The sequence below is a fragment of the Pocillopora verrucosa genome, chromosome 11, assembly GCF_036669915.1.
Source record: "Pocillopora verrucosa isolate sample1 chromosome 11, ASM3666991v2, whole genome shotgun sequence".
Classification (NCBI taxonomy): Eukaryota; Metazoa; Cnidaria; class Anthozoa; order Scleractinia; family Pocilloporidae; genus Pocillopora; species Pocillopora verrucosa.
The window spans coordinates 13,632,836-13,701,423 of record NC_089322.1 but is presented as its reverse complement, the minus strand read 5'-3'; the positions used below and the strand labels follow the sequence as shown (position 1 = coordinate 13,701,423).

Here is a 68,588-nt window from a genome sequence, read left to right as displayed (position 1 = left end):
GAGCACGACTTCTAAACAATTATTCCACGAGCGTGCTTTGGATATGAAATGATTCGGATAGCCAACGAGTCTCGTAGGGCCGAGTTGGTCATAATCCAGCCCATATCCAACAAGGTAATTTAGTATTATCAACCGAGTTGATAACGTAAATTGGCCACCAGACAGAGTTTAAAAGCTGACGTTTCGAGCGTTAGCCCTTCATTCTCGCTCTGACGTTGGGCTAACGCTCGAAACGTCAGCTTTCAAACTCTTTACGGTGGCCAATTTACGTTATCAACTCAGCTGGTAGTACTAAATTACCCTGTTATACTCTCCTACCGACGCGGCACCACAGTTTCTTTAGAAACTTGCCCCCTTTATTCATATCCAAAAAGCGCGGGTGGAATAATTGTTTCATTAAAAACACCCCAAAATATAGATAAATTGTATCCTCGAAAATGTTTTGGCTCCGCTTTAATTTTGAGTTAACGCTTAGAGAATGGTATAATGGCTCCCAACCCATGATGGGTAAGCCAATGAAAACTCTTGAATTGCATCATCCAGTGGTCCAGTTTTTTAACAAAAACCAATATCAAATGAATCCTAAGCGCATGTACCATCGCTCACCGTAGCTGCTACAGGTTCCCTCAACAAGCAATACCTAGGACGGGGAGTGCACCTGCTTCCAGGCCGTCACTGTGTAAGCCTGAAGCGAAGACGTCATGCGAGCGAAAGAAAAGAAAGAGGTAGGGAACCAACAGAAAATAACTGGTTGGGATTAAGGAAAGTAAAGAGAAGGAAAAACTGCTTTACTGCGACCTTAATTAGTTCTTAATTTCTCTCTTAGGTTTTCGTACGCGTGTGAACAATAAATGATAACCAGGCCATCAATATTACCTGAAAAAATTTCCGATCTAAAATCATAGCAAGCCGCTTTTTATCGAAAAGCTATATGAATGTTGTATCTTGTTGCCGCTCTAGAACTCTTTAAAGCTGGGTGTGGGACCAAGTTTAACGACCATCTCGCGCGCGCAGTTGACATGCGGCCTACGTCATACAGAATTATTGTAACGTCAATCTTTACTTCACTTCGTTTTCGCGGCAAGAGCAAGGTTGCGCTTTTCGTGAGAGAGAAAAAAAAGTTTGGAGACAAATTAGAGATGAAGTGGGTGACTGCGATAATAGCGCTTTCACTCTTATCGTTGTTTTCTAACGCTACAAACAGTGATAATCTGGACGGTAAGGTTTTTTCTCCCTTTGACAAACATTTTTCTCTATCTTAAAGCCTTGCAGGTTATGACTTTGGACTTAGTAATAGGAACAACGGCTTAACTTGCTGCTCTTCATGTCAACCAGTTTACAATGTTTCGAAGGGATTCGCTTAGTTTTGGTTGCTGTCGAGTAAAGAGGTTGGAAATCTTTGCAAAGCACATTCTTATGAAAAATACTTCAAATCAGTTTCCGCAGATCAAATGTTTCTAGTTCCTATGGTTACTGCGCGCGTGGTTTTAAGTTCATTTCTTAGTTTTGCGCGCTTTACATAGGGCTAAGTTGCGCTAAATCCTTTTAAGTTTCTTTCAAAATGAACGCGCCTTGATCATTTTAAAGAATCGACAAGTACACGACAATAAAAGACATTCAACATGCTTTAACAATGCATGGAAATTTATAAAACATATTTATTTTCGGCAGAGATTTATTCATATATTTTTTTTCAATTTGCTTTTTTTTCAATGCTACCGTACAAGTCATTACATGGACATACGCTACGTCACTTTACGCTACACAAATACAATTCACTATTGTACCAAATTACTTATTTTTTTCATGCGTAGAAACGTTTACTCGAGTCAGTGAGGGGGAAGAGCCGAATGATTTCAACAAACACAAGATGATGATGATGACTGGAAAATGGAACAACAAGGTTTGCCGAAATTTAGATTTCTAAGGCATACTTATTGTTGGCTGCACAGAAATGCAGTTCCAAAAAATATCCTATTTGTAATTTGAAACCTTGTCTCGCGGAAAAAACGCACAACTCTTGCAGCGTCTTTCACCAACCAGGAAGTATAAATAGGTACCAGCGATTCGCACGTCGTTATTGAAACCAGGAAAATCCAGCTGCATGGACCAATGTATTAGTGCTTGCAGCATTTAGAATACATTTTTAAAAAATCTTCAGAGTTAAAACATTTTCAGCCATTTCGATATGAAGGTTTTTTTGTCTTGAACAACAGATTGCGGTTAAGGTACAAATTCCCTCCATGGATGTTGAACTGAAGTTGATTTACGAAAAGAATTCCATTGAAGTTAACAGCAAAGCGTATGGCTACGCCAGACCTAAACATTCAAAGGTATTAGATTTGATGATTCGTTTTATCTTCCGTTTACCGTTCATATTTTTATGTTTTAAAGTATTAAGCTAACCGGACTACTTTTCCGTATTTCACATGGCCAATGACTTCTCTAAATCATCATTGTCAGATCTTCAAGTGCAAGGAAATCCCTGAGTATCTCAGAAACACGACGTGCTCTGACCATGAGGTTTTCGAGATTACAACTCCTGCATTGATATCTCGGATGTGGAACTTTACAGTGTCGGTAATGACCCAGGTGCATGACGGTACGTTGGAAATGACCTCAGGGATTTGGAAGAAATGCATTATGGTCTCAAGGGTAGTGATTGGAAAAGTATGGTATGGACTTCAGTACATCTGGATTGGAACGGTTAATTGGACTCGGGAGAAATTCGAATGGTTCTCAGACTTGACGTGGATTGGAGCAAAGCGGTGGGTTGGAAAATTGATATGGAACTGTACGGAATGGTTAGCTTGGATTTTATGGAATGGACTTCAGTGCTTGGCGGATTTTACCATAACTGCGACATATGTATTTTCCGAGATGGTCCAAAATAAGTCAGCTGAGCTGATCCAGATGATGATTTACGGAGTGACGTGGATCGTTAAACCATTTGTGCCTGTCATCTGTTATATCGCTGATGTTGCAGTTGATTTATATTTTGGTTTCCTACATGGTAAGTCAACTCTGCTCAGAATTGAATTTCCACTTCACAAGTTGGCCTGGCAGCAGAGAGAGAGATCATTTCACTTCTCACTTTCGGCTGAGCTGGATTTATCATTATTATCTATAATCAGCTATTTTCTTTTACACGGGCCATACGATGCAATTTATAGAGGATGACTCAATTTCTTTTTATTTCTGCAGCTGCACAATTTCAAACCACAATTATTACATTCGATTCAAAGAAAAAAAGCGGTTACTAGTTTTGGAAACTTTTCTTTGTTCACTATCCATGACATTAGTTTTTTTTCAAACAGATCATGTGAAACAAATTGAAACTCGCTTTGATTTCGTTTCCTGGCAAGATGGCGTCTACGCTTTCTCCGCTGGTTTAGTCGTCAATGTTTCTCTTTTGGTTGCCGGTTTTCTCGTTTGCCGGTTATGTGTGCGAACTGTGAAATTCATCGGACGGAAATGGTAAGTTATATCCTGCGAAATAACTGCTTTTAAAAAATTAATAACTCTTTAACCCCTGAGAGTGGCTGGCTTCTAATTTCTCCTCACAACATCAGCCTTAAATCAAACAGAAAGGTTATGAGAATAAAGGAAATGATCACTCATTTCAGAAACCCCTTATTGTCAATCAAAAATACTCCTTGTCAGTACCATAGCGAATTTAAAGAGAACCGTGCGGAAATATGAATACTAATGTTATGGTGTAAAGGGTTAAGATTATTTTGTTTGAAATCAGTAGCCAAACGAGCGAGGTCTCCCTAATAGGTAATTAGTTCCCATGAGTCAGTTGCCATCCCGTGATATTTGGAGTAAATTTTCTGGCGCGAGAATTACCTTCAATCTAATGCCGTCTGCAAGGGACTAGAAAGCAAAAAGAAAATGATACAGAAAGTACTGGAATGTATAAGATAAAAACGAATTGAAAATTACGACTTAGAAATATAGCGGAAGGTTTTTAAGATGTGTATAACACTAAGTAGCTCCTACAACTGTGTCAAATATCATGATTTGCAAGGGATTCAACCCCTATTAAATGCAGCCCAATTTTTTAGCCATAAGTGGAAATTCTACTGTTATCACGAAGCTACACAGATGTAAAAACATAGCCTTTGAATTGTTGTCAGCTGTTCTCTTTTGGATCAAAAGTCCATCCATTGTGCGCATGCGTCAGATTTACGGTTGATAGACACCGGTTAAATATTTAACTGAATTAATGAGGAAATCTGACTTCAATAAGCATTCCTTATTCTATGCTTGTCATTTCTTGCAGGAAAGAGTACAAAGACAGAAAGGCTGCCGCTAATATGCCACCCAAACCACAGAAACCAATTTGGCAGCCGAAACGAAAGCACAAGAAAAAGAAGAGAATTGACGACTGGTAGTCGCCGATTATGTTTACTTTGCCGGTTTTGTTTAAAAAAAAAAAAAAAAAAAAAAAAAAAAAAAAAAGAGAGAGAATCTTAAAATCTGTTGACTCGGTGAAATTCCTGGATTTTGTGTTATTCTGTTAAATGCAGTTTTGAGATATTGGTAATGTAATTTAAGTGGTGGCTTTTGAGTTTTCTTCCATTAAAAGTTGTTCGATTCGGTTTATCTTTATAGTCTGTGAAGTTTTATATGAAATAATTCATATTTGTACTGCGGTTGTAGATGAAAGTGAAATGTGATCATCGCAGTAAATTTTCCAATTTAAGCAATTGGAAAGGAGAAGCCTGAAAAAAATCAGGGCTTCAACGGGATTCGAACCCGTGACCTCCGCGATACCGGTGCGATGCTCTACCAACTGAGCTATGAAGCCACACATTGGGAGCGAGGTCAATTTATTGAGTTCATATCTTCCCGTGCAGTGAAATGATGAAGCAATTGGAAAGGAGAAGCCTGAAAAAAATCAGGGCTTCATCATACCGGTGCGATGCTCTACCAACTGAGCTATGAAGCCACACATTGGGAGCGAGGTCAATTTATTGAGTTCATATCTTCCCGTGCAGTGAAATGATGAAGCAATTGGAAAGGAGAAGCCTGAAAAAAATCAGGGCTTCATCATTTCACTGCACGGGAAGATATGAACTCAATAAATTGACCTCGCTCCCAATGTGTGGCTTCATAGCTCAGTTGGTAGAGCATCGCACCGGTATCGCGGAGGTCACGGGTTCGAATCCCGTTGAAGCCCTGATTTTTTTTCAGGCTTCTCCTTTCCAATTGCTTAAATTGGAAAATTTACTGCGATGATCACATTTCACTTTCATCTTTATAGTCTGGTTGTGTTGAAAGCGACGTCTGCGTTCTTATGGTCAATAAATCAGAGTAATCTCTATTCCTGCCATTAACATGAAATTACGCCCTTTCCAGGAGAATTTGAAGCTAAGAGACTGTATCCCGAAAGTGTGGCAAATTTTAATTCGGGGTTGAAAATAGTTCGGGATTGGTTTGATCGTTCTATACTTTGCTTTGTGGTTTTTCCAAAAATTCGCACCTGTAGATAAATACTACACGTTTATCGGTGGATAATGAATGCATATTGAAAATATTTGCCGGGTAGACGTGCAGTTGGATGCAAAGATGTGTAGACGTGATTCGACTGAAAAAACAAATAAATACGGGTAATACAAATATCTAGGTACAAATATAACAACAATAACAATAACAACAAAGCTACCTGAAATAGAAACGAATTTATTGCCAGAGCGATTGACGAAGGGCTAACGCTCGAAACGTAGCCTTTTAACTCTTTACTGTGGCCAATTTACGTTTTCAACTCAGTTGTCAACACTAAATTACCTGCAATACTCTCCCACCGACGCAGCACCACAGTTTCTTTAGAAACTTACCCCTTTATTCATCTCTCTTAATAAGTCAAGAGACTGAGTTCATGTTGATAGTTTCAAGGCGAAAGTTGGATACTTTTAATGAACCCCTGTGTCTTACTATTGACAGTAATTCTATAAAGCAAGTTTCATTTAGAAGATTTCTTGGTGTATATACAGATAAAAATCTACCTTGGAATATACCGATATCGAAATATCTAAAAAAAGTTGCCTCTGGCATTGGCATCTCCAGGCGAAGTACGTCCTTTGTCTCATTTAAAACGCTCCTATGCATCTATCATGCTTTAGTTCAACCTCATTCAAGTTCTTATGGGGGAATTGCAATAAATCTCTCGTAACTAAATTACAAAAACTACAGAATCGCACTGCGCGTATTTTGACCTCTTCTTCCTACGATGCCAACGTTGATGATCTTTTTGTAAGACTTGGGACTGGGAAAACTTGATCTTTGACGAAAATTCTAAAAGAAACTACGGACCATAAATTACTGAACGCTATTGCCCCTGATTATCTGAAATTAATGTTTATTGATCGGAGTGAAATATCTAACTATTCTTTAAGGGATTCTTAGGGCAAATTAGCTGTTCCACTCCCCCGCACTAACTGTCGAAAACAAACTTCAGCTATAATGAAGCGGTGCTTTGGAACATTTTACTAGCCAATTTAGGGCAAACACACACTCTCGCTAGTTTTAAATCCGGCTGCAGCGAAATGATGAACTCAGCCCATGAATTCGAGAAAACAAAAGGAGCTCAGAAACAAGAGCCGCCAGCGAGTATTTCTAAATTTTCAATGGTCTTGAGTAAAACTCAGAAATTTTCTCTTCAATAAATATTTCAAGTCAGTCAAGTCAGATAAACAGAGATGGTAATATCTTGAAATAAATGCTCATCATTTTCGTGCGAGTCTTTGACTATGATGACAAGGGAGAAAGCTAGCCTGCTCAAAAACAATGCTTTGTCATGTTTATTAGACCATTTTTAATAAATATGGGCCTTGCTGCGCGCACTGCGAACTCTGCTATGTAATAAAACTTAATACAAAACATGAAACGCAATACTTCACACTGAAAGTCTTAATTTCAGCTAAGAACTACTCATTATTCATGAATGACATTTTTTTTTACCCTTTTCCGAGCAAAAGATGAAATCTCGCGACCCCTATTCAAGTTATGTAAGAAACAGATAGAAACAGATATTTAATTTAGAGGGAAGTTAGATAAATTAATTATTGAAAGGACTGCGTTTTCTTATGTTCAGTTTAAAAATTGCTTTGGTGTTCCTCGCATTTTGAGCCCAGAAAGAAAGACGAAATAGAGATCATCCCTGTAAAAACGACAGCAGAAGAACAACTAACAAGAAATGAAGATACATTTCTGATTACTTTTACGGTTAGCTTTCTCAAGCATAGGAAACTAAATGCGCAATTTATCACTCATCACTTATCTGGTTGATATTGTATTGATGTTGTGAGGAGAAATTCTGTCTTGGTCACTCATGAGAGTTAAAGAGTTAAAGGAGGAGTACAGAAAATTAACTGCCAATGAGGGAGGATCATTTGAATACTGCAGAGCCCTAAGGGGGATCGGGTAAATTTTTTGTAACACAACCAACATCCCCTGACTATAGAGGACTTTTGCATCTACATGGTGCCGCTGAGGCATAACCGCATGCAAATCCCCTGGAGATCACCTGAACTAACGTGGGGGACATTAAATCTCATTTGTCCTGAAAATTAATAGTTTTTCTCTTTTCCTTGAGGAAATCTTTACATAATGCTCATTCTATACTTAGTGCTGTAGGACAGTTTCATGCAATCTCTTTGCGTTTATTCCACACTGCTTTAATTTCTCTTTGCGTTAATCACGTTGACTAAATAATATATTTGAAACTTTAGGAATTGAATGAATCTGTAGGTAATCCATGCGTTGAGGGAGTAAAGTTAAAATCGCTCTTTTTTTAACGCCTAGTTTTTCATGCAAAAGAAACTTGATGGATGTTTCAAATATTTTCCAAGTTTTTCGAAATGAAAAGGTGCATGAAATTATATCACTGATGGCCGTCAGTGTGTCGTTCGACCATTGACAATAGCCAAGTTACATGGTTACGTTCGCATATGGAAATCATCAGATCTCTGTTTCATAACGATATCACAATTTCGCTTGTCGCAAGATTTTTCGTTGTAAAAAACATCAAACGAATCTATCTTTGAAATGTAATGCTCAAATTACCACTTACCATTTTGTGGAAGCGTGTTGGCGAAGAACTGTTAAATGTCGTCCAGATAGTTTTAACTTCTGACTCAGTAAACTTTTAAAATTCTAGAAAGTGATTAAAGTTGCTTACTCACACGATGAAGGTTTCATACGGCAGGCAGGTGTTTTTAAATAGTTTCTGGCAGTATAAAGTCGTTTTGATTGGCCGCGTTATACACTGATTGACAAAACAATTCTATACTCAAGCATTGTTTATGATTAAATAATGATTGACTGATCTTTGATGTTTTAGCTTTCACATGATATACTTTTGGCATTGATAGACCACCTCCGTGATGAAGAAAATAAACCCTACATAATAAGCGATCATACACACAAATATTTCAAGTTTATAGATCGTTTAAATTGTCAGAAATCTAAGTTATCATCTCAAGTCCCATGAAGTTACAGAAAATATGTTTTCTACAGGGAAGGGGAACAGTAAATATTGATGGTTTTGATTTGCCGAATTTTCTGCGCGCAGTTGTTGGAGACTATGGTGGCGGGTTGGGCAAAGGAGCACGACTTCTAAACAATTATTCCACGAGCGTGCTTTGGATATGAAATGATTGATAGCCGACGAGTCCCGTAGGGCCGAGATGGTCTTAATCCAGCCCATATCTAACAAGGTAGTTTAGTATTATCAACCGAGTTGATAACGTAAATTGGCCACCGTACAGAGTTTAAAAGCTAACGTTTCGAGCGTTAGCCCTTCATTCTCGCTCTGACGAAGGGCTAACACTCGAAACCTCAGCTTTCAAACTCTTTACGGTGGCCAATTTACCTTATCAACTCAGCTAAATCACCCTGTTATACTCTCCCACCGACGCAGCACCACAGTTTCCTTAGAAACTTGCCCCCTTTAATCATATCCAAAAAGCGCGGGTGGAATAATTGTTTCATTAAAAACACCCCAAAATATAGATAAATTGTATCCTGGAAAATGGTTAGGCTCCGCTTTAATTTTGAGTTAACGCTTAGAGCATGGTATAATGGCTCACAACCCATGATGGGTAAGCCAATGAAAATTCTCGGTCCAGTTTTTTAATAAAAACCAATATCAAATGAATCCTAAGCGCATGTACCATCGCTCACCGTAGCTGCTACAGGTTCCTTCAACAGGCAATACCTAGGACGGGGAGTGCACCTGCTTCCAGGCCGTCACTGTGTAAGCCTGAAGCGAAGACGTTATGCGAGCGAAAGAAAAGAAAGAGGTAGGGAACCAACAGAAAATAACTGGTCGGGATTAAGGAAAGTAAAGAGAAGGAAAAACTGCTTTACTGCGACCTTAATTAATTCTTAATTTCTCTCTTAGGTTTTCAAACGCGTGTGAACAATAAATGATAACCAGGCCATCAATATTACCTGAAAAAATTTCCGATCTAAAATCAACGCAAGCCGCTTTTTATCGAAAAGATATATGAATGTTATATCTTGTTGCCGCTCTTGAACTCTCTAAAGCCGGGTGTGGGACCAAGTTTAACGACCATCTCGCGCGCGCAGTTGACATACGGCCTACGTCATACAGAATTATTGTAACGTCAATCTTTACTTCACTTCGTTTTCGCGGCAAGAGCAAGGTTGCGCTTTTCGTGAGAGAGAAAAAAAAGTTTGGAGACAAATCAGAGATGAAGCGGGTGACTGCGATAATAGCACTTTCGCTTTTATCGTTGTTTTCTAACGCTACAAACAGTGCTAATCTGGACGGTAAGGTTTTTTCTCCCTTTGACAGACATTTTTCTCTATCTTAAGGCCTTGCAGGTTATGACTTTGGACTTAGTAATAGGAACAACGGCTTAAATTGCTGCTCTTCATGTCAACCGGTTTACAATGTTTCGAAGGGATTCGCTTAGTTTTCGTTGCTGTCGGGTAAAGAGGTTGGAAATTTTTGCAAAGCACATTCTTATGAAAAATACTTCAAATCAACTTCCGCAGATCAAATGTTTCTAGTTCCTATGGTTACTGCGCGCGTGGTTTTAAGTTCATTTCTAAGTTTTGCGCGCTTTACAAAAGGTTTTTAACTGAAAAGTTGCGATAAATCCTTTTAAGTTTCTTTCAAAATAAACGCACCTTCATCATTTTAAAGAATCGACGAGTACACGAGAATGAAAGAAATTCAACATGCTTTAACAATGCATGGAAATTTATAAAACATATTTATTTTCGGCAGAGATTTATTCATTTATTTTTTTTTCAATCTGCTTTTTTTTCAATGTTACCGTACAAGTCATTACATGGACATACGCTACGTCACTTTACGCTACACTGCTACAATTCACTATTGCACCAAATTACTTATTTTTTTCATGCGTAGAAACGTTTACTCGAGTCAGTGAGAGGCAAGAGCCGAATGATTTCAACAAACACAAGATGATGATGATGACTGGAAAATGGAACAACAAGGTTTGCCGAAATTTAGAGTTTTAAGGCATACTTATCGTTGGCTGCACAGAAATGCAGTTCCAAAAAATATCCTATTTGTAATTTGAAACCTTGTCTCTCGGAAAAGACGCACAACTCTTGCAGCGTCTTTCACCAACCAGGAAGTATAAATTGGTACCAGCGATTCGCGCGTCGTTATTGAAACCAGGAAAATCCAGCTGCTTGAACCAATTTTTTAGTGCTTGCAGCATTTACAATAAATTTTAAAAAAAATCTTAAGAGTTAAAACATTTGCAGCCATTTTGATATGAAGGTTTTTTTGTCTTGAACAACAGATTGCGGTTAAGATACAAATTCCCTCCATGGATGTTGACCTGAAGTTGATTTACGAAAAGAATTCCATTGAAGTTAACAGCAAAGCGTATGGCTACACCAGACCTAAACATTCAAAGGTATTAGATTTGATGGTTCGTTTTATCTTCCGTTTACCGTTCATATTTTTATGTTTTAAAGTACTAAGCTAACCGGACTACTTTTCCGTATTTCACATGGCCAATGACTCTAAATCATCATTGTCAGATCTTCAAGTGCAAAGAAATCCCTGAGTATCTCAGAAACACGACGTGCTCTGACCATGAAGTTTTCGAGATTACAACTCCTGCATTGATATCTCGGATGTGGAACTTTACAGTGACGGTAATGACCCAGGTGCATGACGGTACGTTGGAAATGACCTCAGGGATTTGGAAGAAATGCATTATGGTCTCAAGGGTAGTGATTGGAAAAGTATGGTATGGACTTAAGTACACCTGGATTGGAACGGTTAATTGGACTCGGGAGAAATTTGAATGGTTCTCAGACTTGACGTGGAATGGAGCAAAGCGGTGGGTTGGAAAATTGATATGGAACTGTACGGAATGGTTAGCTTGGATTTTATGGAATGGACTTCAGTGCTTGGCGGATTTTACCATAACTGCGACATATGTATTTTCCGACATGGTCCAAAATAAGTCAGCTGAGCTGATCCAGATGATGATTTACGGAGTGAAGTGGATTGTTGAACCATTTGTGCCTGTCTTCTCTTATATCACTGATGTTGCAGTTGATTTATATTTTGGTTTCTTACACGGTAAGTCAGCTCTGCTCAGAATTGAATTTCCACTTCACAAGTTGGCCTGGCAGCAGAGAGAGAGATCATTTCACTTCTCACTTTCGGCTGAGCTGGATTTATCATTATTATCTATAATCAGCTATTTCCTTTTACACGGGCCATACGATGCAATTTATAGAGGATGACTCAATTTCTTTTTATTTCTGCAGCTGCACAATTTCAAACCACAATTATTACATTCGATTCAAAGAAAAAAAGCGGTTACTAGTTTTTGGAACTTTTCTTTGTTCGCTATCCATGACATTAGTTTTTTTTTCCAACAGATCATGTGAAACAAATTCAAACTCGCTTTGATTTCGTTTCCTGGCAAGATGGCGTCTACGCTTTCTCCGCTGGTTTAGTCGTCAATGTTTCTCTTTTGGTTGCTGCTTTTCTCGTTTACCGGTTATGTGTGCGAACTGTGAAATTCATCGGACGGAAATGGTAAGTTATATCCTGCGAAATAACTGTTTTTAAAAAGTTAATAACTCTTTAACCCCCGAGAGTGGCTGGCTTCTAATTTCTCCTCACAATATCAGCCTTAAATCAAACAGAAAGGTTATGAGAATAAAGGAAATGATCACTCATTTCAGAAACCCCTTGTTGTCAATCAAAAATACTCCTTGTCAGTACCATAGCAAATTTAAAGAGAACCGTGCGGAAATATGAATACTTATGTTATAGTGTAAAGGGTTAAGATTATTTTGTTTGAAATCAGTAGCCAAACGAGCGAGGTCTCCCTAACAGGTAATTAGTTCCCATGAGTTAGTTGCCATCCCGTGATATTTGGAGTAAATTTTCTGACGCGAAAATTACCTTCAATCTAATGCCCTCTGCAAGGGACTAGAAAGTACAAAAAATGATACAGAAAGTACTGGAATGTACAAGATAAAAACGGATTGAAAATTACTACTTAGAAATATAGCGGAAGGTTTTTAAGATGTGTATAACACTAAGTAGCTCCTACAACTGTGTCAAATATCATGATTTGCAAGGCATTCGACCCCAATTAAATGCAGCCCAAATTTTTTAGCAATGAGTAGAAATTCTGCTGTTATCACGAAGCTACACAGATGTAAAAACAGAGCCTTTGAAGTGTTGTCACCTGTTCTCTTTTGGATCAAAAGTCCATCCATTGCGCGCATGCGTCAGATTTACGGTTGATAGACACCAGTTCAATATTTAACTGAATTAATGAGGAAATCTGACTTCAATAAGCATTCCTTATTCTATGCTTGTCATTTCTTGCAGGAAAGAGTACAAAGACAGAAAGGCTGCCGCTAATATGCCAGCCAAACCACAGAAACCAATTTGGCAGCCGAAACGAAATCACAAGAAAAAGAAGAGAATTGATGACTGGTAGTCGCCAATTATGTTTACTTTGTTATGTTGCCTCAAAAAAAAAAAAAAAAAAAAAAAACAAAAAAAAAAAACAGAATCTTAAAATCTGTTGACTCGGTGAAAATCCTGGATTTTGTGTTATTCTGTTAAATGCAATTTTGAGATATTGAAAATGTCATTTAAGTGGTGGCTTTTGAGTTTTCTTCCATTAAAAGTTGTTCGATGCGGTTATCTTTACAGTCTGGTTGTGTTGAAAGCGACGGCTGCGTTCTTATGGTCAATAAATCAGAGTAATCTCTATTCCTGCCATTAACGTGAAATTACGCCCTTTCCAGGAGAAGTTGAAGCTAAAAGATTGTATTCCGAAAGTGTGGCAAATTTTAATTCGGGGTTGAAAGTAGTTCGGGATTGGTTTGATCGTTCTATACTTTGCTTTGTGGTTCTTTTCAAAAATTCGCGCCTGTAGATAAATACTACATGTTTAACGTCGGATAATGAATGTATATTGAAACTATTTGCCGGGTAGACGTGCAGTTGGATGCAAAGATGTGTAGACGTGATTCGACTGAAAAAACAAACAAATACGGGTAATACAAATATCTAGGTACAAATATAACAACAATAACAATAACAACAAACGGTTAAGAATATATGGAATTCATATATTTGAACTGCGGATAAAGACTTGAAAGACGTGCTCTACCAACTGAGCTAACAAGCCAACTGGGAGCTGGTCATGATGTTGGTTCCAAATAAACCCGTGAAGTGATGAATAAACGGATAAGAATATATGGAAAACAGTTGGCTTGTTAGCTCAGTTGGTAGAGCGCTGCACCGGTATCGCAGAGGTCATGGGTTCAAATCCCGAACAGGCCTGAATTTTTTTCAGGCCTTGTTTTCACCACTGCCCAAGTAGTGCACATTACTGCGAGGATCACTTTCATTCAAATAAAAACAAAGCTACATGAAATAGAAACGAATTTATTGTCAGAGCGATTGACGAAGGGCTAACTCTTTACGGTGACCAATTTACGTTTTCAGCTCAGTTGTCAACACTAAATTACCTGCAATACTCTCCCACCGACGCAGGACTACAGTTTCTTTAGAGACTTACCCCTTTATTCATCTCTCTTAATAAGTCAAAGACTGAGTTCATGTTAATAGTTTCAAGACGAAAGTTGGATACTTTTAATGGACCCCTCTGTCTTACTATTGACCGTAACTCTATAAAGCAAGTTTCATTTAGAAGATTTCTTGGTGTATATACAGATAAAAATTTACCTTGGAATATACTGATATCGAAACATCTAAAAAAAAAAAAAAACCTCTGGCATTGGCATCTCCAGGCGAAGTAGGTCCTTTGTCCCATTTGAAACGCTCCTATGCATCTATCATGCTTTAGTTCAACCTCATTCAAGTTCTTATGGGGGAATTGCAATAAATCTCTCGCAACTAAATTACAAAAACTACCGAATCGTACTGTGCGTATTTTGACCTCTTCTTCCTAAGACGCCAACTTTGATGACCTTTTTGTAAGACTTGGGAGTGGAAAAACTTGATCTTTGACGAAAATTCTAAAAAAGAACTACGGACCATAAATTACTTAACGCTATTACCCCTGATTATCTTAAATCAATGTTTAGTGATCGGAGTGAAATATCTAACTATTCTTTAAGGGATTCTAAGGGCAAATTAGCTGTTCCAAACACACACTCTCGCTAGTTTTAAATTCGGCTGCAATGAAATGATGAAGTCAGCCAATGAATTCGAGAAAACAATAGGAGCTCAGAAACAAGAGCCGCCAGCGAGTATTTCTAAATTTTCAATGGTTTTGAGTAAAACGCAGGAGTTTTCACGGCTTTCTCATTAATAAATATTTCAAGTCAGTCAAGTTAGATAAACAGAGATGGTGATATCTTGAAATAAATGCATTTCATTCTCAAACTGACGAAGGGCTAACGCTCGAAACGTCAGCTTTCAAACTCTTTACGGTGGCCAATTTACGTTATCAACTCAGTTGATAACACTAAATTACCCTGTTATACTCTCCCACCGACGCGCCACAGTTTCTTTAGAAACTTGCCCCCTTTATTCATATCCAAAAGGCGCGGGTGGAAACATTGCTTCATTAAAAACACCCCAAAATATAGATAAATTGTATCCTCGGCGAAAATGCTTTAGCTCCGCTTTAATTGTGAGTTAACGCTTAGAGCATGGTATAATGGCTCACAACCCATGATGGATAAGCCAATGAAAATTCTTGAATTGCGTTATAGCAGGCCGCTTTTTATCGAAAAGCTATATGAATGTTGTATCTTATTGCCGCTCTAGAACTCTCTAAAGCCGGGTGTGGGACCAAGTTTAACGACCATCTCGCGCGCGCAGTTGACATGCGGCCTACGTCATACAGAATTATTGTAACGTCAATCTTTACTTCACTTCGTTTTCGCGGTAAGAGCAAGGTTGCACTTTTCGTGAGAGAGAAAAAAAAAGTTTGGAGACAAATTAGAGATGAAGTGGGTGACTGCGATAATAGCGCTTTCGCTTTTATCGTTGTATTCTAACGCTACAAACAGTGCTAATCTGGACGGTAAGGTTTTTTCTCCCTTTGACAAACATTTTTCTCTATCTTAAAGCCTTGCAGGTTATGACTTTGGACTTAGTAATAGGAAAAACGGCTTAACTTGCTGCTCTTCATGTCAACCGGTTTACAATGTTTCGAAGGGATTCGCTTAGTTTTGGTTGCTGTCGGGTAAAGAGGTTGGACATTTTTGCAAAACACGTTCTTATGAAAAATACTTCAAATCAGTTTCCGTAGATGAAATGTTTCTAGTTCCTATGGTTACTGCGCGTGTGGTTTTAAGTTCCTTTCTAAGTTTTGCGCGCTTTACAAAAGGTTTTAAACTGAAAAGTTGCGATAAATCCTTTTAAGTTTCTTTCAAAATAAACGCACCTTCATCATTTTAAAGAATCGACAAGTACACGAGAATGAAAGAAATTCAACATGCTTTAACAATGCATGGAAATTTATAAAACATATTTATTTTCGGCAGAGATTTATTCATTTATTTTTTTTCAATCTTCTTATTTTTCAATGTTACCGTACAAGTCATTACATGGACATACGCTACGTCACTTTACGCTACACTGCTACAATTCACTATAGCACCAAATTACTTATTTTTTTCATGCGTAGAAACGTTTACTCGAGTCAGTGAGGGGGAAGAGCCGAATGATTTCAACAAACACAAGATGATGATGATGACTGGAAAATGGAACAACAAGGTTTGCCGAAATTTAAGTTTTAAGGCATACTTATCGTTGGCTGCACAGAAATGCAGTTCCAAAAAATATCCTATTTGTAATTTGAAACCTTGTCTCTCGGAAAAGACGCACAACTCTTGCAGCGTCTTTCACCAACCAGAAAGTATAAATTGCTACCAGCGATTCGCGCGTCGTTATTGAAACCAGGAAAATCCAGCTGCATGGACCAATGTATTAGTGCTTGCAGCATTATAATAAATTTTAAAAAAATCTTCAGAGTTAAAACATTTTCAGCCATTTCGATATGAAGGTTTTTTTGTCTTGAACAACAGATTGCGGTTAAGATACAAATTCCCTCCATGGATGTTGAACTGAAGTTGATTTACGAAAAGGATTTCATTGAAGTTAACAGCAAAGCGTATGGTTACATCAGACCTAAACATTCAAAGGTATTAGATTTGATGGTTCGTTTTATCTTCCGTTTTCCGTTCATATTTTATGTTTTAAAGAACTAAGCTAACCGGACTACTCTTCCGTATTTCACATGGCCAATGACTTCTCTAAATCATCATTGTCAGATCTTCAAGTGCAAGGAAATCCCTGAGTATCTCAGAAACACGACGTGCTCTGACCATGAGGTTTTCGAAATTACAACTCCTGCATTGATATCTCGGATGTGGAACTTTACAGTGTCAGTAATGACCCAGGTGCGTGACGGTACGTTTGAAATGACCTCGGGGATTTGGAAGAAATGCGTTATGGTCTCAAGGGTAGTGATTGGAAAAGTATGGTATGGACTTCAGTACACCTGGATTGGAACGGTTAATTGGACTCGGGAGAAATTCGAATGGTTCTCAGACTTGACGTGGAATGGAGCAAAGAGGTGGCTTGGAAAATTGTCATGGAACTGTACGGAATGGTTGGCTTGGATTTTATGGATTTTAGCGGATTTTACCATAACTGCGACATATTTATTTGCCGAGATGGTCCAAAGTAAGTCAGCTGAGCTGATCCAGATGATGATTTACGGAGTGACGTGGATTGTTGAACCATTTGTGCCTGTCTTCTCTTATATCACTGATGTTGTGGTTGATTTATATTTTGGTTTCTTACACGGTAAGTCAGCTCTGCTCAGAATTGAATTTTCACTTCACAAGTTGGCCTGGCAGCAGAGAGACAGATCATTTCACTTCTCACTTTCGGCTGAGCTGGATTTATCATTATTATCTATAATCAGCTATTTTCTTTTACACGGGCTATACGATGCAATTTATAGAGGATGACTTAAGTTCTTTTTACATCTTCAGCTGCACAATTTTATTCCACAATTAGTACATTCGATTCAAAGAAAAAAAGCGGTTACTAGTTTTGGAAACTTTTCTTTGTTCACTTTCTGTGACATTAGTTTTTTTTCCAACAGATCATGTGAAACAAATTCAAACTCGCTTTGATTTCGTTTCCTGGCAAGATGGCGTCTACGCTTTCTCCGCTGGTTTGGTCGTCAATGTTTCTCTTTTGGTTGCTGCTTTTCTCGTTTACCGGTTATGTGTGCGAACTGTGAAATTCATCGGACGGAAATGGTAAGTTATATGCTGCCAAATAACTGTTTTTAAAAAATTAATAACTCTTAAACCCTTGAGAGTGGCTGGCTTCTAATTTCTCCTCACAATATCAGCCTTAAATCAAACAGAAAGGTTATGAGAGTAAAGGAAATGATCACTCATTTTAGAAACCCCTTGTTGTCAATCAAAAATACTCCTTGTCAGTACCATAGCAAATTTAAAGAGAACCGTGCGGAAATATGAATACTAATGTTATGGTGTAAAGGGTTAAGATTATTTTGTTTGAAATCAGTAGCCAAACGAGCGAGGTCTCCCCAATAGATAATTAGTTCCCATGAGTCAGTTGCTATCCCGTGATATTTGGAGTAAATTTTCTGACGCGAAAAATTACCTTCAATCTAATACCGTCTGCAAGGGACTAGAAAGCAAAAAAAAAAATGATAGAGAAAGTACTGGAATGTATAAAATAAAAACGAATTGAAAATTACTACTTAGAAATATAGCGGAAGATATTTAAGATGTGTATAACATTAAGTAGCTCCTACGACTGTGTCAAATATCATGATTTGCAAGGGATTCGACCCCTATTAAATGCAGCCCAAATTTTTTAGCCATTAGTAGAAATTCTACTGTTATCACGAAGCTACACAGAGGTAAAAACAGAGCCTTTGAATTGTTGTCACCTGTTCCCTTTTGGATCAAAAGTCCATCCATTGCGCGCATGCGTCAGATTTACGGTTGATAGACACCGGTTCAATATTTAACTGAAGTAATGAGGAAATCTGACTTCAATAAGTATTCCTTATTCTATGCTTGTCATTTCTTGCAGGAAAGAGTACAAAGACAGAAAGGCTACCACTAATATGCCACCCAAACCACAGAAACCAATTTGGCAGCCGAAACGAAAGCATAAGAAAAAGAAGAGAATTGACGACTGGTAGTCGCCAATTATGTTTACTTTGTTTTGTTGCCTCAAATATGAAAAAAAAAAAAAAAAAAAGAAGAATCTTAAAATCTGTTCACTCGGTAAAAATCCTGGATTTTGTGTTATTCTTTTAAATGCAGTTTTGAGATATTGAAAATGTCATTTAAGTGGTGGCTTTTGAGTTTTCTTCCATTAAAAGTTGTTCGATGCGGTTTATCTTTATAGTCTGGTTGTGTTGAAAGCGACGGCTGCGTTCTTATGGTCAATAAATCAGAGTAATCTCTATTCCTGCCATTAACGTGAAATTATGCCCTTTCCAGGAGAAGTTGAAGCTAAAAGATTGTATTCCGAAAGTGTAGCAAATTTTAATTCGGGGTTGAAAGTAGTTCGGGATTGGTTTCATCGTTCTATACTTTGCTTTGTGGTTTTTCAAAAATTCGCACCTGTAGATAAATACTACACGTTTAACGTCGGATAATGAATGCATATTAAAACGATTTACCGGGTAGACGTGCAGTTGGATGCAAAGATGTGTAGACGTGATTCGACTGAAATAACAAATAAAAACGGGTAATACAAATATCTAGGTACAAATATAACAACAATAACAATAACAACAAAGCTTCATGAAATAGAAACGAATTTATTGTCAGAGCGATTGACGAAGGGCTAACGCTCGAAACGTTAGCCTTTTAACTTTTTACGGTGGCCAATTTACATTTTCAAGAAGTTGCCTCTGGCATTGGCATCTCCAGGCGATGTAGGTCCTTTGTTCCAATTTGAAACGCTCCTATGCATCTATCATGCTTTAGTTCAACCTCAATCAAGTTCTTATGGGGGAATTGCAATAAATCTCTCGCAACTAAATTGCAAAAACTACCGAATCGTACTGCGCGTATTTTGATCTTTTCTTCCTAGGACGCCAACGTTGATGACCTTTTTGTAAGACTTGGGAGTGGAAAAAACTTGATCTTTGACGAAAATTCTAAAAAAGAACTACGGACCATAAATTACTTAACGCTATTACCCCTGATTATCTTAAATCAATGTTTAGTGATCGGAGTGAAATATCTAACTATTCTTTAAGGGATTCTAAGGGCAAATTAGCTGTTCCAAACACACACTCTCGCTAGTTTTAAATTCGGCTGCAGTGAAATGATGAACTCAGCCAATGAATTCGAAAAAACAATAGGAGCTCAGAAACAAGAGCCGCCAGCCAGTATTTCTAAATTTTCAATGGTCTTGAGTAAAACGCAGGAGTTTTCACGGCTTTCTCATTAATAAATATTTCAAGTCAGTCAAGTCAGACAAACAGCCTGCTCAAAAACAAAGTATTCTTATGTTTATTTTACCATTTTTAATAAATATGGGCCTCGCTGCGCGCACTGCGGACTCTGCTATGTAATAAAACTTAATACAAAACATGAAACGTAATACTGCACACTGAAAGCCTTAATTTCAGCTAAGAACTACTCATTATTCATGAATGACATTTTTTTTTTCAGCCTTTTCCGAGCAAAAGATAAAATTTCACGACCCCTATTCAAGTAATGTAAGAAACAGATAGGAACAGATATTTTATTTAGAGGGCGGTTAAATAATTAATTATGTTCCGTTTCGCTTGCGTTTTCTTATGGGTTTTCTTATGGGTTTTCTTATGTTCAGTTTCAAAATTGCTTTGGTGTTCCTCGCATTTCGAGGGAGGATCAGGTAAATTTTTAATAACACAACCAACATCCCCTGACTATAGAGGACTTTTGCATCTACATGGTACAGCTGAGGCATAACCGCATGCAAATTCCCTGGAGATCACCTGAACTAACGTGGGAGACATTAAATCTCATTTGTCCTGAAAATTAACAGTGTTTCTCTTTTCCTTGAGGAAATCTTTACATAATGCTCAATCTATACTTAGTGCTGTAGGACAGTTTCATGCAATCTCTTTGCGTTTATTCCACACTGCTTTAATTTCGCTTTGCGTTAATCACTTTGGCTTAATAATTTATTCGAAACTTTAGGAATTGATTGAATCAGTAGGTAGTCCATGCGTTGAGGGAGTGAAGTTAAAATCGCTCCCTTTTTTAACGTCTAGTTTTTCATGCAAAAGAAACTTGGTGGATGTATCAAATATTTTCGAAATGAAAAGGTGCATGAAATTATATCATGGCCGTCAGTGTGTCGTTTGAAAGTTGACAATAGCTATACATTGATTGACAAAACGATTCAATACTCTAGCTTTGTAAATGATTAAATAATAATTAACTGATCTTTGATGTTTTAGCTTTCACATGATATATTTTGGCACTGATAGACCACCTCCGTGATGAAGAAAATAAACCCTACATCATAAGCGATCATACATACAAATATTGCAAGTTTTTAGATCGTTTAAATTGTCAGAAATCGAAGTTACCATCTCAAGTCCCATGAAGTTACAGAAAATATGTTTTCTACAGGGAAGAGGAAGAGTAAATATTCATGGTTTTGATTTGCCGAATTTTTTGCGCGCAGTTGTTGGAGGCTATGGTGGCGGGTTGGGCAACGGAGCACGACTTCTAAACAATTATTCCACGGGCGTACTTTGGATATGAAATGATTGATAGCCAACGAGTCTCGTAGGGCCGAGTTGGTCATAATCCAGCCCATATCCAACAAGGTAATTTAGTATTATCAACCGAGTTAATAACGTAAATTGGCCACCATACAGAGTTTAAAAGCTGACGTTTCGAGCGTTAGCCCTTCATTCTCGCTCTGACGAAGGGCTAACGCTCGAAACGTCAGCTTTCAAACTCTTTACGGTGGCCAATTTACGTTATCAACTCAGCTGGTAGTACTAAATTACCCTGTTATACTCTCCCACCGACGCGGCACCACAGTTTCTTTAGAAACTTGCCCCCTTTATTCATATCCAAAAAGCGCGGGTGGAATAATTGTTTCATTAAAAACACCCCAAAATATAGATAAATTGTATCCTCGAAAATGCTTTGGCTCCGCTTTAATTTTGAGTTAACGCTTAGAGAATGGTATAATAGCTCCCAACCCATGATGGGTAAGCCAATGAAAACTCTTGAATTGCATCATCCAGTGGTCCAGTTTTTTAATAAAAACCAATATCAAATGAATCCTAAGCGCATGTACCATCCCTTACCGTAGCTGCTACAGGTTCCCTCAACAAGCAATACCTAGGACGGGGAGTGCACCTGCTTCCAGGCCGTCACTGTGTAAGCCTGAAGCGAAGACGTTATGCGAGCGAAAGAAAAGAAAGAGGTAGGGAACCAACAGAAAATAACTGGTTGGGATTAAGGAAAGTAAAGAGAAGGAAAAACTGCTTTACTGCGACCTTAATTGATTCTTAATTTCTTTCTAAGGTTTTCGTACGCGTGTGAACAATAAATCAGGCCATCAGTATTACCTGAAAAAATTTCCGATCTAAAATCATAGTAGGCCGCTATTTATCGAAAAGCTATATGAATGTTATATCTCCTTGCCGCTCTAGAACTCTCTAAAGCCGGACGTAGGACCAAGTTTAACGACCATCTCGCGCGTGCAGTTGACATGCGGCCTACGTCATACATAATTATTGTAACGTCAATCTTTACTTCACTTCGTTTTCGCGGCAAGAGCAAGGTTGCGCATTTCGTGAGAGAGAAAAAAAAGTTTGGAGACAAATCAGAGATGAAGTGGGTGACTGCAATAATAACGCTTTCGCTTTTATCGTTGTTTTCTAACGCTACAAACAGTGCTAATCTGGACGGTAAGGTTTTTTTTTCCCTTTGACAAATATTTTTCTCTATCTTAAAGCCTTGCAGGTTATGACTTTGGACTTAGTAATAGGAATAACGGCTTAACTTGCTGCTCTTCATGTCAACCGGTTTACAATGTTTCGAAGGTATTCGCTTAGTTTTCGTTGCTGTCTAGTAAAGAGGTTGGAAATCTTTGCAAAGCACATTCTTATGAAAAATACTTCAAATCACTCCGCAGATCAAATGTTTCTAGTTCCTATGGTTACTGCGCGCGTGGTTTTAAGTTCATGTCTTAGTTTTGCGCGCTTCACGAAAGGTTAAGTTGCGCTAAATCCTTTTAAGTTTATTTGAAAATGAACGCGCCTTGGTCAATTTAAAGAATCGGCAAGTACACGACAATGAAAGAAATTCAACATGCTTTAACAATGCATGGAAATTTATAAAACATGTTTATTTTCGGCAGAGATTTATTTATTTATTTCTTTTATATTTTGCTTTTTTTAAGTGTTAATGAACAAGTCATTGCATTGACATACGCTACGTCACTTTACGCTACACTAATACAATTTACTACTGTACCAAATTACTTATTTTTTTTCTGCGTAGAAATGTTTACTCGAGTCAGTGAGAGGCAAGAGCCGAATGATTTCAACGAACACAAGATGATGATGATGACTGCAAAATGGGACAACAAGGTTTGCCGAAATTTAGATTTCTAAGGCATACTTATTGTTGGCTGCATAGAAATGCGGTTCCAAAAAATATCCTATTTGTAATTTGAAACCTTGTTTCGCGGATAAGACGCACAACTCTTGCAGCGTCTTTCACAAACCAGGAAGTATAAATAGGTACCAGCGATTCGCGCGTCGTTATTGAAACAAGGAAAATCCAGCTGCATGGACCAATGTATTAGCGCTTGCAGCATTTAGAATAAATTTTTAAAAATCTTCAGAGTTAAAACATTTTCAGCCATTTCGATATAAAGGTTTTTTTGTCTTGAGCAACAGATTGCGGTCAAGATACAAATTCCCTCCATGGATGTTGACCTGAAGTTGATTTACGAAAAGAATTCCATTGAAGTTAACAGCAAAGCGTATGGCTACACCAGACCTAAACGTTCAAAGGTATTAGATTTGATGGTTCGTTTTATCTTTCGTTTACCGTTCATTCTTTCATGTTTTAAAGTATTAAGCTAACCGGACTACTTTTCCGTATTTCACATGGCCAATGACTTCTCTAAATCATAATTGTCAGATCTTCAAGTGCAAGGAAATCCCTGAGTATCTCAGAAACACGACGTGCTCTGACCATGAGGTTTTCGAGATTACAACTCCTGAATTGATATCTCGGATGTGGAACTTTACAGTGTCGGTAATGACCCAGGTGCATGACGGTACGTTGGAAATGACCTCAGGGATTTGGAAGAAATGCATTATGGTCTCAAGGGTAGTGATTGGAAAAGTATGGTATGGACTTCAGTACAGCTGGATTGGAACGGTTAATTGGACTCGGGAGAAATTCGAATGGTTCTCAAACTTGACGTGGAATGGAGCAAAGCGGTGGGTTGGAAAATTGTTATGGAACTGTACGGAATGGTTGGCTTGGATTTTATGGAATGGACTTGGAGGGTTGGCTGAGAAGATTTGGAATGGGCTTCAGTGCTTAGCGGATTTTACCATGACTGCGACATATTTATTTGCCGAGATGGTCCAAAACAAGTCAGCTGAGCTGATCCAGATGATGATTTACGGAGTGAAGTGGATTGTTGAACCATTTGTGCCTGTCTTATCTTATATCACTGATGTTGCGGTTGATTTATATTTTGGTTTCCTACACGGTAAGTCAGCTCTGCTCAGAATTGAATTTTCACTTCACTAGTTGGCCTGGCAGCAGAGAGAGAGATCATTTCACTTCTCACTTTCGGCTGAGCTGGAGCTATTTTCTTTTACACGGGCTATACGATGCAATTTATAGAGGATGACTCAAGTTCTTTTTACTTCTTCAGCTGCACAATTTTATTCCACAATTAGTACATTCGATTCAAAGAAAATAAACGGTTACTAGTTTTGGAAACTTTTCTTTGTTCACTTTCTGTGACATTAGTTTTTTTTTCCAACAGATCATGTGAAACAAATTCAAACTCGCTTTGATTTCGTTTCCTGGCAAGATGGCGTCTACGCTTTCTCCGCTGGTTTAGTCGTCAATGTCTCTCTTTTGGTTGCTGTTTTTCTCGTTTACCGGTTATGTGTGCGAACTGTGAAATTCATCGGACGGAAATGGTAAGTTATATGCTGCGAAATAACTGTTTTTAAAAAATGAATAACTCTTTAACCCCCGAGAGTGGCTGGCTTCTAATTTCTCCTCACAATATCAGCCTTAAATCAAACAGAAAGGTTATGAGAGTAAAGGAAATGATCACTCATTTCAGAAACCCCTTGTTGTCAATTAAATTCTCCTTGTCAGTACCATAGCAAATTTAAAGAGAACCGTGCGGAAATATGAATACTAATGTTACGGTGTAAAGGGTTAAGATTATTTTGTTTGAAATCAGTAGCCAAACGAGCGAGGTCTCCCTAATAGGTGATTAGTTCCCATGAGTCAGTTGCCATCCTGTGATATTTGGAGTAAATTTTCTGGCGCGAGAATTACCTTCAATCTAATGCCCTCTGCAAGAGACTAGAAAGCAAAAAAAATGATACAGAAAGTACTGGAATGTATAAGATAAAAACGGATTAAAAATTACGACTTAGAAATATAGCGGAAGGTTTTTAAGATGTGTATAACACTAAGTAGCTCCTACAACTGTGTCAAATATCATGATTTGCAAGGGATTCGACCCCAATTCAATGCAGCTCAAATTTTTTTAGCAATGAGTAGAAATTCTGCTGTTATCACGAAGCTACACAGATGTAAAAACAGAGCCTTTGAAGTGTTGTCACCTGTTCTCTTTTGGATCAAAAGCCCATCCATTGCGCGCATGCGTCAGATTTACGGTTGATAGACACCGGTTAAATATTTAACTGAATTAATGAGGAAATCTGACTTCAATAAGCATTCCTTATTCTATGCTTGTCATTTCTTGCAGGAAAGAGTACAAAGACAGAAAGGCTGCCGCTAATATGCCACCCAAACCACAGAAACCAATTTGGCAGCCGAAACGAAAGCATAAGAAAAAGAAGAGAATTGACGACTGGTAGTCGCCAATTATGTTTACTCTGTCTTGTTGCCTCAAAAAAAAAAAAAAAAAAAAAAAAAAAAATAAGAATATTAAAATCTGTTGACTCGGTGAAAATCCTGGATTTTGTGTTATTTTGTTAAATGCAGTTTTGAGATATTGAAAATGTCATTTAAGTGGTGGCTTTGAAGCTTTCTTCCATTAAAAGTTGTTCGATGCGGTTTCTCTTTATAGTCTGGTTGTGTTGGAAAATTTAAATTTGAAACGCTCCTATGCATCTATCGTCCTTTAGTTCAACCTCATTCAAGTTCCTATGGGAGAATTGCAATAAATTTCTCGCAACTAAACTACAAAAAACTACAGAATTGCACTGCGCGTATTTTGACCTCTTCCTTCTACGATGCCAACGTTGATGATCTTTTTTTAAGACTTGGTAGTGGGAAAAACTTGATCTTTGACGAAAATTCCAAAAAAAGAAAAAATTACGGACCATAAATTACTTTATGGTATTGCCCCTGGTTATCTGCAATTTATGGTTATTGATCGGAGTGAAATATTTAACAGTATTCTTTAAGGGATTCTAAGAGAAAATCAGTTGTTCCACATCCCCGTACTAACTCCTGAAAACAAACGTCAGCTATAATGAAGCGGTGCTTTGGAACATTTTACCAGCCAATTCGGGGCAAACACACACTCTCGCTAGTTTTAAATCCGGCTGCAGTGAAATGATGAACTCAGCCAATGGATTCGAGAAAACAAAAGGAGCTCAGAAACAAGAGCCGCCAGCGAGTATTTCTAAATTTTCAATGGTCTTGAGTAAAAAGCAGAAATTTTCACGGCTTCCTCATTAATAAATATTTCAAGTCAGTCAAGTCAGATAAACAGAGATGGTGATATCTTAAAATAAATGCTCATCATTTTCGTGCGAGTCATTGACTATGATGAAAAGGGAGAAAGCTAGCCTGCCCAAAAACAATGTTTTGTCATGTTTATTAGACCATTTTTAATAAATATGGGCCTTGCTGCGCGCACTGCAAACTCTGCTATGTAATAAAACTTAATACAAAACATGAAACGCAATACTGCACACTGAAAGCCTTAATTTCAGCTAAGAACTACTCATTATTCATGAATGACATTTTTTTTCACCCTTTTCCGAGCAAAAGATAAAATTTCACGACCCCTATTCAAGTAATGTAAGAAACAGAGAGAAACAGATATGTTATTTAGAGGGCGGTTAAATAAATTAATTATTGATCGGACTGCGTTTTGTCGTGTTCAGTTTCAAAATTGCTTTGGTGTTCCTCGCATTTTGAGCCGAGAAAGAAAGAGGAAATAGAGATCATCCCTGTGAAAACAACAGCGGAAGACAAGCTAACAAGATATGAAGATACATTTCTGATTACTTTTGCGGCAAGCTTTCTCAAGCATGGGAAACTAAATGCGCAATTTGTTTGGTTTTTGATTGGTCGGAAGGTAATTCCAAAGTTTGAACATAGCTGGTTTACTTCAGTTTGCTTTACACTTTGTCCCCCAAGTTTCATTAGGAATCGAAGTGGGGTGCAACGTGAAGGAAAAAAAACGCCCATCTATTACCTCAAATTCACTACGTGCGCTAATTTTCAGGAACTGTGAGCATTCGTCTCAACAATATACTATATAAATGGCTGTTAATAGCTGAACAACAAGAAAACACTTTTAGTGATTTGTAGACCACGCTTGACCTCACGTATTAAAGTAGAGAGCGTCAGCTCTGCCGCGACGTCAAATAACCTTTGCTCAGTGTTATTCTTTCAAAATCATTTCCAGTCCATTAGACAGACAATAAATTTAATACTATCGATAGCGTAAAGTAATGATTTATAAGATTCGGAGCTTTCGATGAAATTAAAGAAAAAACTTTAACAGCAATCGACCTTTCCTTAACTCGGGACATAACTCGCCACGATGGCTCACTGCTAACTTGGTATCATGATTTAAACGCAGTCACTTTAGCTGACCATTATAACAAAACAGATATTAATTCGCAAAACACAGTGTATTAAAAATTGATAATCATCCCTCTTTTCCTTTTAACTCTTGAATCCTTTAAAATGTGCTGTTGTGATATCTACGCTATGAATCTCCTTTCGCTGAAGGTACTAAAAAAGTTTAATAAAACTTTCTTTTGATTTTGTTCAAATTGCATCCAAAGATAAACAACTTTTGACAAGAAAATTGGTTTGCGTCAGAGGGTTAATTGTGAAAAACGGATGCAATTTACTCAAATAGTCATGATGGTCGCACATAGACCCGTATCAGTGTCTCCATTATAGCAGAACAAACAAAACTCCACCTGGCGTCGTGTTCAATATGTGCAGCACCAAGGGAATGTCGTTTATTTCACATTTAGTTCGCGAGTCGTTCTACCGTGGGAAATTTTCGCCTCCTTTTGTTATTGAAATACAGTCTACAAAGCCCGATTTAAGTGTAAAGAAAGATAAACTGATAAAGAACGAGACAAACAATGAAAAGAATACCTGTTATGTTTTCTGCAGCACGTGGATTACAACAGAATGACTTAAACTTTCTAAAACGGTCAATATAAAACTTATTAGAGGACTTTAGAATCACAAGTTTTTCTCTAGGAAAAAGAAAACCTCGCATCTATAGACGCTGCGAGGATTTTGCGTCAATTACGGCACGTGCTCGAATAGCCTGGATGCCGAATTTCAAGAGGCAGAGATTGTCATTTTGCTTTTGTTTTAAAAGTTTGAATGTACAAGTAGCAAAACCATAATTATTATAAGGTGAATCACGGGCTTGTCAGCCAATCAGATTCGTCTGGTCTCACGCTCTTCACGCGCCGCTGAAGACGGGAAACAATGCAAACGACGGTTATCGTGCGACTCTAAGCATTCAGCCAATCAGAGGCGACTGTTCCCACGGTTATGGCTTTGTGTATGAAGCCAGCATTGTTTGGGCAGCAAGCCGATTGTCACTGGACAGGTGTTTGTAAATAAAATTCATCTAAAGTCGGCACACGACTCTGATATTTTCCCACGACTGATGAAAATAAATGTGATCGCATCATGCATGTCGGACAGTTCACGACAAACACTCGCAGAGTCAACATCGTCGGAAAATTTCATTCAAAAACTTAACATTTGAAAATATGGCCGTTGAATGTGTCAATAGCACAGCCTATGTAGGCAAGATTCTTTCAGAGAGGCGAAAGGTAAGTTTTTAAGCTCTTAGTCTTTGATAAGTGCAACATTAACATTGCACAAGAAATAAATTCAATAAACTTTTGCAATTTTTTAAGGCTCTTTGCTAATAGTCTGAATTGTTTTCTCTAGGCTAAGAAACCTCTCATGGAAAAAATGCGTCGTGCCAGAATTAATGACAGTTTGAACGAACTCAAGAACCTTGTTCTGGAACTCCTTCAGAAAGATGTAAGTTAAAGATTTATAGATATATTTCAAATTACAAACGAAATCGAAGATGGTTGTAGGCTCAGCACCTCGAGTTGCTTTAATATGCAATCATTGCATCTTGAATATCTTGAAGATTTAACGATCTGTTGTGCATCACTCAGTTTTCTTGTGTAACTTAAAAAACTTGATATAATTATTTTTTTGGCTTCCTTTATCCAGGCCTCTCGTTATTCCAAGATGGAGAAAGCTGATGTGCTTGAAATGACCGTGACTTACCTAAGAGCCATGCACCGAAAAGACAGTGGCATTGAAGGTAAGCGTTTGTGAAGCTTCTCATGATAATCCATAATAAAAGAAAGAACGAGGTTCCAAAACATCGCTAAGTCTGCAACTATTGGCAAAAAGCACCAGTTTGTAACTATCTTAAGTGCATGGTTTATTTTGTATGAAAAGAATTAGAGTGCTTCTCAAGATTTCTCCCATGTGACGGTACTTGACATTTTGCGCTTGGAAACAACTTGAACGTATAAATGATGGTGCTCAGCGCTCGTAACACGATAATTAGCTCGCATTCAACGCCAAAAGTTATCTTTATTCATGTTTTTTTGTTGTTGTTGTTTTCCTTTTTTACTTTTTTGCAAAGAACTGAAAATTAACGAGACGTTTCCTTCACTCTTAGATCCTCAGTCACTAGCCGAATACAGAGCCGGCTTCAACCACTGCGTGAGCGAAGTCAACAGAAGTATGACGAGTGAAGGAAGCGAGCAGCTCAGGGAAAAACTCTTGTCACACTTGGCTTCATGCTACCATAGCAACGCCACTAACCGTGTCGCCACGAGCCACGCGTCAGGGATTCCCGCCATGACTCAGAGTTTTCCCGCCATTGCGCCAAACACCGTCTGGGTTCCATATCCTTCACCACCGCCATCTCCCACAAACCAACCTACAATTTTTAATCCCTTAACAAGTCCAATTAAAACTGAAATGCCAAGAATACCATCCCCGATCAGTCCATCGGCAGCTCAAACACAGAAAATCAGCATCTCGCCCGCGAGTTCTCCAAGCGCCACTACAAAGACACCGCTATGGCGTCCTTGGTGATCAGTGAACGCTGAAATAAATCTACAATGTTAGAAAATGATCTCAAAACAACCGACATCGAGAGATTTTTCCTCTTGCAAATAATTTATCCAGAAGAGCCTACTTTGAATATTTACTATGTAAATAGTCGTAACGTATTTAAATTTTTAAAAAAGATTTTATTATCGACAAAAGTTATGCTGCGAGGCAGTTTTAAATAAAATTATTTGATCCTTAAAGCCTTTGTGTAATTGTTTCTTTTGATGTGTTCTTACACCACCACGAATGCAAAGAAGAGGATTGACTACTTCAAGCCTGAGAGCAAACACTCCTTCTTTGCTTAGAAATATTTAGAATGGGAGCAAAAAAAAAACCTTTCTCCCTTTAAAATGAATGAGAATTCGCGGCTTAAACCTTTTAGTTAATTGTTGGCCCGCTGAGAAAACTAAGACCTTCTGTTGATATCTTTCAAACTTATTTCATAAAATAGCACTTTCCATTAGTTTGCTGACATGACAAGTCTTTAATTGTGTTGGGAGAACACTAAAATATCTCGTAGATCACTCGCCTTCGGCCCGTAGCTCGAAAGCTTTTTCTTTCATAAATGCCGCTTCCACCCTTTTACCCAGGGAAGTGATCGTCTTGTGTGATTTTAAAGCCGAATTCCCCCGTTAGCAAGTTATAATTTTCTCTTGATGTGACAAGTTTTCGCTCGGCATTGTGAATAGCAAAAGAAGCGTTTCTTCCGTTTGACAGGCTCCAAGTTGTAAAACATTGAAGTTAGTTCTCAGTAGAAGAACTTGAAATTGTCATGGACAGAAGTTGCTAGTGTAGGTGGAAGACACTACTTCATCTTTCAACTGTTGCTAGGAAAAGAAAAGAAATGCGAGGTTTTCTTGTCAGAAAATAGCGCATAGGAGGTGTATACTTTAAACATTAAGGCTCGATCGCTCATTTTTGGGGAGGACTGGGTGTTTTAGGCGATTATCGCTTTTAACTAGAAAGTTGTAGCCATTCCAATCGGAGGGGTCGTTATTGATCGTTTGAACTAGTTTCCATTTAATCATCCCCGTTTGCCCGAGGAATATTTCAGACGAACGAGGTATTGTGGACGGTCAAATGGAAGCTGGAGGCTTATATTTAGTCTGTTTTAAAACCGATTGATCATGTACAGTTGTAGAAAACTGAGTTGTATCTCATTTGTCAATCATTTACGTTGTCACAGGTATTCCAATTTATTATGAAATTTGTGTTGAATCAAAGCTTCTTGTGGACATTTTCAGCTGATGTAAATCAGAGGACTTCTAACATGTATTCAAGCCATATTCAAGATGTTCCTTTTCTTTTTGAAAAGAAAGAGAAAGCAAGTTATGCCCATGTGGACAAACTACGGGTTGGGTTCAAATTTGAAAAATTAAATTAACGTTTGCCTCTTAATAATACCCATAAAACAATTGACAGTATAAATAACTTAACGGCTAGTTTCCAAGGTTTTGCATGAAAATCGTCTGTTATTTACTAAGCCGAAAACACGTGCTTCGAACAATCTTTAGAGAGGTAAATAAGAGAAGTTTTAAGACTTATCATTGTGTCTGTTGAACATGCAGTTATGCTTAGCACACGTGTCTTTTCTATATACGTTAGTGCAACATCGTCTGCGGACTGAAAGGCGTTTGCAACGATTTTCTCCCGCTAGAAAATAAGCAATAGCGAAAAAAAAGACTTAAGGTTGTCTACTGTGTAAAATACTGAAAAAACGTATTTCTTTGATAGCATCGAAAAAGCACTTTTCCAAATGGCTCTTGAAAAGTATTTTAAGACGTGGATTTTGACACGGTATACGAAAAATAACCGTTAAAAAGAATGTGGTTATAAAGTTTTTATTCCAACTGTGTTTCCTGCCGTTTTCCCTGTTTTTCAATTCGAATGATAATTGGAATATTATTGCCCCCTGTCGAGGAAAGCGTGGTCGCTAGGTTTTTGATTATAATCGCGCTGGAATTTACGCGACCTGGTGATTTTAAACTGATCTCTTTCTAAAAGTTTGTTTATACAACTCCGTAGAGATGCATACCAAGGTGAATAGACATCCTGATTCAACGGCATTCACGTTACATCAAAACTAGCAATTTTGATTCTTCAATAAATGTTCAAGATTGCCTTCACTGTTTAAATAGATTGCGCGCTTGAATAAAACCAGTAATTCTTCCATTTATGTTGTTTTGATCGTCCCATTTTTTAAACGAAATTGCTTTGAAATCAGATCAATGGATGAATGCGCAAAAAATTAACGGTCGTAAAGATCCACCAACTGTTTTACAATAACAATAGAGTATCTAGCGCTTCTGTTTGCACTTTTTGTACAAAAGGATGAACGACGAACCCCTCGCAGCCCAGCCACTTAAGTGACGCTTCAAAGCACACACGTAACCGAGATCTACACTCGTTAAGTTTTCCGATGCTCAATCTCATTTTGCACGATGTAGACTATTTAAGTGTGGTACACGCATTTCCCACTCGAGCGGCAGACGACGCACGTGCATTTTTCTAATAGAGTTTACTCTGAAAGTATAGGGCCTTGACGGAACACGTGGATTAAACTATGGTGCTCAAGGTCTCACAAAGGGGCCACGGAACTCAAAACTGATCTCTATCAAAGTTTAAAAATATGGTTTTGTAGTTTGCCTGCTGTTGGAAATTGAATTTTTCTTTTCTCTAATTTGTGGAAAAACTTCCTCAAATTTCAACTTTGTGCACAGTATGAAACCTTAAAATATCGTCGGGCCACGGCAACTGTGGTTTATTATCCACAGCGCACGATTGTGAAGCTCTCATGACTTCTCTCTAATACGTTTTCCACATTAGCTTTTGTGACTGTTATTTTTCGCTTAAGTATCCGTTTTTTGAAACCTCACTGCATTTCGATTTTAGTAACATAGCCATTTGGATAATAAATTTAATCCAAAAAAAGAAGTGTGGAATTTTTTTTCATGATTTGTTGCAAATAAATGCACTTGCCCGCTGTAGATGGACCCCATAATCTCTTTATCATAATCCGAAAGACTTCGATTTTCAATTTTTCGTCTTCTCTGCATCAAGTGTGTGCAGTCATTTGCTGCTCAAACAAATCAGTCTCCAACCTTAAACAACACAAGAGTTTTTATATCTTTTTTCATAAGCGGCTGCCGATAGTGTAACAAGCGGTTGTGCCCGAATAGGTGGCTTAACCCTTTACATCCTAACATCAGTATACGTTTTCTCCATACTGTTCTCTATACATTTCCTATGGTACTGACAAAGAGAATTTGCTTAAAATCAAGAGCTTCTTTAGTTGGTGATCATTTCCTTTATTCTCACGACCTCAATGTTTGTTTTAGGGCTGATACTGATTGGAGAGATTAGTTACTAATCAATCTTAGGGCTTAAAGGCTTTAGCTGAAAAACAAACACGAGAGCATGCTCGTAAGTTAAACAGACAGCGGTAAGAGGTGTTATGGCCAGCGGTACACAGATGTAAAATGGTGGCCAGCGGTACACAGATGGTAAATGGTTTGAACCCGGGGGTAACATGTAATAGTGTAGTTTGATCGTCCGGGTGGGTGTAGTCCCGAGAAGGACTATTGTCGGTAATGGTGACTGACGTTTCGACAACCTGAGCGGAAGTCATCAGAGTCAAGTGAAAGGTTGTTGTCAGTCGAATGTACTTAGTCCGGTTTGTGTAAACTGATTGGTCAGTTTTGCCGTGATGTTATTGACCCTGGAAAGCTGGTTTACTAACTTGGAACAGACTTCCCTCAACAGGTGTCAACCACTACCGGAACCATACAAACGACTCATTCACGACATCAAAATTACAAACGAACCGAACAGAACGACCTAACTTCACTAACGGATCCAAACCGACCAATCACGACTGACCTACACCACTTGAGTCTTGCAGCCAATTCTCAGGATTACACTCACCCGGACAATCAAACTACACTATAACAGGTACACAGATCGTCCAACGCAATTTGAAATTGAGTAGAGAAAGAAATCTAGAATTCCATTTGTCTCCCAATCAGAGACAAACCTAAAACCAGCCATGACTCGGCAATAGGCACTCTGCTGCCCTTCATGCAAATTTCTTGTTTTACCCAGAGCTCTTACTGGTTCCTTGTGAAATTTTCCTTGTCTCTGAATGGCTGTTGTGATTTACTCTGGTTTTGGTTTCTCGCCGCACAATTGAAAAATGCTCTTTCTACAACACCATGCTCTAAAATATGAATATTCTAAAAATTACTAAAGAGAATTTTTCAGTTTGAGGAGTATTTTATTTATTTCAATGTTTGGGTCCTTGGAACCAATCAAGAGTTTGAATAAAATTTCTATAATAGTAGAAAACATCTTTCTGGTCTATTTTTACATACTCAGTTCATCAAATAAAATAAATTTGTTTCATTACAAAGTATAGTCCATTAAAATACATTGACTTAAGCCCTAGAAATCAGAAAGAAAAATCTGTTTATGCTTATGTAACTCCCAGAAGTGATTAGCATGCAACTTCTCCCCATAATATTCATACATTATCCAGCAAAAAGGTAATGAGAATACTCAGACTTATCAGGCAGAAGTTGTCATCTTGATCTAACACCAAATTCTCATAACTAATCAACAAGTAAATGTATAGCAGCTAGAGGGGAGAATTAACAATCAAATCTTGAGAGTTAAAGGGTTTAAACTATTTCATTGACAAAAATAAATTGGTGAGTTTAAGGGAGGGCTCCCTATTTAAATTTCAAACCTTGGGCATGGCAGAGCTGAAGGAGGAGTCATCCCTTATTTCACCATTCCCCACCCCCCTCCTGATACCAATTTGCCTCAAAGACAGTGTATCAACATTAGAGCTAAATATCAATGCTGAAAATAAACTGAATCTTTCTTTGACTTTGAGAGCTCTTTGATAAAATACATTAATCATTAACTGAATAAGCTATGCCACCATCTTAAGCCACCTGCCACCCATTTCATTTATTTCTAAGTCTTGATAATAGTGATAGTCTAAAACAAGGCAGTAAGACTAAGAAAATTAACTAGGGTTTGCTTCAATATTAGTTTGAACAAGTTCACATGACAGAAAATCGATGATTCCTTTAATTAGAAATGATCAAGATATCAGGCCTAAGCGGTGACCCCATCCCTCCCCCCTACCAACAGGCACTTAGCCAAGCATCCATCCTCCATCGATGATATGCTCACAACCAGTCATGTAAGGCGCCTCATCTGACGCAAGGAAAACAGCAAGTTTTGCAATTTCGTCAGGTCTTCCAAGTCTTCCCTGTTTCTGCCGAGCCAGGAATTTCTTCATTGCTTCTTCAGGATCTGGGGCACTGTTGATTCGCCCTCGTAGTGAAGGAGTATCCACTGTGGCAGGGCAAATGGCATGGGTACGAATTCCCTGAGCGGTGAAGTCAGCTGCTAGTGCTTTGGTGAAGGCGATGACTGCACCCTTTGTTGTGCTGTACACAAAACGATTCGGAACTCCCTTAATGCTCGAAGCTACAGAGGCCATGTTGATAATTACTCCTCCACCGTTTGCGAGCATGATGGGGAGAAATTGCCGCGTCAAACGATACATGCTCTTCACGTTTATATCAAAGGAAAGATCCCAATCTTTCTCCTCACAGTCCAAAATCGATCCATTATGAACAAACCCAGCGCAGTTAAAGAGCACGTCTAACTTGGAGAAATCTTTGACCAGTTCTTTAATCGCATCGTAGTTCGTCACGTCTAGGACCTTGGTTTGTATTCCTTTGACAGAGTTCAGTTCAGCGAGTTTTTCGCTGTTGATGTCAGTGGCTAAAACATTAGCACCCTCCTTGGCAAATTCTTCGGCAACAGCACGACCGATTCCTTGCGCTGCTGCAGTGACAATAATTTCTTTGCCTTGCAGACGACCGTCGGCCATTTTAAGTTTCCGAGTTTGCGTGACTGTTTGGTAGACGTGGAAAACAGGAAACATGTGACTTTTACTTGTGCGCTTATTATTTTCAGCGGACTTCTTGATAAAAAAATTTTTGTGGTGTATTCATCACTTAATGTCTATATTTTTTCCAAGATGGACGCTAGCTTGGAGAAGTTATTGCAAAATGATGGTAAACTCTTTCAACCTGGGTAAACCCTTCATATAATATAGTATGTTGAAAAAGTTTTTGCTCTTCCAGAAACATTCAAGCAATTCTTGGAAGATAATTTTGATGACAGAACATATGCAAACAACATAATTCAAAGTCGTGCCATCAGCGAGTCGCTTGCCAGGTTGGCAGATGGAATAAACCTTCTGGATAAAGAACTTCACGCGCAGGTCTGCTGTTTAATTTTTCACCAAAATTAAAGAGTTACAGTTTGAGAAATATAGCGAATGATTACGTTTTGACGAAAATGTATCGTTGTTTTGTTCAGAACAGCTGATGTGGACAAATATATCTGCATGCATGTATAATCACTATTTTCCTCATAGTTCTAGGCCACATAATTTTTTGTTTGATTTGCGTCAATGAAAATGACGATTTGACTGCAAATTCAAACTAACTTGTCTGTAGCTTTCGTTCAATTTAGGAATGCTTACCTTGTAAAACTTGAGATGACCGTACATTCTTTACGCAGTTTTTGTCACAGATTATGATGATCAGATAATTAATTAACACAGACGATGATAAGAGATGAGGGATATTTTTCGGGAAAGTAGCGTTAGGAAACAGCCCTGAAAAACTGTATCTGTTCGCCCAATTTTACATTTAGAATCGAAATAATGATAATCTTGAAAATTGGGAAATGAAACCTAACGAACTGGTTTTTTTGAGCTGTGATCTTCACTACTGTTAACGTTCCCAAGGGTTATATTTTATAACATGGCTTCACACCTTTCAACCTTTTGCATGCACCCTAACATTAGTGTGTATATTCTCCATACTTTTCTCTATACATTTCTTATGGTGTTGACAAGGAGAATTTGCTTAACAATCAAGAGCTTCTTTAGTTGGTGATCATTTCCTGTATTCTTGTGACCTTACAGTTTGATTCAGGGGTGATGTTGTGAGGAGAACTTCATTACTTTCCACTCAAAGAGTTTAAGGGTTAAGTTATTTGGACTTAAATAAGGCAGGTCTCTAAAAGGATGAAAGAATTGTTAAGATCGTTTACACCTGCAAATTCACAGTGGTAAATCTTCCTTTTCAGTTGTTGTTAGACTTAATAAGCTTTTTATTATTTTCTAGGTTGTTGAACACCATGAAGATCTTTTGCAACAGGCAACAGGAATTGAAACATTGGAAGGTAAGCAACAGGCATTTTATAATCATTGGTAAATACATTTGTAATAATGTACTTATTCTTAATGTTAGAAGAGTACTATAAGCTCTTTTATTATGCCACATACTAGCAAGTTTTAGAAGAGCTAAAAATGATGCTATAAACAGTGTAACTTGCTTTCTGAATATAGAGACAATTCTATTTTCTTCTTTATCAAACTTTTTTGTAACTAACACTCTTGTTTATGATAAATTTATTTAAGAAATTTTTTATCTCATTAGGTGTTCTACAGATGATGCAAACCAGAATAAACTCTTTGAAGGCTTCTGTTGAAAGGCAAGATTTCAGTGCTCTTGTTAATTCTATTCATTGGAAGTAATCAGTTTAGTGAGTTACATGATAATCTTTTTCAGTGATGTATAATCAACTGACTTTTCCACTTTAACCAGAATTCAACAGCATGTTGTCGAACCATATTTTAAGATTCAATCAAGAACAGCTCAACTGCGTCGCCTTCAGGTATTAACCCTTTACACCTTAATATTGTTATACATATTCTCCATACTATTCTCTGTACATTTCCAAAGGTGCTGATGAGGAGAATTTGTTTAACAATCAAGAGTTTCATGAATTGGTGATCATTTCCTTTATTCTCATGACCTTAATGTTTGATTCAGGGGTGATATTGTATGGAGAAATTAGATGCTTGTCACTTGTAGGGGCTAGAGGGTCAAAATATATGATACAGTTATAGTCATGGTTATTTATAAAAATTTTAAGGTAATATTTACCAGAAAACTTAATTACTTTCTTGTTTAATCTGTGTCAGGAAGCCTGTGATATCTTGAGAAGAGTTATAAGGGTTCTTTATCTAACCAAACGGCTTCAAGGTCAACTTCAGGGTGGAGCAAGAGAAATCACTAAGGCTGCTCAAAGTCTCAGTGAACTGGGTAAGGAAGTAGAAAAAAAAACGGAATGATTGTGCAGTGTTAATTAATGAAGTTTATCTTTGGATTCTGTGGCTAACAGCATGCTCAATGCCTATTTCGAAGTGGTTTGATCTGTCCATTAACTAGTGGGAGAAATATAAGCACCTTATAACTACCAAAAGCATGGCATTCCAAAAAAATTCCTTAAAAAAAAAACCCGCAATGTGCATCTGATTTTAGTTTTGGTGGTCAATTCATCTTTCAGATTACCTTGTCCAAGGAGCAGACCTTTCTGGAATCCAGGTAACATTTAGCTTTTCACTCCTTAGATCTTAATGTCAGTTTTTTTTTTCCTGTCCTGTTTTTAATTTACTGAACACTTTACACCCTAACATCAGTTAACATATTCTCCATACTGTTTTGTACACTTTCTATGGAACTGACAAGGAGAATTTGCATGACTATCAAGAGCATCTTAAGATGGTGATCATTTCTTTTATTCTCATGACTTTAATATGTGATTCTGCAGGGGTACTGTAAGGAGAAATTAGATGTGAGTCAATCTCCTGGAATAAAGGTCTAACAAACATTTTACATTTCAGGCAATAGAAAATGACTTGAAAGTGGCTGCCAAGGCAAGGGTAGAAGTGGAAAATCAGGCACAGAGAATGCTAGCTCAGGGCATGGCAACACAGGTACACTTTTCATAATGAAAGTATACCTGGTTCTTTAACCCTTTTACTCCAGAAGAGATTAATATAAAACTTCTCTCTACAATATCCATACATTCTTCAGCAAACAGGTAATAAGAATATTCATATTTATTGGGTAGAAGCTGCTATCTTGATCTAGCACCAAGTTCTTATAACCAATTTACAAGGAAACGTGTAGCAGCTACAGGGGAGAATTAACAATCAGATCTTGGGACTTAAAGAGTTAAGGGATGACATAGCCATGTGTATCTCACAAGATTTACTTCTTATTTCTCCTTACTAATTACAGCCATAAATTTCAAAGGCAGTTGGTCAATAGAATAAGGTGCCTCTTGGATAATGTATTGCCGCCGCCTGGTTAGCTCATGTGGATGAGCGCCTCACTACTGTGCAGGAGGTTGGGGTTCAAGACCCAGGCTGGACCTACACTCAGGGTCTTAAAATAACTGAGGAGAATGTGCTGCCTTTGCTATGACATCTGCAAGCAGTTAGACATTCTGGTCTTCTCAGATCAGGACAAAAAGCCGTAGGCCCTGTCTCCTGCATCTTCTTGGTACTGGTTAGTAGGGGATGTTAAAGAACCCACACACTTATCGCAAAGAGTAGGGGACGTATTGGGGGCATCTGCTAAATCTCCTTCAAAAAAAAATTGTAAACTGCTTAATGTAGTCTGACCAAAGTCCCCCGCAAACTGTTGTAAAGTGCCATGAGCAAACATGGATATGGCGCTATAGAAATACATCATTAATTCATTCATTCATTGGAATTATCTGGAGAAACGAGTCATTAATCACTTCTACAGGGTTCTAATAGTACCCAGGTAGCTGGTATTAATGACCTGGTTACCCACTTGTTGCCTTGACACATGTTATTTTACTCATAATTTACAGTGTAGGAATGAAAAATGAGTATAAATTGGAAGAGACCTTAAAATTCAGGAGTATACTACTGCATGAGTCTATAACTTCAGAATTTCAAAGGGTAGCGTGAACTTCCTTCTCAGCAGGAGGTCCTCAAGGCTATAAAAACTCTGACCCAGCATTCTAAATCACCCATTTGTACCATTAAACCACTGGTTCTGGGGATTAAAAAGTTAATTATTAAAAATTCTTCCTTTTGCTGAAGAATCAAACCCAAGTAGCAACAGCTTTGCAAGTGTTCTACAACTTGGGCTCGTTAGCCAGCACAGTTAATGAAGTGGTGGACAAGGTGAGGGAAAACCTGACAACCAGTGTTAAAGAAGCTTTGGATCCTAACACTCTCTCACAGATTCAACCTAATGCAGGTAAAGAGAATAAAAAATTGATCCAATTTCTTTTTCTTTAGACTTGTTGTACTTGATTTCTTGTTGAGAAGGTGTCTCCTCTAAAAATGGATTACAATATGACCTCACCAGAATCAATGACTTTACTGTGGACCACTGAACCTAGAGATCATTAAGCTACCCATTCATTTGTACCTTCCATCTTGTTCTAGGAGTTGCTTCCATAAATACCAGTCAGCAGGTTGACAATTAGCTTTTATATCATATAATTTAGGAGCAGGAGGTCCTGGGCGTGCAGCCATTCCTACCCCAGGGAACACAGCAGCTTGGAGAGCCACTCTCTGGACCAGATTGGAGCAACTTATGGACTCTATCTACTCTGCTTGTGGCCAGGTAGAGCTAACTTTACCTGATTAGGGATTTTATTATGGGGTCAGTCACCAAATATGATCTACTATTCTGATCTAAAGCCTTATAAGGCCTATTATTACAGTGCTAGTCATGCACTAAATAATGTTATTTTTTCACAATCTCGTTTTTCTTAGTTAGTTTCCTCACAAGCTTTTGTTGATTTTGTTGAAAGTGCAATAATTAAAGTTGCTTCACTGTCATGTCCCAGGTTCATCATCTTCAAAAGGTTTTGGCAAAGAAACGAGATCCTGTAACTCATGTTTGTTTCGTGGAGGAATTGTTGAAGGTATTTCATCCAGTCTTGAAATCTGAAAATGTATAAATTTAAAGAAAACTCAACCTGACTCAACTTCACCGTCTCGTTTCCTTTCAGGATGGCAAATCTTGTATCACCTCATTCTGGAATTCAGTTACTTCAATTTTGACGGAAGAATTCGCACAGGCTGCCCAAGGTTAGTTGCTTTCTGGGGTCGTTTTACTCAAACACTGCAAGAATTTTGTGTTATTATGGCAAACAGGAAAAAAAAGCTCTTCAGTTATTGCGTAGGAAAGCGTGGTCTGTTAATACATTATGTAGGAAACTGATTGACGTGTTTAAAACAGATAATGCATTTTATTATGTAAACTGCGATATTTTACAAGTATTTTCAGCTCTGAGGAAAGCAATAACTGAACACGTGTAAAATTGCGATTTTTTTTAAAGCGTGTTTGATATCGCCAAACAGCTGCTGATACGACATTTGCCGTCAGGTCGTTGAACGAATGGCAAAACGTTTACATTTCTCAATCCAAAGTCGTTTGCCAAATTTTCTTGTCAGCAAAGGCCTATTATGTTTTTATAATAAACAAATTAAAACACGGTAGCCAGCAGATATGGAATTTCTTTTCTCGTGATCAAGCACTATCTCACTCGTTAACCGTGCTCACTCTTGACATATCGAGTTGAACGCTCGAAGAGAAATTTTAAATCTACGTGTGCCTATGTATTATTCTCTATTTGAAGTCAATCTTCTTTAATTATTTGTTCGATTCAGCCTCCACTTTTTTGAAGCAAGCATTTTATTTATTTATTTTATTTATTTGAATCTTTATTAAGTCATAAGATAAATAATCACATATCCTATGTTACAACATTAAAAGAAGGTATATATATAAATTACAGAGAAAATCAAGATAAAAATTATAAGACTAGATTATGTTTAAAAATTAAGCGATTAACAAACGTGTTTTTGAACCTATCAGTGTTTATTTTAGGATGGTGACTTGTCTCTTTCCTCAGATTGTACTTGGTTAATTTCTTTTTTGGCATTATAGCTCTTAAAGGGTGTATTGTATTATTAAAAACATTCTTGAAGATACGCGTGTCCTGTTGAACTAACAATTCATAAACATTAATGTGATCGGATGTATACTTGCGCTTATAACATCGATCTAAGAAACATTGGATTGTTGTTAATTCGGAATTTACAGCGCCAAATACGGACAGCCCGTATAATATATTTGGTAGAACCAGATTTAGAAACAGATGGTCTATTTCGGCCTGATTGTACCCTTCTTTCCTTAAAGATCTTAAAATGAACAGGCACTTGTTTGCTTTAATTAGTTTTTCCCGAATATGTGTTATGAACCTACTGTCTTCCTGAAATGTTACCCCTAAAATAGTAAGCTCTTTTGTCTGTGGTATTCCAGACACCATCGGAAACTCTATTGTACAACCTTTCTTGCGGAAAATGATTTCCTTGCACTTAGATGGATTGCTACACATACCATTACTTCTAGACCACTGGGAAAACTGATTAATCAGTGCGATAGAATTGTCATTATCACCTATCACAGGCGAGATAATGGTTGTATCATCTGCATATTTTACCAGCACGCTCTTATTGTCCAAGTGTATCTCTAAATCACTGAGAAAGACATTGAACAAGTGCGGCCCGCTGACACTTCCTTGGGTGGTACCTTTGTTGACACTTTTCCATTTTCCAATAAACCCATTTCTAATGACTCTCTGCTGCCTGTCTTCCAAAAAGCTTAGATACCAGTTAACTATAAAAGGATTTAGGGGGAGTTGCTTCAATTTGTGTGAGAGGAGATCGTGTTTCACACTATCAAAAGCCTTGCTGAAATCCATAGCGAATAGGCGTACCGCTTTGCACTCTGGGATATCAAGATATTGATTGACAGTATGTTGGATAGTCAGTAGAGCATTGGTACAGCTCCCTCCCTCTATGTATGCAAACTGTGAGATCCCAGAATGTTCATCGAAGGTCTCCCTTGCGTGTGTTCCTAAGACAGCTTTCTCAAAGCACCTTGCGATGACAGGTGTCACATTTATTCCGCGGAAGTCTGATATTCCCTTAGGTATATCAACCTTCGGCAAGGGGTACAGGTCTGACTTTTTCCAAGAGACAGGCCAGGCGTGTGTTCTAAGAGACAGATTCCAAATCCAGGTGATCACTGGAACGAATAGCTCGGCGTGGTCTTTCCATATAGTATACGGGATGCCATCTGGTCCGGTTGCTGTTTTCTTTATACGCATAAGAGAATTCAGGACTTGTCGCTCTGAGATTTCTGGGACTTCCTGATCTTCACTAATCTCCAGAGGTGTTGGCTTTCTGTAGGCGTGGTCAGTACATAGGTCACCAAAGTAGTCATTTAACGCGTTGAGTTCGTAGTGGCCAAGAGATAGAGAAATCACCGGCTTGCGGCGCTGAGATGTTTTATCCACTTTTTTCCACCAATCCCGAGTTCCAATAGAGGCGATAAAGTCCCTTCTGTTTCTGAAAATCACTTCAGAGATCCTTTTATTCATAACTTTAAGACGGTCTAGATTACTGAGTGATATGCGTGATTTGGCTCGTATCATCGATCGAACGAGCGGAGTCATCCAGCCCGGGTCTCTTGAAGACATGCGCACTGTTTTCAGAGGCATGCAGCTATCCAGGTGCCCTAGGATGGTATTTTCGAGCCTACCAACCACTTCATCGACATCAGTTTCCTGTATCATATCATCCCAGTTTTCCTTCGCCAACGCGATATACAGATCACGCTTTCTATGAGCCCTTTGGTCACGCACGTATACTTTACGGCGGATAGGTGGAAGCTTTATACCGGGTGGTAAAATAACTCCCATGTGATCCGTCTTGGAGAGCATGTGAAAGGGATAGCACTTTGAAAAGAGATCCGTGCGGTTCGTGAAACAGTTGTCCAAACAAGAATTCCCTCTGGTGGGGAAATTAACCAGAGCATTCCAACCAGACATTTCTTCGAAGCGTTTGATATCCAGTTTGTTGACATCGCCACCGCACAACACAACTGTTTGTGGATGTTTGTCTAGTATATTATCCACGGTATTTACAAGATGATTCATTAGATCGATCTCTGCATAATTAAATTTTGGAGGATGATAAACTCCACATATTACAAATCGATGTCCCTTGGGAAGTCGCAGAGTTATACAAATTAATTCATAAAGACTAGAGCGGTAAACATCCTCTACTGCAAGATTGTTCCTGATGTATATAGCAATCCCACCCTTATTGCGCATATCTCTGCCATTCCAATTTCTGTCTCTACGAAAGATGGAATAGTTCTCAATATTTACAATCGCATCCGGTTGTGCCGGTTTGAGGTGTGTTTCCGATACGACACAAACATCAATATCTTTAGATCGCAAGTCAGCCTCAAGTCCAACCGCCGCACGCACTCTGTTCTTAGTTTTTGCGAGACTGCAAATATTGATGAACATACACTTGGGAACGGCAAACTCCGAGCAATCGGTAGATGATTTAGTAGGCTCTCGAGGAATAGCTGTAAGATATCTGTTCTTAGCGGGATCTTGGAAGCGATAAGGTCTAGCAAACCGCCGGGTTTTAACAACTTCAATGGGTCGACATCTGTCGGAGTGTTGCGATGCAGAGATATTTTTAGTAATTTTCCCCAATCTTCGTAATCCCGGACCTCTGTATTTCAGAATTCCCAGGGATTTAAGGGTATCGAAAACATGAGGCGCAGGTCGGCCCGCCGAACGTCTCAGCGAAAGTAGCCTGTCACGATTGTGAGAGCAATGGATTCTGACTGACCCAATTGCAGGTTGACAAGCAGAGTCCGAGGAGTTGGAGCTCTGTTTTCGTTTACCGTGGTCATTATCCACTTCTTCAGGTCCAGGATGTGGATGGACATCCATATTAACAGTAATGTCGAGCACAACAAACTTCTCAGGGGCGGCCAGGAAGACCATGCCTCGACTGTCCCATTTCACCATAGCCCTTCTTACCCGGAGATTTCGAGACCGGGATACTCTCAGCTCAAATCTAGCCATCCAACTAATGCATCTTGATGTTAAAGATTGATTTCGATAAGCTCTTTCGACTGTTATCATAGTTATGAAGGTAAAAATATAGAAAACTGCAAGAGCTCTAAAGAGCGTGGCAGCCATATTGGCATGCATATATTATCTATATATTATTATATTTGAAGGAGAGTACCCGAAACTACTACGGCTTTACAATGATCTGTGGTCTCGGTTACAGCAATTTAGTGGTGCCTCAAATGCTCCTACCCCTGGCATTGTTCCTCAAATTGAACCTTCCTTTAGTCTGTTTCCAAGCGCTGAGGACCAGTTTAGTTTGAGGTACGTTAAACATACTTAATGTAATGTACAGCACTTAGGAAGCGGCTAGAGTCCCCAAGAAGTGGGAGAAACACTCGACTACATGTACTTCTCCGGTTTCCCCCTACACTTCCTTCGTGCTCTAGCCGCTTCCAGCGTGCTTTACAACATAACTGTTTACAAAAATGTATTTTGGTTTTATCAACTGAGTTAAAACTTAAATTGGCCACCGTGAAGAGTTTCAAAGATGACGTTTCGAGCGTTAACCCTTTGTCAAAGCAAATGTGAACAGACCAGAGCCCAGTTGAGGCTTCTTTATTTGTTGAATAGTGCTATATCGTACTTTGTGTTACTTTTGTTGCCGAGATGACACTGAATAGTTAACAATTATTCCATGCACAAAGCATTTTCTAATAACTATCAAGCAACTAGGCTGAATTAAGCACCAACCAATCTATAAATTTTTTTTTCGCAGGCCAGAGCAAGCCCTGAAGAACAGCCTAGCCCCCTTTGAAATTGCCTACCTGTCGAGATCTTTATCCAGATTACTGGACCCAATTAACCTGGTGTTCCCATCTGGTGCGCGGAACCCCCCTTCCAAGGAGGAGTTAGCCAGTATTGCCAAGACGATTTCAAGGTAAGAAACCATGACTCTTGTGTGGAATACGTTACGTGCATGTCAGTCAGTGTCTGCGCATTCTTAAATGCACCTTATATTTCCTTAAAAAATACGTAGCGAAAATTGAATATTAGTCGGAAAGATTTGAAACTGGATTGATTTGTATTTTTCTTATCTCTTGATAAATTATTGTAACTCTTTGCAAAAAGGAAAAAAATACTAATTTTTTAAAATCATTGAATGCTTTTTCGTATCATTCTAGTGAGCTGAGTGTGGCCAGTGTAGATGTTGGACTCACAATAACTGTAGCCAGAAATGTCGCCAAAACAGTGCAGTTGTACACAGCAAAATGTGAAGAACTGGTGAGAGACTTGGTTTGATATCTATTTCCTTTCAATACAACCTTATATTAGCCTGTGGAGCGCTTTTCCATAGATTGTCGTAGAAAAAAACCAAAGGAGAAAGGACAACACACTGTACCTTAAAGAGAACCTTGAGTAAAAACAACTAAACTGCCTAAAGCGCGGGAAAACGCGGGCAACGAAGTCGCGACTGGTTTTAATTTTGCATCTGATTGGTCGAGAGAGCGGCTCGAGTTTTCTGGACCAATCACAGAGCGAAGAAAAGAAAAACCAATGCAATCTCCGGTTACTTTCGACACTCAATTACAAATCGTTCTTATTCAGATGGCTTGGCGCTTAGTCACTGATTTTTTACTATAAAATATGAGCGCAGTAACTCAGGTCACTTCTTTCTATTCAAAAAATTGTGGCGAAAAAAGTGGCGACAACTCTGTAACTCTCCTTTTTGAATGTTTTAGGGAGACATCGTGTAATTACTCCAGAAATTGTATAAACAAAAGATTTATAAATCAAATTTATTTATTCTCAATTAATTTAAAATATGTCTAATATTTAATTGAAGTACTCTACATCCGCCAAGGAGGTAAAGTGTTCGTTATCTCATTATTTTCTTTATTTCATATTCTCACTTGTTTTTTTCTCTAACTTATCGCCATTTTCTTTGCTGGATCTATCTTCACGCGACCAAGTTTCCGTTTCGTTTCTATGTTCAACTGTATTCGGACGTTCTTTGCTGTCGTAATTATCAGGGAAATTCAGTTCTTCGATGCTTGTGCTTATGGTAGAATTGCTGTAGGACTTTATAGAAGGCCTATCTCTTTCGAACTTGAAATCTCTTCCAAGGTTTGACGATGTTTGATTTTCCACCCCTGCAGTTGAAGAATAATCCTTTGAAAATTTGAAAATCTCTCTCAGTTCTGTATGCGACTTTGTTGTATTCAGCTGATACGTTCCTGAAGAATCAGTTAGGTTCATTAGTGGCTATGATTGGTTAAAATTTCGCTCACACCCGCTCGTAACGTTTCCTTTAAAGCATTATCCATGAATTAATTTTTCATGCCTTTCGTATGTCGGGTGCCAACGATATGCGATCTAAACTTTGGAAGTAATTTTCATAGCATTATAGTTCAGTAGCTGTAAAACTTACTCCAGAAATTGTATAACTAGATTGATCTTACCAATTCAAAACTACCTCTAAAATGCTCACAGACATACTTGCTAAGGCTTAAAGTTTAGCTCGCAACTTGCTAACTCTGAGGTTTTTCCTTCATTGAATGGGTCAAATACTACAATTCAAAACCTTTCCTAGTTTCTGTGGCGTGTAGCGACCATTCAGAATTGTTACTACAGTACTCCCGGACGGGATGCTAGTCGATCACAGACTTCCCCACCCCTGTCTCTCCTTTTTTTTTAACTTTGGTTTATCAACCCTTACTTACCAAAATGACAACCGCTTCAACCTAATAAGAGGTGGTAAGAATAAGAATCCGCCATTTATGAAGTATTGTCAGAATCTCCGAAGTAATGTGCAAGAGATATATCAAGGTGGTTATAGAGGATTAGAAAGCCCTTCACCACTGACCTGAGATTGAGAAGGAGTGAGTCAGACTAGAGTCAGATGTAAGTTGGACGCCTACACCGCTTGTCTGAAGAAAAGAAACAGTTTAGTCGAGAAGAGTGCTCATGACGAAAATATCGAAAGGGAAGTTTCTTTATATCGTGAAGTTACGTTACATGTAACGCAACGCTGCAGCGGGAAGAACGTAGTGCTATTTCTGCGAGAGATGACTGTGTCATTAGAGAAACAAGTATACGGCGTGACTATGAAGGGAATGATAGCTAAGAGTTTTAAGCTTGTGCAGTCCGTGTCCAGGGTCTCTTTCCTAATGAACCCTTTTCCATTTTTCTCATAATCATTTAGGTGTTTTACAATCTTACGTATATTTAGTTTTAGCTGTGGTTGCTCTGTTTCTCGGTTTATGAATTTCTACAGCAAGTATTTTAACCAGTCGACATATTTGCTTTTCTTCGTTGCCCCTGTTCACTTTAAAACGTAGTCAGTTGGGATGTCAATGTGACTATGAAACACGGAAACACGAACAACGCATTGACACAAACCACGTTCTTCCTGTCCATTGATAAGTGTTTATATCAATGCTTTTACGTATTGCTTGATGTTTACCTACTACAAAACTCTCCCAGATTTCAGTTGGTAGCCAAAATATCCATATTACCCGTGAAATCTACTTTAACCAAAGAGACGCTTATACTGTTTTACTGAGTGCGCCAAATTTCCTTACATCTTACCTCGTTTACATGGTATTACACTTTGGATTTCCTTCGCTGCGCTCAAAACGGAAGTGAAAACACTTGATAACAGCGAGAGGCCTAGGGCCAAGTACATTACACGTACTATCCACATGCCTCGTTCGTAAGGCGAGTCTGGCTCTTTGCCTTCATTCGGTACCAGATCCCCGAAGCCAATCGTGCTTAGCGCGACGAAACAATAATAAACGCAGTCTAGGTAAGTCCAGCCGAATTCTCGCTCAGAGTAGTAATACATGATTCCACCAAGAGGAATCCAGAGCGTAATGAGAAGGGTATTTATGGCAAAGCATTTAATATGCTCTTGTGTTGGTAATTCTCGCTCAAACGCAGCCTTTTCGAAGTATTTAATCAGCAGATGAATGCCATAATTGATGTGTTCACCAATAGATTGTAGGGTCAGTAGATTCAATGGAATGCCAAAGAGAGCGAAAAAGATTAGAAACAGTCGACCTTCTTGTGTTTTGGGTGCCAGGTGTCCATATCCTGGAAAAAAAAAGACAAATTGTCTTATTTCCTGATTCTGTTAAATAAAACTACAGCCTTATAGAGTGTGGTCATTTTAATGAAGCTACTGAGCATTAGATAATGTTTATTGTTATCCAACTGCACAAAGTAGAGTATAAATAACGCGCGAATAGAGTACGAATATCCTGCAATATTGTACGGTTATTTGGGAATTGGTTCTTTTGTACTGTAAAAAAAACCTGTTTAACCAGTCTGCTGCGCGCGTTACGTGTCTCTATCCGCTTTTCTTTTCTCTCCTTATGAGAAATGAGCGGAAAGACTTGGAAGAAAAAGGGCAGTTAGACAATAAATAACTTGTTAGACGTTTTGGTGTGTAGTGTCGCTGCGTATTTTTACTCGTTGTTTGTATTTTTACTCGCCCTACAGGCTCGTTAAAATACGGCACAACCCGTAAAAATACTCAGCGATACTACACACCAAAACGTCTAATGAGATAAATTTATGCTCTGCCAGGTGGTTTCATTATTTCAATTGTGAATGGGACCCTAGAGTGTTGCCATTCTCATAATACATGAAGCTACCAAGCTTCAAATTCGATATTATTTATCATATGTGGTTCTAACTTTTGAGTTCGTGAATGAAACTTTTGACTGAGACCATTCAAATGAAAATTACTGAATAGAACTTTCATGTGATCCTGTTTTATTGGTTTGACTTTAAGTTATCAGTCCATATATTACAACCTACTTTTTGGCCTATTTTTATAAAAGCTACCGTATGGCTCTTCCATATGGTACTGTTTGATATATTTACATGTCAATGTTTTTGTTCTTACGATTTTTCACCCTTTTCACTGTAACATTAATAATCACATTCCCCACACTTTTCTCTTTACCAAAACTATGGTACTGACAAGAAGAAGTTTTTTTGACATTTAGGGTTTCTTAAATTGGTGATCATTTCCTATAATCTCATGACCGTTGCATTTAATTCAAGAGCGATATTGTAAGGAGAAATTAGAAGCCAGTCATCCTCTTGTAAGAGGCGCGGTGGCCTCATGGTTAGTGCGCTCGACTCCGGATCGAATGGTCCGGGTTCGAGCTCTGGCCGGGGTCACTGTGTTGTGTTCTTAGGCTAGACACTTTACTTTCACAGTGCTTCTCTTCACCCAGGTGTACAAATGGGTAGCCGCTTCATGCTAAAGGAAACCGGAGTTAAGCGCCGGCCCCACGGGCCACTTGGGCCGGTATAAAGGCTTTACTTTTTTTTTTTACATCCTCAGGGGTTAAGGAAGTTTTTGTGAATGTTAAATTTACAAAGCTCACTTCTTACCAATTGTAGTTGTTACACTTCCAACGAAGTACAATGACTGATAATAACTCCAGTCGTTGTGACTGTACTTGCATCTGTGCGCCTTTTCAAACAGAAAACGAAGCTCCGCAATATATAGGTCTATGACATCCATGGTTTGGTTAAATCTTTGCGTCATATTCTCCTTTAACTGATCGATTTTCTTTGCAAAGTGGGCACCAGTTGATTGCCCATCGTGCTCTAGTGCTGAAAATATCGCCGCACCCGATGTGAGGTACACTATTAACATGGCAACTCGCAGAAAAAGTGTTCTTGTCTTCCTTTTCATTTCCATGTCTGTTCACTTGTTTGGATGAAAGTTGAAGTTTTTGTTAGCGGAAGGTCTCAAGACTGCAGTTTTTCTGCGAAAACATCAAATTCCAAAGCATAAATAGTTTACAAGTATATATCACCTCACATGTGGAGAGGGGTTAGATCGCGTCATTATGCGAAATTCGGGCAAAATTTGGGAATATTTTCGCGAGTGAATGGCTGGTGATCTCTAGCTCAAGGATTTTGCATCTGAATAGAAATAGTAATTTTGTTCAAATATTCTTTTGAGCGACGATCGAGGTTACCTTTTTAACCCAATATGGAACCTTTTGGGCGTCGCGGTGTCTGAAATTCCTGGGCAAAGGGCGAATTCAGACAACTCTCCCTCTCTACTAGCTTTCCTTATGGTAGCTCGACGAGTGTTTTTTGAAAATATGTCGCAACTATTTGAAAAAAACTGCAGCAACACTTAAGCCTGCTGACAACTTAAACTTGAGTAACAATGTCACCGATACGAAGACAATGCTGATGGATTAAGAGAGGGACATTGCAAACCCCAAACCACAAAATTCTGAGCCTTTTTAATGCCATTTGTTTGTGATAATCCTCTATAACGTCGATTTTGTTGCTTTTGTTTTGCATTTTTTATCTTCATGTGAATTTGGTTCTGGCCTTAGTTCGATTGCAAGTTGCACATTTCAGGCACGCGCTTTAACTTTCGATGGTTTCTTTTTACTCTTAAACTTTTTCAAGCTTTTCACTCTTCGTTGGCTATCACAAACTTCTCAGAGGAAAATTTGAAGTTCGTATTTTAATTAAAAAGATTTAAAAGATTTAGAAAAGAAAATAATTCCATTTTGAAACCATAACGAGTCTTACTAAAATTTATTTATTATGATAATGGCAACTAAACCAGCTGCGTTGTAACCGCAATGGTAGAAAGTGAAACGTTGCACGAATGTCTAAAAATTCCTTTACGTCTAAAATCACCGAAATGCGCGCAATTTTCGATGTGGAACGTTTGTTTGTTCGGAGATTTACAAGAGTTATTTTTTTTGTATAACATTGTCTTTCAATTTGCGTTATGTAAATCTTTCTTGATTGCTCAGTTTAATAATTTATATTGGTTACATTTTTTTTAACGAAGCGAACTGTTATTTGTTGCAAAATCTCTCTTGTAACTTGACTGGTTCTTCATGACACGAATGGAGACCTGTGTCGTGCTACGAAAGTATCGTTTCTTGCAATGAAACCCCACTATAGAGTTGTACATTTTAAACTGAAATATTAATTTAAAAGAACCGATGCTTGTAGATGTCGTTAGTTAAAATCCGATTCCGTTCCTATTTCTGACTTACGAGTCCAGTCAATTAAAATTATTTAGTAGTTTTTCATCTGGTGTTGTTTCCTTACATCATTTTATCAAGTATAAGTGATTTGTTTTTCCTTCATCATCAAATTTTCATCCATGATGAGATTCAAATAATTTTACACTTGTTTTGTAAGTGGTGTTTGTTTTGCTTTTCAATTTATCCCTAACTTACATGTTTTCGTCGACAATGTTGGCAAATGTCGCCTTTGAAATGAGAATGTAAGTTTTATTACCCATTTCAGGTCTTAAGGGAATTCTTAGCTCTATCTTTGTAAGTTATACGTACACATGCATATTATTAAGTGGAAATTAAAAAAAAAAGAAGCATTTTTCTTGAGTATTATCACTTGAACTGAAATAAGTTAATAAAACATACACGCTTAAGAGATCTATTCTTACAGACAGCTGGGCTAAAAGAGAAACCTCTTGCGAATGTTTTCCTTGTTTATCATCGTGGCCTAAATATATACAACATGTAAGGTTTCCGTGAGACAGAACGCGTCAACTTTGCAAAAGAAGCACATTGAAACAAACCTTTCAAAGCCTTTCTTTGGGAAAATGACTCGTTTTGAGTTTTACGTTTCCCATTTTGTCTTCGTTGTTAGGGTTTTGCTTTGTACTTCGTTCGTTGCCTAAAATCCTCCGTTTTACGTATTTCTTCCTGAGTTGCACCGGTTTTATTTTACACCATTTTTGAGGGTATTGTTTGTCAGCGGCGGTGATTTCTACTTGCGGTTCTTTTATGCTGTTAAGGGTTTTGAAACTCTTTGTCTCATTACAACCGATACTTAATCCGTGCCGTTAATTAAGAGCAAATTTCCCCAAAAGTACGCGTGAAAACAAAAGAAAACATGCTTTAATTAGCAGGTTTTCTAAACGTGTACAAACAAGCTTGAAGTTTCTCAGCCTGCATCACAGCTGATTTCGACGTCATGCATTACTTTGAATTGAAAGATTTGTCGTTTACTTAGGTTTCTCATGACAATCTTAAGGGTCGGAAATATTTTCAAAGGTAGTCTTTCTTAAAACTGAGTTGTATAGGGCTGCAAGGGGTTTCCGTCTTTCCAAGTTAAGCAGGAAATATGAACCTCTTTTAATCTCTGTTTACAGTTTTTTAAACTCTTGTTTACATGCTTAGGTTTTCCCTACCTAATCACTAGCCACACATTTCCCCTCCTCCCCCCCACTTTCTTTTTCTAGCGATACGTTTGCTCGTTGTGGCTGCTAATTGCATATTTCCCGCTCTTGGAACTGGATACATATTTTCCCGCCTTTTTCTGGGTCTTTATTGTCCTGCATAAGTTCAAGACACTTAAGCTTCCACCCTTGGTATTGGTTGAATTTTCCTCTCCTTTTTGCTAGTTATGTGATACCTGCTCATGCCGGATTTATACTTGATTTTCCCGGACTTGCACCGGGTTCATGAATCATGATTTTCCCTTCCCGTACCCATGTATTGTCATGGTGATCAGAAGAGTCGTTTAAGAGTCGTTGGTGAACTGCTCTTTTCCCAGTAGAAATTGTTATATTTCATGAAACAATGTTGTGTTTTGGTGACGAAAACTGCGTTTATTTCTCTGTACAGCTCGCCGCGGGGCCCGAAGGAAATCAGTTATATGACCACGTGACTCCAGCTCAGCAAAAGAACGCTGCCATTGTGAACAGTTTGTTTCAATTACACCAAGCCGTGATCAAGGTAACTGTTCAATGAGTCTCGCATTTGATTTCGCGTGAGAGATGAAGCTGCAGTAATTTAAAGCTGTACAACTTCGGACGACAGGGTAATAAAAGGAAAACTACTTTTTCTCTGGTCATCATTATGTATAATATAGTAGAATTACAACACTCTGTTTTCTCGATGTGTTTCTGCCTCCGTTGACTTCTGACTAATTTCAACATTTGTAGTTTAGCGTTTCACCGAGAACTTATTTGATGTTGTTATTAACGTAAACTGTCAAAAATGTCTTCACGGCTGACTAAAATCCTGTTCTTTGCACAATGCCTTCCATTTTATGTACTTTTGTACTTCTCAGATTGTGGATGGTCTGTGGTCTCAGTCCCCTGGTGTTGCTGTGGATGCAATATCTACCGGGTTACAGGTAAGATTTTGCTTGTAGTGAAACCAGTTTGCGTTTTTGAAGTGTTAATTCAACGACAGTCGTTTTACGTAGTGTCTTTGTTTTTTTATATGAATTATATGATTTTCATATATTTACAGTCATTTATTCATCTCTTCACGGGTTTATTTGGAACCAACCTAACGACCAGCAACCATTTGGCTAGTTAGCTTAGTTGGAAGAGCACTATACCAGTATCGCCGAGGTCATGGGTTCTAATCCCGTACAGGCGTGAATTTTTTCCAGGCCTTATTTTCACTACGGCTTAAGTAGTGGTCATTACTGCAAAGATCGCTTCCATATTCGTTTCTTTGTCCGCAGTTCACAAGTATGATTTTCATCTTCACAGTCATTTGTCTTTGTTTTTTTTGACAGTAAACCACTGTAAAATGTCTCGGCGTCTTTTCAATCAGTCAACGTCTAAATTTCTTTTTGCTGGTTATCTCCAAGATGGCTCAAGACTCTGACAGCAATAGATTATATGATAATTTAATCTGATTATTCCACAGGTATTGCAGGGTACTAAGTTTTTGACCTGTAAATTTCCACTTTGAGACAAATCACACAGCTTAGAGAGGCAGAACAAATTCGTTAGATTGAAAATTTCTTGAAAACTAATTTTCTCAATCGATGTTAACACATTTCTTTGTTAGCTATTGTTAAAATTAATTTATCTCGGTGATGATCATTTCCTCAATTCTCTTTACCCGCTTTTATGACATTGTTGGGAAATTGTAAGGAGAATTTTAGTACTAATCACTCCTGAATGCAAAAATTTTTCTTCTTCCATCTTAAACCGGCGCTAACTTTGCTAATGCAAACTGCATTCATTGGAAGTTTGCTAGTAATTGATATCTTCTTTTTCAACTCTAAAAATAAAAGTCGATTCTATTTCGTTAATTGGTAATCCGATATCTTTCATCCTTTCTTAAAAAGCCAGTTTATCGCCGGCCGCTTTGAAAAATTATATTATAGTTATAATCAAGCACTTTCGTGCATTTTTATTTTTATATCTTTGTGGTATCATATCTGATAATCTCTTGTCAAAATTCTTTTCTTTTTCTTTTTTACCACAGATCAATTAGTCTCGTAAATTTCCGATTATTTTATGACGACCGGAACTTTGATCAAACAAACATTTTATAATTGATCTTCTGCTGTAACTCAAATTTGATCTATTGGTTTCTTTGCCCATTGATGCTTTTTTGTTGTTTTTATATTCAATTCGGTAATAATTTTGCGGGGAAAATTGTCACGATATTTTGGTAAAACTCAAACCCAAGATTTTCTTCCGTGCTATTGGAAATAAAGTTCATAAAGATGACCTAGTCCACTGGACTGGGGCTTCCGTGTAAGAAAAAGGTTTTAAAAAGGCAAGAAATATGCGCAGCTGGCGTGGAATCGGAGTCCTTTAGTGAAAAAGAGTACAAGTGTTGAATTATATTCGTGTTTTGAGTATTCTTTTTGAGTAGTTAACTTATTCGGTTTGATGCGGCAGAGGTTCCAAGTTTTTGTCGATCATCTTTTGAGACTTCAACCACCCACATTTTGGTTGCTTGGGATAGTTTTTTGTGTCTATATGCAATTTCGAGGTTTTTCCTGATATTGTGCCTTTCTTGTGCCTTAGAATAAATAATTCCTCCTATTTACATATAACCAGTGGGTATGAATTGACATGGATATCCGGATGACGCAAAAAAACAGACAACGAAGCCGATATACGGCCAAACAAACAAAAAATCAGAAAACTTACAGGAACTCTATGGTCACGAACGCGGTTATATGAAACAAAAGCGAGTTTTCGGTGACTTTTGAACTCGAGAGGGTCATATGTGACTTACGCACGGAGAATAAACATGTTTACTATGTCCTGCTGGGATGTGAGAAATTGCACTTGTGAATGAAAGAAGTAAGGAGAGCTGCTGTCATTCCTAGATAGACTTTGACAGCATGGATCGCTGAAAGCGGTCGAAAATTACATTATTTTCGAGTTTCGCAAATAAACAACTGAGGCAATGGACCCTTAACACTGAGAGAAGGATGCAAGCAATTATGAATGGACGAGAAAGTCTTTTAACGGATATTCCCGTAAACAGACAGCTATATTTACCACAAATTTTCTTCCTACGTAACCTTTTAAGCCGCCTTTTACAACTTCACCTGTTCTTCTATGAGGCTACAAGCAAAACTTCTTTTTGTTCTATAGCGTAAAACGAGTGGTACTGTGATAGTGTGTGATGTTCTTGACGCCGTTTTTAACGGATAATTACCACCTCATTTTGTTATTCACCCTAGTTAATTTATTTATAAAAAGAAACCTTCTCTATAGTACGTTTTACTGTTATTGTAATTTTTGTTTTCTGCTCGATATCGTTGCTTAAGATGTTGGCTGTTGTCAAAACTCGGTTAATAAGACTCCACCGTTCAGGTTGAGTTTTTTCGTATGTGGCTTCAAACAATTACAAGTTTCCAGAAAATTTCTCGTAATTGATTGTATTTGTTATTCTTCATACTATCCCGCACATTGATTTGTCAAGATTTAAGGGAGAAATGATATTTTGAGATTGAGGTATTTCCTAAACAGTTGTTCTCCCAGGAAACCGTCCGCCATACGCAAGAATGCGTGGGTTGTGAATTGGGCATGCGCATATGCGCATATTTTTTCGAAGTCGGAACAATTTTTGATAGAGACCACAATAAAACGATAGAGTTGGCCTGTTTCTTCTACACTAATTATTCTAATCCCAATTGAGATTTTTTTCGCCTAATGTTTATTTTTCTCTAGCTTCCAAAAATCTTGCATGTTTGACATTCTGACTTTTACTGACTCGATTTTCTTTTAATCGTGCAAGAAAGCTTTATTGTGAATTTTTGCATATGTGTTGAGCTCGCAAGGCGAGTCGTATTTTCGCGTACATAGTGAAAGCACTTTTGTGTGGTGAACAAAAGTCGATTTCCAAACTTGTCATTTGGTGCGAGGCTGTGAGCAAATCGTAAACATTACCTATTGTGTCTGATTCTCAGCTGTGCATATGTACTCCGGCAGTTTTGTTCATCTGTGGAGGACAAATTAAGATGAAATGCGCTTTCTAATTGAATTGCTCGCGGATGTTGCAAATGTCATTTCGTATGTTGTGTTTTTTTCGGAAGTGACAAATATTAAATGCTCACGAGAAGATTGAGTGGTCGCGCTTCCGCTGAAATTATCCTTCTCAAACTACTCGGTATTATTTTAATGCATCCGATTTTATATTCCCACCACAAAATGCTCACAACTGAAAATATTCTAGACCCAAAGTTTAGTTTAAAATGGATAAGGAGAGGGAAATTTTCAAGGCATTTCTTGTAAATATGCGTAGGTTTTCGTTTGATTTTGTTGTACCCGTGCTCATACACACGCGGAAGATTACAACGCGTGCGATAGTTGTATCAATGAAGTGTTAAATCATTTTTTTTGCTAGAAAATAGCCCTTTAATCGAGATATATTGGGGCATGAAGTTTTTTTAGGTTTCTTTGTTCGCGCTGAAATAGCGAGGGTCGTTTTTTTGACGCAGATACGTAATACTTACGTTTTTTTCGAATAGAAATTATATGAGTGATACGGCAGATTTTCGAATCTCCATCATGGGCCATTCGCATTCAGATTTTTACGTTTATCGTCAACAATATGGTGGTAAATAACCATTAGATGTTGAGGAACAGTATAAACTTTATAAAACAACCATTTTTGTTTTCGTTTCCAAACTTTGTAGTCTAGAAATTTTTCCTGGTACAAGAGAGGAAAGTTTGCTTATTCGAACATGTTCGATCAATTATTTTTAACTTCAGCACCATCTAGTCTCCGTTAATTGCTCCTAGCTTAGGCGTTGAAAAGGAATGAAAAGATTTAACTTTTTGTTGCTCCTTTGATCGTTGAATAAATCCCCTTTCTTTTCATTTGACTTTTGGTTTAAATAATTTCTGATCTTAATTTCTGAATTTTATCTTGATTTTAATTTGCGTCGGGCAACAACACTCATTGAGCTACACTTCTCAGAAGCGTAGTACATCATTTTTTTTGCTGTTCTCTCCGGCGCCCGGTCTCAGAGTTATGACTTTTTGATCATATATTTATTTGGGTACTAACCTTTTTTTCCGTGGCTGCGTTGCGTGTGATGTTAAGATGACTTCAAAGTAATACTAGTGAAGCCACAGAACTCATCAAGTCTTTTTAAAACTCATATCTCATCCAACACGAGGTATTATTTTATTCCATCGCCTTTTGTCCAATGGTATAAATTTTCTCTTGTATCCTGTAGTTAACGATAAAAAAAACAGAAAGTTACGCACGAACTTCAATCTACTACGGGTTTTCTTCGTCGTTGCAAAGCGATTTTGTAGATTAATAAACTTGCATAGACAAGTTGTTCCTCCAGGCAGTTTTCGATGTTATGATTTTCGGTTTTGTTTACTGGCCTGTTGTCTCGTTTAAATAATTCTTCTCTCTTTCTTGGCTTTCCTAATGTTATCTTCTTCTACGGTAATTCATGGATGTCATGAAAATTCCGTGTACTTTGAATTGCAAATGAACTGTCTTCGTCAAACAATTAATCTCAATTCAACTGGTTTGTTTTCAGGGGAATACCATTTTGTTGATGAAGCGACTCTTGCTCTGCGATTCAATCATTGGCTTACACAAAACACATTTCTAATTAAAATTTGGAATTTACTACTCACACGAAAGCGCGGACAAACGGGCCTCTATTTTCATTTGTCAAGGAAAGAAAAGATTCTTATCAGTACACAGGAGACACGAGAATGTTTAAATGATTCCAAATGTCTCTTTTCAAAGTAAAGGCGATTCGATAGATTAATGGTCCATTTCTTGCTGGACAGAGTGTCAGTGCAAGTTTAATTTAGTTAGAATGTTCAATTCATCGCGTTCTCTGACCTCAATTAGTTTTTATCACTTCCACGCGAGTAAATTAAAAATTTCTCGTCAATTTTTCTTAAATTACGATTTAATTTGTGGTAATTCAACCAGGCGAACTCTTGGATTTCAGTGAATGCGATTTGCATGTTTCTACGCCAATATGAGCCTTTTTTACGCTTTTTAAAGCTGTCTTGGCCATACGACAAGAATTGAACGTGGCCGATGGTTTTGGAAACGCATTCAAATTGTTTACAACCTTTTTACGTCTTATGTTATCAATGACTTCTTAATTTCTCCGAGATTCCCCTGGTGAAAGCTAATCAATTGCAAATCTTACGGACAGAGATTCTGTCGTAACGTGAACTAATTTTCCATAAAATTGTAATCGATCAGCGAAATTGACCACCTATTTGATCATTTGACGTCTAGATCCGCATCAATACCAGCTGTTTGAACGCAAAATGGCGGTTAATTAACTTCAATTTGATACTAAACCAAGCGGTTTTACATGCCCCCGACTCGATGAAAACAATGTCTTAAGACGCAAATTACCTTGGCCTGTGTGATGTTCAGTTTTGCGGAAAGGCACACATCGTGAGCGAGCGCTTTTCGTGCTGAGTTGCCAACGTTAATTTACTAATTATAAATGCCCCCCCCCTCCCCCCCTTATACATTGATAAAGATCGCTTACTCTATCTCAATACACAATGGTAATGAGCTGAAATCTATCCTTATTTACAGATACCTGGGCGGAATACTCAATTTCCATACGTAGTTCGTGTGCGTTCGCGAACGTGATTTTTTTGCTAGAGTTGAAAATGAAGAAAAAAACTTGTTATGCTTTATTGTGTGCTAAACCTTACAAATATGTAATGCTAACATACTAATGACATGATGAATTTACAGACTTATCCGACTATGTTCCGAAAATTAGCCGAGGGTCGACTGAATGTTTCACGACACTTCATATTCTCGACTAAGATTAAATTGGAGAAAGATGTTTTTCGTCTTGTCACGAGCGTGGGACAAAGAAAAATTCTGAGTCCCTGTGAAGAATCGAACCTCAGACCTTTGTATTCCGCGCTCCGAAGGTCGGGGGTTCGACTCCTCACGGGGACTCAGAATTTTTTCTTTGTCCCACGCTCGTGATAAAACGTAAAAACCTCTTTCCTTATTTCTTTACCTAGCTCAAAACTTACCATCTCTCTTATTTCTATCTACAAAGATTAAATTACGTTCGACACCATCGTGTATTGGGACAGCGGTTTCATATTCACCATGGGAACGGGAATTAGGTGTTGTGGGAATAAAGCTTTTTCCATGTGACGTGATGTGCTGTGGTTGCTTTTAGACACCACAATACCTAACAAACCCAAGTTTTGTCTTACGAAGGTGTTTTTTTTTTGTTTTACTCTTCCGTTAGACAAACAAAGAAACAGACTAACCAACAACAGACACGCCATCAGCTGATATACATGTTTCAGAGCAATGTCAGTATCTAAGCAACTGCGCACCTACCCCTCCTTTAACCTAACAGCAGTCAACTGATAATAAGTGAGATTTTATGTTTGGTAAGGGGAGGGGTAGGTATGCAGTTGCTCAGATACTGACATTGAACCCGTATTTCCCTGTTCTTCCGTTCTGGACAATGTCGTATCTTTGTCAGTGATGAGATTTGTTTTGAATTAATGAGAGCTGATAGGCTGTTTTTCTCCTTGGCCTTAAAGTTGATTATTTTTGCCTCAGGGAATTCTAGCGCTGATTAATTCGGCTTTGGATCCACTGCTTGATGCAATCAGCCGTGATTTGGAAAACCATATATTCAAGATGCATTCCGAAGATTTCACAAGGTGAGTCCATGCACTTCCTAGAAGCTGGGAAGTTTACGACGTTCAAACTTCATCGTTTCTCGCACTTAGGAAGACAACATGCTGCGATTATAGTCATTAAAAATTAGTCTAGTAAGAATTGCGACTTTCGTAGAAATTTTAATTTTAAGTGTACAAGGAAAACATTTTATATTTTTCCAACTATTGTGATATATTTAAGGTTTTGCGTCGACTGAGAGAAATTGGTCTTTTTTTTAAAACAAATAACTGCTATTATATTTTTGATTGAAGTTCCACCTTGTCGCGTGACATTGCTGATAACCCGGATGCGCCATGTTCTGGTTACATTCAAGACTTGCAGGTATGGGCTGAGGATTACCTTTGTTAACTTTGTTGACCTTCTTTGAACCTTTTATCTTCTTACTTAGAGGAGGGGATCCTACGTGTTTTGTCTTTCAGGATTTTATTATACACGTTCAAAAGAACTACATTGCACTTTATGAGTGCAGAGAAATTCTCTCGCAAAGGTAAGCAACACGCAACCCTTTTTTGATTCAATTATGTGCACCAAAATTTGTCGACTGAGTCGAATCTGTGATCATCTTAGCCGAAAGGAGAATAAAAAGGGGGGGTGTGAAATCAGAGATTGTGCCATTCGTCACGGCTGTGTCGCTATAACCACTTGACTTCCAGAAATGATCTTCTCCTTAAAGTATTAGTACGCTTTGCAATAAGCAAATGATGAGGGTAGTGATACGTATTAGCCAGAAGGAGGCGGCTTGATATGGCATCAAATTCTCTTCGTTAATATATAAAGAAATATATTAAAGTTCACACGGCAACCAGGTGGACAATCAGACATAGTTTGAAGCTACACTGGTTTGCAGATTTAATGAATGTAACCGAAGAAGTTACAATTCATAGACCCAACGTTTCGACACTCCTGTCTAGTGCCTTCATCAGGGGTGATCTAAACGCTGCAACAAGAGGTCCTTTTATATGATCACTAATTACGGATTTCATAAGAGATAAAACTCTTGACGCTTGTGAAGAATTAGTATCTTTCGACGTTGTTTCGCTCTTCACTAAAATCCCAGTTGATCTTGCCGTTAAGGTTGCGGAGGAAAGACTCAGAGAAGATGCTTCCCTAGGACAAAGAACTTCTTTGCCTGTGGAGGATATTATTCATCTGCTGTCTTTTTGCCTCAAAACCACGCAATTTACATATAACGGCACATACTATCAACAAGTTTTTGGTACAGCTATGGGTTCGCCTGTTTCTGCTGTCATTGCTAACATGGTAATGGAAGACGTGGAACAAAGGGCCTTAGCCACTTCACCGGTTAAACCCTTTTTCTGGAAACGATATGTCGATGATGTTATTTCTGCGGTATCCGGAAATGAAGCGGAGCGCCTCTTGTCGCATTTGAATTCAGTAGAGCCGTCGATCCAATTCACCCTTGAACGTGAAAAGGATAGACATTTGCCCTTTCTTGATTTAAATGTGTCTAGAGGGGTTCAGGGTAATTTAGAGACAAGTGTCTATCGTAAACCCACCCACACCGACAAATACCTCGCTTTCGATTCTCACCATCCTATTTGCCATAAAAAGTCGGTAGCCAAAACTTTACTTAGGAGGGCTGATTGTCTACCATCATCACTCGATTCGAAGGCTGAGGAGAGGAAATATGTTTCCAATGTCCTAAAGGCAAATGGCTATACAAAAACTTTTCTTCGTAACTGCCAAAAACCAGTTACAAATAGTAACGCTCTTGATGAAAGGGAACCAGCGACTGGTTTTGCTGTTATTCCTTACATACAGGGTGTTACTGAACCCATCAAGAGAATTTTGAATAGCCACAACGTTAAAGTTGCTCAAAAACCTTTTCAGACTTTGGGGCATATTTTCGCCAAACCTAAGGATCCTGTCACGAAAGAACAACGAACCGACGCCATTTATTCTATTCCTTGCAATGACTGTGATAACGAATACATCGGACAGACCAAACGCCAGTTTGGTACACGGTTAAAAGAGCACCAAAAAGCGGTTTTTCTTTGCAAAAAGGAAAATTCAGCTTTATCGGAGCATACTTGCCTAACCAACCATACAATTGGGTGGGATAATTCTAAAATTATCACTACTAATCGGCGTTACCACCAGCGCCTTTGTTTGGAGGCTTGGCACATTAACTCCGCCCACGCTCCTTTAAATCGTGACGATGGCGGTCTGCTTCCTGACGCCTATTTACACCTCGTCAGAAAAAAGGCCGCTAATTAGTGATCATATAAAAGGACCTCTTGTTGCAGCGTTTAGATCACCCCTGATGAAGGCACTAGACAGGAGTGTCGAAACGTTGGGTCTATGAATTGTAACTTCTTCGGTTACATTCATTAAATCTGCAAACCAGTGTAGCTTCAAACTATGTCTGATATAAAGAAATGTCTCGCAGTCAGAGGAGAGAATTACAATGCCCATCGTTGGATTAAATACAACGCTACGCAGGCTGCTTGAGTTCATAAGCTCTCAACAACACTGTTTCCATGGTAACCGCACATCTAGTTTTACAGTTCAACATGCTTCTTGCTTTTATTTGTTGAATCCTTCCGCTTTTTAGGTTGGAAGAGATCGTGTGTCGAACTATTGAGCTGTTTGTTCGTCACGCCAGTCTACTTAGAGCCATTGGCGAGGGAGGAAAACTGAAGCTTGCTGCTGACATGGCTCAGGTATGCTGTTTTCACAGTTTCATTACTTAACCAAGGATTCAGGATGGGATTTTTGTTTAGTCTTGCTGTTGTTGAGGCGAATAACTGCCCGTGTTGACCCAGGTTTCCGTAGTAACTTTCCCCATTGACACACCTGCATTCCCAACCACATTTACTAGGTAACTTACTATATTTGTTGTTGTTTTTGTTTTTGTCTAGATTGAGTTTGCTGTTGGTCCATTATGCCACAAAGTGTCAGATTTAGGAAAGTCCTACAAACTTTTGAGATCTTTTAGGTGAGATGCGCGTAATTGTACGTTCTCCATCACCCGTGTTTGCTAGACGGAAGGATATAACAGTGCACCGACAGGTAGACAGACGGACGGACCAACGTACATGGACAGACGGACCAACGAACATGTAGTAAGACATTCAGACGGACGGACAACTAGACAGACAGGCACGCGGCCAGGCGGAAGGATAGAGATTCACGGACGAAATTGACAAAGAGACAGATAGATTATTCAGCAGTGAGACGAAAAAGGCGGACTAACAAAGAGAAAAACACAGACAGGAAGACTAAAAGACGGTCCGACAAACTGATGCACAGTTCTACGAACGGACGTTCGTGCGGACAGACGGACGGATAGACAGACCGACGGACAGAAGTACGGACATACGAACGGACAGACGGACGGTCAGATAGATAAAGAAACATTTATTCGATGGATGCTGTCAAGTACACAGCTGCATCTTCCAAAAGTGTTGAAATCGTTTCTTTTTTCCAGACCTCTATTATTTCAAACCTCTGAAGATATTGTAAATAATCCGGCCCTTGGAGAAAGTCTTCCTCACAGTGTGGTATTGCATCATTTGTTTTCACGCGCTCCAAACGAACTTAAATCTCCTCACGAGGTACGTACCTTCATTTTCCAGCCCTACGGGCTTTCTTTTACACAGACATCCTTTGAAGTTTCTTCTTTATTAAGGTTTATCTCTAAGGGTGCGAAATTGATATCAGAGAGAACGAACTAAATATAAATATAGATCATTTTGAATTAAGAAACGACCGTTTTATTGCTACGGTTAGAAATTATCAGCCTTAAGACCCTAGTACTTTTGGAGGTGACTGACATGTAACCTCTCCTTATAATATCCATACACTGTCCAGCAAATAGGTATTGAGATTACTCCAACCTCTCAGGTAGAAGTGATCTTGATCTAGCAACAAATTCTCGTAACCAACTTACAAGGAAATGTGTAACAGCTACAGGGGAGAATTAACATTAAGATCTTAGGGTTTAAAGGGTTAATAGTAAAAGACTGCCACTAAAAAAATATGGTTTAGCCCTGTTATCCACTTGTGCGCAATCAAGCCCTCCATCAACTTAACTCAAGATTCTTTAAAAATTGTTGGGCCCACGGTTTAAATCATCATGTAAATCGACTTCAGTGTTGCTGATATAGAAATTTTGAATCCAGTTTTGAAAGAGATCCTGGAAACTCGCGCCCCCTTGAAAGAATTCTTAAACTTATTGTGACTCGCGCGTTCTCTCGCGCGTCGAGCGGTTTGCGTGTCTCTACATAGAATTCCTATGAACTTTCGGTGAAATTACCTTTGTTCTGACAAGCTGTTGTGACTGCTTTGGCTCAGGTTTTACTAAACTCAATCGAAAAGCCGTCCTTACGCTGCATGTAGTAGTAAGTCGGCTAAAATTAATTTTGATTTGTCTGAAGGTGGCAGGATGGTCATTGGGTTTCTACTCTCAATGGTTGGATGAGCACACATCAGAGGAAGAGAAACTTGCACTTATTAAGTAAGGGTGTCATTCTGACCAATGAGAAGTTGGTTTATCCATGGGGTAAAATGTTCGTCATAATAATAACTATCGATCAGTCAATAATTTGGTCGGCCTGTCTGGCCGGCCGTTTGGGCGTCTAAGGTTACCCCGTAGTACTTACGACCCACCCAACTGAATGTCCACTTGCTCGTTCGTCTAACTGACCATTCGTCCGTTTATCCAATCCCCTCCCCTCTCCCCCAAACCCGCTTTTGTCTATCTGTCCATCCGTCACTAACTCCTTCTTTCAGTCTGCCTTTTGGTCAGTTAGAATGTGGGACAGCCAGTTAACTCAGACAAGGTGCCAATGTTATTTCAAGCAGTCGGTTGATTACAGGCGTTAACAAGTGTCTTTACCATATTTGACTGTTTATTTGTGATTTGCAGAGGCACACTGGAGGCATACGTTCAGTCGGTCAGATCACGTGGAGAAAAAGAATTTGCACCAGTGTATCCCATCATGCTGAGGATTCTTCAAGCTGCGAGAGCTACACAGGGCTCCTAACACTTTGCTGACTGGAAGAAAAACAAACAAACAGACAGACACGAAAACAACAACAACAACAACAACATAGGAGCCAAAAAATAACGTAGCATATTCCTGGAGTATATTTCCTTACAGCAAGTCTGAGATAGAAGATAGAATTAAGTTATTTTTTTATTGTTGGTCGACAAAAAGCAGGGATATGATACTGAGTCCATTATGTATATAGCGCCTTATGTAGAAGGCACCGAACATCGAACACTTACTCCTTACATTCTTAACCCTTTACACCCTAACATCAGTATGCATATTCTCCATACTGTTCTCTGTACATTTACTAAGGTACTGACAAGGAGAATTTGCCCAACAATCAAGAGTTTCTTTAGTTGGTGATCATTTCCTTCATTCTCATGATATTAATGTATGATTCAGAGGAGATATTGTAAGGAGAAATTAGATGCCAGTCACTCTTGAGGGTTAAAGGGTTTATTAGTTGATACTGTACTTTAATTGGAACACATTCCCTAAATGTTCGTAAGTTCTGTGTAACGCCACCGAATCAATAAAAGGGAAATGGAAAAGGGTTTGGTGGAGAAACGAAGGGTGGTACTCGGTTAAGATAGTATGTAGAAAATGAACAGCTATTGTTAGCTACACACTGCTACTTCATGTTTAATTTATTGAGAATATAATATTTAGAAAATTATATAGTCGTAATGTACCGGGAAGAAGCGATTACGTCAAGAATAGCCTTTCCGCGAAGTAAGTGCTGTACCAAAGGGGACTTGGAAAGTATGGCGCTGGAAGGGACTTCTGGAAGGGGACTTGGGAATAATAGGACCTTGGAAAAGAGGGACCTAACAGATACATGGAAAATGGAGACTCAATTGGGGTTTTAAAATATATAAGTAAAAGGAACTTAGAATGAAGGGCCAAGTAAGAGCATAGACAATAGGGACTTGGATGGGGCTTAGAAATCATTGGAACTCAAGAGGGGCTTGAATAAATGGGACCAGTAAGGACCGAACAACAAGGGACTTAGCCTGGGCTTGGGAATTAAGAGGAACTGGGAATTAACGTGGATTGTTGAAAAGGGGATTTGGAAAAGCACCGCTAAAAGTGAAGACGTAGCGTGGAGTCTTGGAAATTTCTGTGAAGATTGAATAAGATTTGACTAAAACAAGATTGTAGTTCTTGGACTTAAAAGCCAATAGAATAAAGGTATTTGATAGAACTCAACTTTAAACCGTCTTTGCACGCGTGGAGAGTTAACAGTTAATGAAATGTTACACAAAACTAACGGCATGCGAAAAGGGAATATTCCGACGGGTTTGCTTGCCCCCCTGGCGCTGGTTCTGCTGAGTACATATTTAACTGAAAAGGAATGTTTGGATCTTGGAGTGTGACCTTGGTATTTTAATTCTGAGGTTAGGATGCAAGCTGAGCCATATGTGAGAGTTTACCCCCTTATTGATACCCTCCTACATTGTAGACGGCAGATCAGATCTTCTTAAGAATTATTTTGCTAAAATAGCACATTCACCCATATTCGTGAGTTTCCTCGCCTAGTATATTCACTATTATACACTACTATACAAACAACGGTGAAGAGGACTTCCTTCCATGATAAAATCTTAAATATTTGTCTGTTTTATCCGGTAATTAACGCAGTTATCAACCAGGGGGTCTTGTGAGGCATATGAAGATATTTACTCACGGCTGAGAGATAAGTCGAAGATAAATGCCGTGAACTCTAAACAAAGAGAAAAAGGAATTTTGACTTAAATGTGCAAAACAATTTCCTCTTGAAAGAAAGTGGGCAAAGTTGATTTCTTTAGCGGTTTTGTGGTTACACCCCCCCTAATGGCACACCCGTAAGGTACGGCGTCCTGTTGTCTGGGACGCCTCTTAAACTTGATTCCTAAATGTTTATTTGGCCGGATATGTATATTAGATATTTACGAAGGTAGAAATTCATCGACAGCACAGTTCTGCAAGTATTTTCTCCTTCAAAGAGTTAGATTTTAGTTGCTAGAGTTTTCAGCTGCAGTGAATATTACTTTACTTTATCTTCACAAAAGATTGCCGAACACCTGAGAGATCTGTATTGTTTGAAATTGTGGTTTTCTCATTTCCGCCTCTATAGATAGAGAATCCTTTGTACAAGATGGTTTGACGCATTGAAGCTACGTGCTCAATGATGAATGGTTTGTCATGTTCATAATTATACAAGGAACATGGTTTCATTGTTTGATTTTATTGCTTCTTTAAGGGAAGAATTTGAATCGGGTGAATCAAGGTCAAACATAATAATGCCTTTGATTGAAACTTCAAGTATGAATAGGGAGAAGAGGGTTTTTTAATCCTTGTTAGTTTATCTGATGGGTTCTCGAGTCACGAACAACTACATTCACTTGTCGCAACTCTTTTATTAACCTTTGACAGGTTTCTGGTTTGTTTACTCGATTGGCTTATGGATGTGTAAAAAGTCACGAATTACGTATATATCTATAGATCTAAAAACTTTGTGGTTCTGTGTATCAGCTTTTTAATTATCTTCTAAGCAATTATTTAGTTGTAA

General features: G+C 38.3%; 9 protein-coding genes across 13 annotated transcripts; 6 read left to right on the top strand and 3 right to left on the bottom strand.

The window, feature by feature from the left end:
- Window positions 1-1,139: 1,139 nt before the first annotated feature.
- On the top strand, window positions 1,140-4,397 carry LOC131771037 (uncharacterized). The gene is made up of 6 exons (XM_059086792.2): window positions 1,140-1,218; window positions 1,815-1,903; window positions 2,217-2,333; window positions 2,464-3,013; window positions 3,318-3,477; window positions 4,286-4,397. The coding sequence occupies exons 1-6, from the start codon at window positions 1,140-1,142 to the stop codon at window positions 4,395-4,397; spliced, it is 1,107 nt and encodes a 368-aa protein (XP_058942775.2).
- Window positions 4,398-9,722: 5,325 nt separating this feature from the next.
- Window positions 9,723-12,989, top strand: LOC131771040 (uncharacterized). The gene is made up of 6 exons (XM_066173906.1): window positions 9,723-9,801; window positions 10,409-10,497; window positions 10,812-10,928; window positions 11,056-11,605; window positions 11,911-12,070; window positions 12,878-12,989. Exons 1-6 carry the CDS (start codon window positions 9,723-9,725, stop codon window positions 12,987-12,989), a joined length of 1,107 nt encoding a protein of 368 aa, XP_066030003.1.
- A 2,489-nt stretch (window positions 12,990-15,478) lies between these two features.
- On the top strand, window positions 15,479-18,734 carry LOC131771038 (uncharacterized). The gene is made up of 6 exons (XM_066173866.1): window positions 15,479-15,557; window positions 16,164-16,252; window positions 16,564-16,680; window positions 16,810-17,347; window positions 17,652-17,811; window positions 18,623-18,734. The coding sequence occupies exons 1-6, from the start codon at window positions 15,479-15,481 to the stop codon at window positions 18,732-18,734; spliced, it is 1,095 nt and encodes a 364-aa protein (XP_066029963.1).
- A 3,659-nt stretch (window positions 18,735-22,393) lies between these two features.
- LOC131794495 (uncharacterized) lies at window positions 22,394-25,658 on the top strand. Its single transcript, XM_066173907.1, has 6 exons — window positions 22,394-22,472; window positions 23,068-23,156; window positions 23,463-23,585; window positions 23,716-24,298; window positions 24,581-24,740; window positions 25,547-25,658. Exons 1-6 carry the CDS (start codon window positions 22,394-22,396, stop codon window positions 25,656-25,658), a joined length of 1,146 nt encoding a protein of 381 aa, XP_066030004.1.
- Window positions 25,659-28,697: 3,039 nt separating this feature from the next.
- On the top strand, window positions 28,698-30,345 carry LOC131794578 (transcription factor HES-2-like). Its single transcript, XM_066174632.1, has 4 exons — window positions 28,698-28,853; window positions 28,975-29,070; window positions 29,272-29,365; window positions 29,732-30,345. The coding sequence occupies exons 1-4, from the start codon at window positions 28,791-28,793 to the stop codon at window positions 30,151-30,153; spliced, it is 675 nt and encodes a 224-aa protein (XP_066030729.1). The 5' UTR covers window positions 28,698-28,790; the 3' UTR covers window positions 30,154-30,345.
- Window positions 30,346-34,436: 4,091 nt separating this feature from the next.
- LOC131772060 (dehydrogenase/reductase SDR family member 6) lies at window positions 34,437-36,102 on the bottom strand. The gene has a single exon (XM_059087969.2). The coding sequence runs from the start codon at window positions 36,077-36,079 to the stop codon at window positions 35,333-35,335; it is 747 nt and encodes a 248-aa protein (XP_058943952.2). The 5' UTR covers window positions 36,080-36,102; the 3' UTR covers window positions 34,437-35,332.
- A 121-nt stretch (window positions 36,103-36,223) lies between these two features.
- Window positions 36,224-67,246, top strand: LOC131794526 (conserved oligomeric Golgi complex subunit 5). 2 transcript variants are annotated; one of them, XM_059112041.2, is made up of 26 exons: window positions 36,224-36,266; window positions 36,336-36,475; window positions 37,389-37,446; window positions 37,704-37,758; window positions 37,872-37,941; window positions 38,252-38,372; window positions 38,617-38,654; window positions 38,954-39,046; window positions 40,190-40,349; window positions 40,603-40,721; window positions 40,948-41,025; window positions 41,113-41,191; window positions 41,774-41,799; window positions 45,215-45,372; window positions 45,827-45,988; window positions 46,233-46,332; window positions 53,706-53,816; window positions 54,154-54,219; window positions 60,897-61,000; window positions 61,271-61,340; window positions 61,439-61,506; window positions 63,595-63,703; window positions 63,902-63,978; window positions 64,471-64,597; window positions 65,420-65,499; window positions 65,911-67,246. In XM_059112041.2, the coding sequence occupies exons 1-26, from the start codon at window positions 36,230-36,232 to the stop codon at window positions 66,026-66,028; spliced, it is 2,424 nt and encodes an 807-aa protein (XP_058968024.2). In that variant the 5' UTR covers window positions 36,224-36,229; the 3' UTR covers window positions 66,029-67,246. The 2 variants fall into 2 exon arrangements, with proteins under 2 accessions (XP_058968024.2, XP_066029997.1); XM_066173900.1 differs by lacking the exon at window positions 41,774-41,799 and having other exon boundaries at window positions 45,219-45,372.
- LOC131788959 (uncharacterized) lies at window positions 41,825-45,175 on the bottom strand. The gene has a single exon (XM_059106048.2). The coding sequence runs from the start codon at window positions 45,118-45,120 to the stop codon at window positions 41,920-41,922; it is 3,201 nt and encodes a 1,066-aa protein (XP_058962031.2). The 5' UTR covers window positions 45,121-45,175; the 3' UTR covers window positions 41,825-41,919.
- Window positions 46,901-59,009, bottom strand: LOC131794525 (two pore potassium channel protein sup-9-like). 4 transcript variants are annotated; one of them, XM_066173902.1, is made up of 5 exons: window positions 58,955-59,009; window positions 58,365-58,530; window positions 50,458-50,837; window positions 48,640-49,143; window positions 46,901-47,285 (listed from the first exon to the last, which is right to left on the bottom strand). In XM_066173902.1, the coding sequence occupies exons 3-5, from the start codon at window positions 50,768-50,770 to the stop codon at window positions 46,945-46,947; spliced, it is 1,158 nt and encodes a 385-aa protein (XP_066029999.1). In that variant the 5' UTR covers window positions 50,771-50,837; window positions 58,365-58,530; window positions 58,955-59,009; the 3' UTR covers window positions 46,901-46,944. The 4 variants fall into 4 exon arrangements, with proteins under 4 accessions (XP_066029999.1, XP_066029998.1, XP_058968022.2 ...); XM_066173901.1 differs by lacking the exon at window positions 58,955-59,009 and adding an exon at window positions 58,633-58,893; XM_059112039.2 differs by lacking the exon at window positions 58,955-59,009 and having other exon boundaries at window positions 46,901-47,201; window positions 58,365-58,894.
- Window positions 67,247-68,588: the final 1,342 nt, after the last annotated feature.

Bases quoted from the DNA above. Each gene is read 5' to 3' on its own strand.
- LOC131771037 (XM_059086792.2), top strand. From the start codon at position 1,140: ATGAAGTGGGTGACTGCGATAATAGCGCTTTCACTCTTATCGTTGTTT. The intron at 1,904-2,216 runs GTTTGCCGAAAT...CTTGAACAACAG, and splicing joins CTGGAAAATGGAACAACAAG to ATTGCGGTTAAGGTACAAAT. The intron at 3,478-4,285 runs GTAAGTTATATC...CATTTCTTGCAG, and splicing joins AAATTCATCGGACGGAAATG to GAAAGAGTACAAAGACAGAA.
- LOC131771040 (XM_066173906.1), top strand. From the start codon at position 9,723: ATGAAGCGGGTGACTGCGATAATAGCACTTTCGCTTTTATCGTTGTTT. The intron at 9,802-10,408 runs GTAAGGTTTTTT...TTTCATGCGTAG, and splicing joins AAACAGTGCTAATCTGGACG to AAACGTTTACTCGAGTCAGT. The intron at 10,929-11,055 runs GTATTAGATTTG...CATCATTGTCAG, and splicing joins CCAGACCTAAACATTCAAAG to ATCTTCAAGTGCAAAGAAAT.
- LOC131771038 (XM_066173866.1), top strand. From the start codon at position 15,479: ATGAAGTGGGTGACTGCGATAATAGCGCTTTCGCTTTTATCGTTGTAT. The intron at 15,558-16,163 runs GTAAGGTTTTTT...TTTCATGCGTAG, and splicing joins AAACAGTGCTAATCTGGACG to AAACGTTTACTCGAGTCAGT. The intron at 16,681-16,809 runs GTATTAGATTTG...CATCATTGTCAG, and splicing joins TCAGACCTAAACATTCAAAG to ATCTTCAAGTGCAAGGAAAT.
- LOC131794495 (XM_066173907.1), top strand. From the start codon at position 22,394: ATGAAGTGGGTGACTGCAATAATAACGCTTTCGCTTTTATCGTTGTTT. The intron at 23,586-23,715 runs GTATTAGATTTG...CATAATTGTCAG, and splicing joins CCAGACCTAAACGTTCAAAG to ATCTTCAAGTGCAAGGAAAT. The intron at 24,299-24,580 runs GTAAGTCAGCTC...TTTTTCCAACAG, and splicing joins ATATTTTGGTTTCCTACACG to ATCATGTGAAACAAATTCAA.
- LOC131794578 (XM_066174632.1), top strand. From the start codon at position 28,791: ATGGCCGTTGAATGTGTCAATAGCACAGCCTATGTAGGCAAGATTCTT. The intron at 28,854-28,974 runs GTAAGTTTTTAA...TGTTTTCTCTAG, and splicing joins TTCTTTCAGAGAGGCGAAAG to GCTAAGAAACCTCTCATGGA. The intron at 29,366-29,731 runs GTAAGCGTTTGT...CTTCACTCTTAG, and splicing joins AAAAGACAGTGGCATTGAAG to ATCCTCAGTCACTAGCCGAA.
- LOC131772060 (XM_059087969.2), bottom strand. From the start codon at position 36,079: ATGGCCGACGGTCGTCTGCAAGGCAAAGAAATTATTGTCACTGCAGCA.
- LOC131794526 (XM_059112041.2), top strand. From the start codon at position 36,230: ATGGACGCTAGCTTGGAGAAGTTATTGCAAAATGATG. The intron at 36,476-37,388 runs GTCTGCTGTTTA...ATTATTTTCTAG, and splicing joins ATAAAGAACTTCACGCGCAG to GTTGTTGAACACCATGAAGA. The intron at 37,447-37,703 runs GTAAGCAACAGG...TTATCTCATTAG, and splicing joins AGGAATTGAAACATTGGAAG to GTGTTCTACAGATGATGCAA.
- LOC131788959 (XM_059106048.2), bottom strand. From the start codon at position 45,120: ATGATAACAGTCGAAAGAGCTTATCGAAATCAATCTTTAACATCAAGA.
- LOC131794525 (XM_066173902.1), bottom strand. From the start codon at position 50,770: ATGGAAATGAAAAGGAAGACAAGAACACTTTTTCTGCGAGTTGCCATG. The intron at 49,144-50,457 runs GTAAGAAGTGAG...TTTTTTTTCCAG, and splicing joins AAGTGTAACAACTACAATTG to GATATGGACACCTGGCACCC. The intron at 47,286-48,639 runs GTAAGATGTAAG...CTGATTCTTCAG, and splicing joins TGTAATACCATGTAAACGAG to GAACGTATCAGCTGAATACA.